This window comes from Myiozetetes cayanensis, unplaced genomic scaffold, assembly GCF_022539395.1.
Source record: "Myiozetetes cayanensis isolate MyiCay16 unplaced genomic scaffold, myiCay2020 scf4, whole genome shotgun sequence".
Taxonomy (NCBI): Eukaryota; Metazoa; Chordata; class Aves; order Passeriformes; family Tyrannidae; genus Myiozetetes; species Myiozetetes cayanensis.
The window spans coordinates 9773108-9845196 of NW_026087631.1; the positions used below are offsets into that span (position 1 = coordinate 9773108).

General features: G+C 38.9%; 1 protein-coding gene across 1 annotated transcript; it reads right to left on the minus strand.

Moving 5' to 3' along the window:
• Nucleotides 1–17077: 17077 nt before the first annotated feature.
• Nucleotides 17078–36065, minus strand: LOC126647293 (spindlin-Z-like). The gene is made up of 4 exons (XM_050329412.1): nucleotides 36018–36065; nucleotides 24149–24402; nucleotides 22946–23179; nucleotides 17078–20796 (listed from the first exon to the last, which is right to left on the minus strand). Exons 1-4 carry the CDS (start codon nucleotides 36041–36043, stop codon nucleotides 20597–20599), a joined length of 714 nt encoding a protein of 237 aa, XP_050185369.1. The 5' UTR covers nucleotides 36044–36065; the 3' UTR covers nucleotides 17078–20596.
• Nucleotides 36066–72089: the final 36024 nt, after the last annotated feature.

Genomic DNA, 72089 nt, shown 5'->3' on the forward strand with positions numbered 1-72089 from the left:
TAATTCCTGTGCCACCTCCCCCCAGGTCCAAATCTTATTTTCTCTGCAGTAACGACTGGGGGTTAAAGCTGCTTCTAAGGTGGCCGCAGTTCTTTCCCCTTTGGTGAGGCTTTCTATTTGTCCTTTGAGCTGAATGCCAATGGGTTTCATAGCTTCAGGGAGACCTCTGATAAGGGGAATCATTCTTTCAGGGTCTACAGGTAGCATCATAGGGGATTCACGCATTGGTGTAAATTCCCTATCATACATAATTTGTAAACAAGCAGTCTTTTGAACACTTTCCACAATCTGATTAACATTTCCCACTATAGCATGGGGATCGCCCCTTTCCAGGGGGTTAAGTCCAACCACCCAATAGGCTGCTCTTTGGGGAAGGGACCAGGGGGCACAATAATCTCCTGTGGTCAGGAAAACTCCATCTCCCCAGAACCCTTCAGCCTCTTTTTCTGATAACAAAATTTGGTCACCCCCAGTAAGAGAGACTCTCCAAACATACTCAGTCTCAGATTCTTTAGGGGTTCTGCTATATTCCTTTTTTAACTCAGCTAATTCAGTTGATGTATAAGGAACTTCTTTTGTAGTTATTTGAGGTGTATCATCACTAATCTTGTATACAACTCCTCTTGGAGCACACGGGCGGTAGCCCTTTCATTCCTTATCTCTTCCTGGACGACATTGACAGTAGCATCTCGTTCCTCCAGCTGCATCTGCAAAGATTTAACCAAATCTTGCAGTGAGGTAACAACTTCCATATGAGTTTTTATCTGTTGTTCTTTGTTGTTAACTGCACTTATTACAGTTGCATCTAATACTGAACAAACAATAGGTTTTCCTTTACCTTTTTTGACTCTCACCCCTGCCCGCAGGGTAGAGATTCGATCAACAATTGCTTGAATATTATACCAATTATCTTGTGCCCATTCCATTCCCGGAGGACATGGTCCAGTGCCGAATTCATCTCATAGATTTGTAAGCACTTGCGCATTATGTTCCATGTTACCACAAATTTGGAGTGAATACGTCTCCAGGGGTTACCTCTTGAAAGTTACAGCAAATTTCCAGTCTCACTCCTTCCTCTGGAGAGTTACCTCTTAAAAGTTACAATGTGCACATTAACTTCAAAAACAAAACAAAAACAAAAAAGCAAACAAACAAACAAAATAACTTGTAAAGTCAAAGTCCTAAAGTCATACAAAGTCAAAAAGAAAGGCATCTTACTCTATCACAAAATGATCGATCATAAAAATTAGCAATTATCAGGTTTTGGAATGAACAGTTTTGCTTCAAGGGAATCCTGTCCTGTGACGCCACTTTAGAAATGCTACAATCTGCTTAAATATTGCAGAATGAACTTCAGATTCACCCCTCACACCCTGGTGTCCAAAATCCCCCCAATATACAATCTTATCAGTTGCAAAGTCAAGGTTGGTCTTCCTTGAAGTACTTCTGTTATCATTTGTCATCAATTTCTGTCCCTGGGATAGTCTTGTTTATGGCTTTCTCCTTTTATAATTATCCGTGTTTTCATTGAAAAAGGTCCTTGACCAGAAACCCTGAAAGGAGCAGACACTCCCTTCCACATAACTTATATAATTCATCTTAGATTTTTTTTCGCTTCAGTAAATTCTAAAAGAAAGGCCTGTCTTTACTATGTAGTTAGCTTTTTTTTTTCATTCTCTTGGAACAAACTATCATTCTTAGTTCCCAATTCAGTAGTTATTGGATCTATCCATCAGAAATTCTGAGTCAAGTAAGTTAGCTTTTCCACCTCAGTTTCTCAGGAAACTGCATGATAAATCTCACTTTTTGTTTTATTCTTTCAATACGCCAGTAGACAATAAACTGAGTCTCACTAACAAGAGAAGAACTTTGCATGAGGGAGAGCAAATATTTTTTGAAGGTGTCAAATGTAGAATGAGTGCACAAAACCTGAGATTAGTGAGGATCCCCATGGAGACAGTTCATCCTTTCCCAATGAAATGTAGGGTAATGAATGTAGCAAAAATAGACACTTGCGTAACTTGCTGTTGCCCTCTTTCTTAACACTTTTGAGAATGATCTCTGGATCATATAATAGATTTGTTTCATACTGTTTCTGCTATTAATATTGTTTGCTGTTATAGCTTAAAATGTTACTTTGTTTTCTAAATCACTGAATTCATAAGCATTTATGTTAGATACCTGCTTTTCTAAGTTAAAAATGGCTACAAGTCAGTACTGCAAAACCCAATTAATTAGAACATTTGTAGAGAACACAAAAAACCATTCTCAGCAGGACTCCATTTGTAGATCAAAATGTTCATAAGGATAATTTATCTCACAATCCAGTTCAAAAGTTAGTATATACCACATGTAGATAGTTCTGCAGAACTAAAAATCAACTGTCCAAACTCTTTGTGCAAAATGCATAAGGATCTTATATTTCCTTATACATATTTAAAGGATTAGATAGCTCTTTCAGAGCTATCTTCCCCACAAGTGTTATTAGATCTTGTAAAAAAATAAAATGTCCCTCTCCCCTCCCAAATAGTGGCTATGTGAATTTCCATTGATTTAACTTGAATGTGCATTTAAAGTAGCATAAAGTGTGCTTTAACTTGTGGTGATTATCTTAATTTACTACTAAAAATATGTCTCTCAAATGTCAGGTCCAGGTGGAACATACTAAAGAAAAAAAATAAAAGAAGTTTGCCCAAATTGAGGTTCATAGATGACAGTATTCATTACCAGAGTCAACTTTTAACAGGGTAGTCTAGTGTAGAGACCTGAGTAACAATGTGACACCAAAAAGCATGGAGATGTTCAAAAAAAGGACTTCTATTCAATTGAGTGATTTTCACAAGTAATTTTAAGGATTAATCGGAGAAAAAGATTTGCTAAAATATATAGGTATTTTAATTGTCAGACTACAAAAACCATTTACATTTTTTGCTCAACTGAAGTTATGTAAATCATGACAATGATTTAAGAGGGATGTGCAACAGAAAGCAGTAATTAACATCCAAGCAGAATAGTTAAATGTTAAGTCTATACCAGCTTATTGACACCAGTGGGACCTCAGCAACATTATACTGTACATATACTGCTACTATACTCCAAATCTGGAAGAGGAACTGAGGAATTCAGAGAAGTAAACTAGTAAAATTGGAAGAATAAACCCTGAAAAGAATGCTTAGAAGCTTGATAAGATCAAGCAGTTAAAAGTCCTAAGTGGGACTTGGACCAAACTGCTGCTGGATGGCAAAACGTGTGATCCTCTGGTGGTCAGGGATGCCTCCAACGTCATCTGCTTCTATCAAGGATTGAGGGACTCATATTCTTTTACATCTTTCAAACCTAGATTATGATTGTTTTATTGATAAGTCATGTATTAAGATTTGACCTGATCTGCAGAGGGTCCAGGTGATTAGAAACCATAAGCTAAGCTGTGGTACAAAATTCCGTGCTATGCTACTTATAAAATTGTGCTACACTGATTCTGCTTATTAAAACACCTATGCTACCTTGATCATAACATTCTATGCTGGTCATAAAAGTCTGGTAATAAAAAACAACTTTAAATGTAACTACAACTTAGTTTCATCATCATTTTGCCAAGGATTTCCAAAAGAACTTGTCTGTCCCTATAAAACCAGGTGACAACCTTCTCCTCATAGGAGAGATGCTCCAGTTCTTTAATCATCTTTGTGGCCCTTTGCTGTCCAAGACTCTTCTTGTGCTGAGGGGCCCAGAACTGGACATGGTACTTTAGATGCAGCCTCACCAGTGTTGAATAAAGGAGAAGGATCACCTCCCTTGACTTTCTGGCAACAATATTCCAATGCAGCCCAGGATACTGTTAGCCTTCTTTGCCACAAGGACACATTGCTGGCTCATGTTTACCTTTGCTTTCCAACCAGGACACTACACACTTTTCTGCAAAGTTGCTTTCCAGTTGGTGAACCCCCATCATGTACTAGTGCATGGGGTTGTTCCTCCCCAGGTGTGAGACTTGGTACTTCCCCTTGTTGAAATTCATGAGGTTCCTGTCAGTCCATTTCTCCAGCCTGTCAAGGTACCTCTAGACAGTAGCACAACCCCCTGGTATATCAGCCACTTCTCCCAGTTTTGCATCATCTGAGAATTTACTGAGGGTACACTTCTTCCCACTGTCCAGGGGTGTTGGCAACTTGGTGCCAAAAATATATTTTGGGTTATTCATATAAGATTTTTCCCCCATAATCAGAGAAGAGGGAGGAATAAGGAAAGTCTCATGATTTCAGTATTCAAAGTCAGGTTTGGTAATTTACCTTTAATGACATATAATAATTAAGTGCTCATGTATTAGTATGAAAAAATTTAATGTCTCAAGGAAATTCACAGCACTGTAGTATTATTCTCTTCACTGCTCATCATGTCTAGCTTTGGATAAATTCTTTTTTTTTTTTTTAATTCAGTGAGTAAAATAAAATTCCAATTTTAGTTAAACACATTAGTTCAAAGCAGTCACATCTATCAGCTAAACACTGACAAACACTTCTAGTGTTCCCTGCTGCTGAACTACTGCTAACAGTGTGAGCTATAGTGTGTTCTGGAAATAAGAGGCTTCCTCACAGACTTGCATAAACCCCTGAGGAGGAATTTTTCTGCTTTCGATGAAATACAATTTAAGCATTATGCTTTACCTCAGTTAAATTCCATCTTACTGACATTCATACTTACATGGGGAAAAAAAAATTGACTTAGCAAGCAAACTTACTTCATAGGGGAAAGTATTATACCAGCACACATGGACCAACTTTAAAATCCTAAGTCCTTTTAAATTAAAATACTGAAGAAACTGCTTATTCACAATCTGAGAATAAAATTTACAGTCATGAGTTGCACATAAAGAATTTATTTTAAATGTTTTAAGGATAGAGTTACATCATAATTATAAAAATTACTTACAGAATTAAGTAACAGATTTAAAGTGTTCATACTTCTAAATGCAAAGAAAATAAAAATAATGAAACCAAGTTCTAAACATGAAGTCACTACCTAATTTTTAAAATGTGAACACGTAAGACCTTTGAACTATACACATACCAAGAACCATCCAAATTGCACTAATGATGTAAAATACAAAATGCACAACATTTTCAAGGAACCAGAAGCTGTTTTTTACCATAATTATTTTTCCCTGAAGTAACTGTAATCTATTTGAAGATAAAGCCTCCATTTTAAATAATTAAAGAAGTTGTATACCTATTGTAATAAATAGGATTTCCCCCAAAGTATTTAAGTCTTTATGTAGTCCAACTTAGTTTAGGTTTTGGCATTCAAAAGAAAAAAAAAATCAGTGTTTTACTTATCAATTGTGATTTTATTTATCCTTGAACAGAATACATGGTCCCTTCAAATGCTGTATGACACATACAACTGGAAAATTACCTTCTGTTGGCACTATGTTTGCCTCACCAGTGCATTTAATCCTACTAACAACCATTCAAACAGCACAATAAGTAAATTCACAAAAAACTGAACACAAAATAAAAACAGATCAAACTCCAAACCTAAACATTATAACATGCAACTTCAGTTTGTTACATAGAATGTTCTAACCTTCTAAGCATGCAAAAAAGGATGGTCTGCATTTAAGGTGGGTTGTTTTTTCCTTTTTAAAAGTTTTACATGACAGATTGACATCATGCACACACAATATACAACAATACTACAGCAGGTAAATGAGAGGCCAATAACTTTTATATATAGATCCATGGCTTGTGTCATCACAAGACCTATGATAAATTTGGAAAGTAATGTTGAACCCCTAGAACAAGGGACCAACATGTAGTTACTAGGGTAATGCAAGCACTGCATGCAGATCTGAAACATGAGCCTAAAATAAAGCCCCAAAGCAGATGGCAGGGAGTGGAATTAGTGTCAACTCTCAAAAAGGTGGTTTAAGCTATTAAAAAAACAACCACAAAATCAAAAACACTCCCCCACAAACCTTAAGAGAAAAAGATGAAAAGAAAAACTCATGCAACAGACAATGGGGACATCTAAAAACCATGAAATTTGACAGTATATACTGTATAGATTATATTCTAATTAGCAAAATGATGGTGTATTAGAGTGGCTTACATAAAAACTCACAAATGCAAGCCTAATGCTAAAAATGTTTCAATATACCTAAACCTCAAATATTTCAAAACAAACCTTGTTGTTACATCCTTAAATGTAAAGCCCAAAATTCATTGTATTAAGTTATTCATGTCTTTTGTGTGTAATCAATACACTCATTGTTGTGCCACAAATATCAGCTTGGGCTCATGGAGCCAGGCTCAGCTTTGAGATTTACATGCAGGACTCTTAAGAGTCAATAGAAAGCACATAACAGATCTGCAGGATGAAAGCACTGTGTTGCAAATCTGCTCATTTTGTTCAAAAAACAATGAAAATTTATGGACTCAGATAGTGCTTAAAGACTGGATTGAGAAGTTGTGAAATGAAAGACAATAGCCTGCCTTTGGTTGCCCATGATGAAATACAGAATAGAATGCAATATAGTAGCAAGGGACAAAGAATTAAGATACCATATTTATACAGTATTACCATTTAACAGCATAATGAGGCACAAGCCTTAAGGCTAAAATATGAAATCAGGCAAAAAAATGGACAGAAAAGGACTTAAACCACTGAGTCTGATATCAAGAATAGCCACAATAGAAGTCAGACCTCTGATCTCTGATTAACAGTACCTCTCCTGCATCCTTCCACTGAAATCATAAGGTTGTATACCTATTTATTTCTTCTTTCCATCAATAGTGTTGACTGTATTCAGATTCTTCACATACTGTATTTCTGTGAAGCAGTGCTTTGAAGCTTGTAGAGCTCTGCTTTAATGACAATTTTGTTGCTGTGCTGATCCTTGTTACAGTTACGATGCTTTTAAAAGTTGCTATTCTTAAAAAACAACAAATACCCTACCCTTGATTTACAACTATCTTGCAAGATTAAAACTGTGAAAGGATTCTGCTGTTGTGGGCTGTTATTTACATCCACAATCTAATGCAGATGACTGAACCACTGAGACTGTCTAAAGCTCTCATTAGATAGTACACCACTGGCATGCAAAACTCTAGTGTTCATAGAATGAAATTCATGTTAACGGTATACCTCAAAGCAAGTACACCACAAAAGGCAACAACAGGTTTAAACTGTAGATTTGTCTGGACAGTCCTTACATGGAAAAGCCAGAAAAAGAATACATTGAAAAGATGCCTTCTTGAACCAAAATGGTTAAAAACAATAGCAAAGCCCAACACAAAACAAAGCAAAGGAATACAGCAGACTGAGCAGAAGGCAATAAATGCTTCTCCTTCTCTAAAGGAGGTCCTCAGTGTAAAAGGACCCCCCCCAATAAACTTGTATTTACTGTGGGAAGATTAGCTAATACTAGGTTTCTAAGTCCACACACAAACATCCAGTTTGCTAGGTTCTGATATTAAATGAGAGACTACTGATTGCCAATGTGTAGTTTAAAGTCTGCTTAAGTAGCATATATACTGTTAAACTTAGGCACCAAGCACTTGTATTCTGCTATGAAATGTGTGTAACAAATCAGAGTACAACATTTAGGATTAAAGGCAGCTTTGTTGTGTGTATTTTACTGGTTCCTACAACTTGTAAATACAGGCGTTTAACCTGCATTTTCTAATTAACTGGATATGCAGATTAAATATATTTTTATAGTTTTAAAGCCTTTTCACTGAAAGGTGCATAAGTCAAACACCGGATACCCTACTGTCCTGTGACTAGTAAAAATGTACAAGTATTTCCATGTACTACAAGTTCTTAAAAAAATTAATTTGAAATGAAGTGTAGAAACACAGTAAATTGATGTTACTTGGGTTAGACACTCCTTACTGCTGCACAAGCTGTTTAAATATTTCAGAAAAGTCACCTCTGTCTCAAGCCAGAAAACAAGGACTACCAGTAGCCAAGAAATTAAATTTAATGTTGCAAAAGAAGGCATATGGAAAATAGCAAACTACACTTGCATGTGGCAGTTGAAGAGGTGATGCAAGGTTGAAAAAAGTTAATCTATGAAAAATCTAGATTACAATACTAGATTGACTTCACACAGCTTGAATTTGCAACTGTTCTTTGCTTTTAACTCCCTACCACCCAAATATATTGACTTCCTTCAAGAAAAAGAGTTCTCTTACACAAGATGTGTCATGTTCACATAAATTTGTATTATTCAGAACAAAACAGAGTTGCTAGCAGAGATTGTGGGTTCGCAGGGACATTTAAGCTTTCATTTAACTGAAAAGCAGTCAAGTCTGTGTCTACAAATTTTACATTTAATAGTTCCACAAATTTGGTAGAAGTTCATGATGATGCCTAGGATGTCTTCACCAAATCATAGACATAAATATGGAAATCATCATCAAACTTGATGAAATAGACAGATGGTTTGGCTTCAACTTGATGAATGACCCATGCCAGTCCGTTTTGAGCCATCTTCTTTGGCATATTCCATATTCACTTCCCAGTCATTTTTGTCTCAGAAGGGGAGTTGTTGGGTACCAGGCGGACATTAGGCCTGGGAAAGCAGGTGCAGTTGCTCAGCAAGAGGCCTCAGAGATAAGGATGGAATCCAACAAATGGCCTTGGACACTCAGTGAGAGCGAGAGAAGAAGCTGCTAAACTTCTGCAGAAAAACATCATGTGGCAGACACCTGCAACCCAAGTTAAAACTGAGAAAAAAGGACTTTTAAACCCTACCTTACCTATAGAAAAAATATAGCCTTATATGTAGCAATACCAGAGTACCATATGATAGTATAAAAGAGTTTGAATAGAGTGAATAAGTTTTGAAAACTTGTATAACTGTGTGCCAAGTAGTTCCCTGCGTGCTCCCTGCCCTGTAGCCTGTAAGATCCCTGCACTAGGTGTGATAAATATGCTTAATGTAAACATTGCATTCCAAAATTGGCTCTTCAGCCATTTCTGGTGCTGCTATCCACTTCCCCTCACCCTGTTGCGTGCAAGACAAAGAGGATGAATAATAAAACCCTCGTTTTTGCTGCTGCAGTAGAGCTCTATTTCACCACCAAGCCTGTAGACAGCTAGGGACCAAAAAAGTCCTAGTTAGAGACCTGGTTTAGGGAGGTGGACATCAGCAGGGAGCCACTCAGTACACCCTTTGAACACAGCAAAAGAATCCGTGTAAACATATACAGTCAGAGGTTTCAGTTTCATGGTTAAATACACTCCAAACTACTACTAATTCTCCTACCTGTGCACTGCCTTCTCCTTCAGTTACTATTTTGTCTCCTGTATGTACCAGCATGATATTTCCAAACTTTACCTTCCCGCTTAGCTGAGGCATCACTAAACCACACATTCTGCAATTGCTCTGAGTATGAGGGTGCAACTTGAATCATAGAAGGTGGAGAATCAGCTGTGCTATTTAAAGTTACCTCGTTTTGTAAGGGAAGATTTTTGCGAGCTCCTTCTGTTACCTGAAAGATGGTACAATAAAGTTCAATTTGAGCATACCATTTCCGAACAGTAGCTTGTTGGGTCAGCCCGTCAGGGGATGGGGTTCCTGTCAAAACAGACTTGCTGACCTTAAAGAGTCCCCTTAAAATTAGAAACTGCTGATGGACAATTTTTTCTGTTTCACGAAAAGCAGTATTCACCACAAATAAGACCTTTTCCCAAGTAGAATGTAGTTTTTCGGCATCTTTGAAACTGCGTGAATAAAACCCTATAGGCCTGGTGGGACCATCAGGTCCTCTGTGCCATAAGTGTATGGACAGTCCAGAGCTTGCAAATCCCCACTAAATTTGTACTGGATCAGTGGGGTATATGGGACCTAGTGAGTGGTATGTGTTGGCCTCAAAAATCAGGAGTTGTAAGGCTTCATTCGTGAAGGGGGGTCCAATCCCACCTTGTTTTTTTCTGCAACAAATCATGTAAGGGTCATGCAATTATTGAAAAATTGGGGATGTGTTTTCTCCAAAAGATCGGCAGGCCTAAAGCATGCTGCAAATCCTTTTTATTCTCTGGTGTTTTAAGTTGGTCTAGGCAGGTAAGTGTGTCTGGGGGAATACAAACCATTCCTCCCTTCCACCAAATTCCCAGGAATTTTACTTCTTGTGAAGGAGGTTGTACCTTTTCAGGAGGGACATGTAAGTCTTGGGACTCAAGATGCCTGATAATGTCTGTTTGGGTTGTTTGCACAGGTGCAATTTCATTTCCTGCTACTGAAATGTCATCAGTATATTGGTACACTTTTACTCCTGGTGCAGGAGGAATGGGTGACAGTTCCTGTGCCAGTGCATGATGTGCTAGAGTGGGTGAGTGTTTAAATCCTTGTGGGAGACAGGTCAAAGTGTATTGCTGACCCTCCCACGTGAAAGTAAAGCACTTTTGATCCTGTTTCTGCAAGGGAACCATAAAAAACATGTCTTTGATGTCAATAGTGGCCATAATTCGATGGGCTTGTTCTTGGATGGTACCTATTAACTCAGCTATATTTGAGATTTTGCAGTAAGGGACTCTGTATTCGCATTTAGATGTCGGTAGTCTACCGTTAGCCTCCAATTACCATTTGCTATGACGGGCCACACAGGAGAATTGTAAGAAGAATGTGTTGCAATCACTATTCTTTTTCTTTTAAATCTCCAATAACTGGAGTGATTCCTTCTCTGGCTCCCAAGGGTAAGGGATAAGGTTTGACACTGGTTACTAGGGAGGGAGGAAGAGCAGGGGCAGGACTTAGTAAACACAGACGTGGGATTTCTTTTCCAAAAGCCCATATGTTTCCTTCCTCATCAGTCCAAGACCTTCCCTTCAGGAGGTCTAGCCCCAGTAAATTAGCAGGAAGTTTACCCAGAATCATTAGGGTTTCAACTGCTTTCTCCTCCCCTGGTAACCAACATCTTACCTTTGCTTTTATCTGGGGTTGTATGTTTCCGAAAGCATCCGTAACAAATATGCCTTTATGGGAGAGAGTGATTCCACATGCAGATGCAACTTCAATTTTCAGAGCAGACACTTGAGCACCAGTATCTACTAGAAAAGTGACAGGGGTTTTGCAGGGACCAATATGATACCTTGGAGTTTTGATTTTTTAATTTTTGTAGATTTTAGAGTAGCAGTATATTATCCCTTTACCCTTTAACACACCAGCTACACATAGCAAACCCCTGTTACCCATTCCCATATCATTCCCCTAAATTCCACTAGCCTGTTTAGTCTCTTTTTCAAGGTAGAATTGTAAAGAACATCCTAACCCTACGGAAGAAGATATAGCAATAGACGCAACAACCTTCAGGCCTAGGACTCTGGAAGGCCTCCAAGAACATTACGTACTCTGAGGATAAGGAAGATGAAGAAGAGGGGGTCCCAAAATGCCCCCAGACCCAATTCCCAAGAGGCATGGAGGGGGCAGAACCTGGGTGATGGCCAGACGGGGATTGGGTGAAAATCATAAAAACTGTGAACACCTGTATTCGAGAGCTTGCGTTGGGGGTATTCCAGAAAGCCTGGGGGCTCATTAAAGCCTCTGCATCCTTATCTTATCTCCTACCTAATTTGGCTTGGAGTCTTTTTTTCCCCACAGCTATTTAGGCAAAAATAGGAAAGGTTATTAACAAGTCTCCTTTGGAATTTTTGGTAAGTCGTCTAACGGAAAACCAATCTTCGTCCCCTGGCTTTACCTACTGGGGACAAAGAGAGGAGTTTCCCATCACCTGCCCTTTCTGTGATCCCTCCAGGGGAGGGGCTGTAGCAGGGACAGCTTTCAGAGATCCCTCCTTTACTGGCCGTTCTTGAATTAATATCTCTAATTTATCCATGGGTTGGCCATCCATTAGGGATTTTGGGATTCCTTTTTGTAAGCCCACAGTCCACAGGGGATTCCTTTTTTCCCTGTGTCCTCCAGTGTTTGTGGGTACTCCTTGTCCAGGAAAGAATGTTACATTTCGGAGTCTTGTTGGAGGAATAATTGCTTTGCATTCTGTGCACCGAATTGATTTAGAATCAGTAGTAATTGAAGGTACTGGACCATATTTTCTTCCATAATTAACTAATTCCTGTGCCACGTCCCCCCAGGTCCAAATCTTATTTTCTCCACGGGTAATGACCAGGGGTTAAAACTTCTTCTAAGGTGGTTGCAGTTCTTTCCCTTTGGTGAGGCATTCTATTTGTCCTTTTAGCTGAATGCCAATGGGTTTCACAGCCTCAGGGAGACCTCTGATAAGGGGAACAATTCTTTCAGGGTCTACAGGCAGCATCATAGGGGATTCATGTCTTGGTGTTAATTCCCTATCATACATCTTTTGTAAACAAGCAGCCTTTTGAACATTTTCTACAATCTGATTAACATTTCCCACTATAGCCAGGGATCTCCCCTTTCCAGGGGGTTGAGTCCCCCTGCCCAATAGGCTGCTCTTTGGGTAAGGGACCAGGAAGCACGATAATCTCCTGTGGTCAGGAAAACTCCAGCTCCCCAGAACCCTTCAACCTCTTTTTCTGATAAGAAAATATGGTCACCCCCAGTAAGAGAGACTCTCCAAATATAGTCTCATATTCTTTAGGGGTTCTGCTATATTCCTTTTTTAACTTAGCTAATTCAGTTGCTGTATAAGGAACTTCTTTTGTAGTTATTTGAGGTGTATTGTCATCTGAGCCCTCATATGTATATTCTGTTTTAATTAGGGGACAGAGCGACACCGACAGCTTTTTCACTTGGTCACGGCAAAGGCTTTAAGTCAGAGAGGGGGTATGTTTCTTTAGATGACTCCAGCTTTGACTCCTTTTTCCCTTCTTTCATTAATCTTGCATACAACTCCTCTCAGAGCACACGGGTGGTAGCCCTTTCATTCCTTATCTCTTCCTGGAGGACACTGACAGTAGTCTCTCCTTCCTCCAGCTGCATCTGCAAAGATTTAACCAAATCTTGCAGTGAGATAACAACTTCCATATGTTCTTTTAGCTACTGTTCTTTGTTGTTAACTGCACTTATTACAGCTGCACCTCATACTGAACAAACAATAGGTTTTCCTTTACCTTTTTTGACTCTCACCCCTACCTGCAGGGTAGAGATTCGCTCAACAATTGCTTGAATATTATACCTATGATCTTGTGCCCATTCCATTCCCAGAGGAGATGGCCTGACACCAAAGTCATCTAATAGATTTGTAAGTGCTTGTGCATTATGTTCTATGTTACCACAAATTCGGAGTGAATACGTCTCCAGGGGTTACCTCTTGAAAGTTACAGCAAATTTCCAAAGTCTTGCTCCTTCCTCTGGAGAGTTACCTCGTAAAAGTTACAATGTGCACATTAACTTCAAAAACAAAACAAAAACAAAAAAAACCCCAAACTTGTAAAGTCAAAGTCCTAAAGTCACACAGTCATAAAGCCAAAAAGGAAGGTACCTTACTCTGTTTTTCTATCACCAAAATAATCAATCATAAAAATTAGCAATTATCAGGTTTTGGAATGAACAGTTTTGCTTGAAGGGAATCCTGTCCCATGACACCAATTAAGAAATGTTACAATCTGCTTAAATATTGCAGAAAGAACTTCAGATTCACCCCTCACACCCTGGTGTCCAAAATCCCCCCAATATACAATCTTATCAGTTGCAAAGTCAAGGTTGGTCTTCCTTGAAGTACTTCTGTTATCATTTGTCATCGAATTTCTGTCCCTGGGATAGTCTTGTTTATGGCTTTCTCCTTTTATAATTATCCGTGTTTTCATTGAAAAAGGTCCTTGACCAGAAACCCTGAAAGGAGCAGACACTCCCTTCCACATAACTTATATAATTCATCTTAGATTTTTTTTTCGCTTCAGTAAATTCTAAAGAAAGGCCTGTCTTTACTATGTAGTTAGCTTTTTTTTTTTCATTCTCTTGGAACAAACTATCATTCTTAGTTCCCAATTCAGTAGTTATTGGATCTATCCATCAGAAATTCTGAGTCAAGTAAGTTAGCTTTTCCACCTCAGTTTCTCAGGAAACTGCATGATAAATCTCACTTTTTGTTTTATTCTTTCAATACGCCAGTAGACAATAAACTGAGTCTCACTAACAAGAGAAGAACTTTGCATGAGGGAGAGCAAATATTTTTTGAAGGTGTCAAATGTAGAATGAGTGCACAAAACCTGAGATTAGTGAGGATCCCCATGGAGACAGTTCATCCTTTCCCAATGAAATGTAGGGTAATGAATGTAGCAAAAATAGACACTTGCGTAACTTGCTGTTGCCCTCTTTCTTAACACTTTTGAGAATGATCTCTGGATCATATAATAGATTTGTTTCATACTGTTTCTAAGCTATTAATATTGTTTGCTGTTATAGCTTAAAATGTTACTTTGTTTTCTAAATCACTGAATTCATAAGCATTTTATGTTAGATACCTGCTTTTCTAAGTTAAAAATGGCTACAAGTCAGTACTGCAAAACCCAATTAATTAGAACATTTGTAGAGAACACAAAAAACCATTCTCAGCAGGACTCCATTTGTAGATCAAAATGTTCATAAGGATAATTTATCTCACAATCCAGTTCAAAAGTTAGTATATACCACATGTAGATAGTTCTGCAGAACTAAAAATCAACTGTCCAAACTCTTTGTGCAAAATGCATAAGGATCTTATATTTCCTTATACATATTTAAAGGATTAGATAGCTCTTTCAGAGCTATCTTCCCCACAAGTGTTATTAGATCTTGTAAAAAAATAAAATGTCCCTCTCCCCTCCCAAATAGTGGCTATGTGAATTTCCATTGATTTAACTTGAATGTGCATTTAAAGTAGCATAAAGTGTGCTTTAACTTGTGGTGATTATCTTAATTTACTACTAAAAATATGTCTCTCAAATGTCAGGTCCAGGTGGAACATACTAAAGAAAAAAATAAAAAGAAGTTTGCCCAAATTGAGGTTCATAGATGACAGTATTCATTACCAGAGTCAACTTTTAACAGGGTAGTCTAGTGTAGAGACCTGAGTAACAATGTGACACCAAAAAGCATGGAGATGTTCAAAAAGGACTTCTATTCAATTGAGTGATTTTCACAAGTAATTTTAAGGATTAATCGGAGAAAAGATTTGCTAAAATATATAGGTATTTTAATTGTCAGACTACAAAAACCATTTACATTTTTGCTCAACTGAAGTTATGTAAATCATGACAATGATTTAAGAGGGATGTGCAACAGAAAGCAGTAATTAACATCCAAGCAGAATAGTTAAATGTTAAGTCTATACCAGCTTATTGACACCAGTGGGACCTCAGCAACATTATACTGTACATATACTGCTACTATACTCCAAATCTGGAAGAGGAACTGAGGAATTCAGAGAAGTAAACTAGTAAAATTGGAAGAATAAACCCTGAAAAGAATGCTTAGAAGCTTGATAAGATCAAGCAGTTAAAAGTCCTAAGTGGGACTTGGACCAAACTGCTGCTGGATGGCAAAACGTGTGATCCTCTGGTGGTCAGGGATGCCTCCAACGTCATCTGCTTCTATCAAGGATTGAGGGACTCATATTCTTTTACATCTTTCAAACCTAGATTATGATTGTTTTATTGATAAGTCATGTATTAAGATTTGACCTGATCTGCAGAGGTCCAGGTGATTAGAAACCATAAGCTAAGCTGTGGTACAAAATTCCGTGCTATGCTACTTATAAAATTGTGCTACACTGATTCTGCTTATTAAAACACCTATGCTACCTTGATCATAACATTCTATGCTGGTCATAAAAGTCTGGTAATAAAAAACAACTTTAAATGTAACTACAACTTAGTTTCATCATCATTTTGCCAAGGATTTCCAAAAGAACTTGTCTGTCCCTATAAAACCAGGTGACAACCTCTCCTCATAGGAGAGATGCTCCAGTTCTTTAATCATCTTTGTGGCCCTTTGCTGTCCAAGACTCTCTTGTGCTGAGGGGCCCAGAACTGGACATGGTACTTTAGATGCAGCCTCACCAGTGTTGAATAAAGGAGAAGGATCACCTCCCTTGACTTTCTGGCAACAATATTCCAATGCAGCCCAGGATACTGTTAGCCTTCTTTGCCACAAGGACACATTGCTGGCTCATGTTTACCTTGCTTTCCACCAGGACACTACACACTTTTCTGCAAAGTTGCTTTCCAGTTGGTGAACCCCCATCATGTACTAGTGCATGGGGTTGTTCCTCCCCAGGTGTGAGACTTGGTACTTCCCCTTGTTGAAATTCATGAGGTTCCTGTCAGTCCATTTCTCCAGCCTGTCAAGGTACCTCTAGACAGTAGCACAACCCCCTGGTATATCAGCCACTTCTCCCAGTTTTGCATCATCTGAGAATTTACTGAGGGTACACTTCTTCCCACTGTCCAGGGGTGTTGGCAACTTGGTGCCAAAAATATATTTTGGGTTATTCATATAAGATTTTTCCCCCATAATCAGAGAAGAGGGAGGAATAAGGAAAGTCTCATGATTTCAGTATTCAAAGTCAGGTTTGGTAATTTACCTTTAATGACATATAATAATTAAGTGCTCATGTATTAGTATGAAAAATTTAATGTCTCAAGGAAATTCACAGCACTGTAGTATTATTCTCTTCACTGCTCATCATGTCTAGCTTTGGATAAATTCTTTTTTTTTTTTTTAATTCAGTGAGTAAAATAAAATTCCAATTTTAGTTAAACACATTAGTTCAAAGCAGTCACATCTATCAGCTAAACACTGACAAACACTTCTAGTGTTCCCTGCTGCTGAACTACTGCTAACAGTGTGAGCTATAGTGTGTTCTGGAAATAAGAGGCTTCCTCACAGACTTGCATAAACCCCTGAGGAGGAATTTTTCTGCTTTCGATGAAATACAATTTAAGCATTATGCTTTACCTCAGTTAAATTCCATCTTACTGACATTCATACTTACATGGGGAAAAAAAAAAATTGACTTAGCAAGCAAACTTACTTCATAGGGGAAAGTATTATACCAGCACACATGGACCAACTTTAAAATCCTAAGTCCTTTTAAATTAAAATACTGAAGAAACTGCTTATTCACAATCTGAGAATAAAATTTACAGTCATGAGTTGCACATAAAGAATTTATTTTAAATGTTTTAAGGATAGAGTTACATCATAATTATAAAAATTACTTACAGAATTAAGTAACAGATTTAAAGTGTTCATACTTCTAAATGCAAAGAAAATAAAAATAATGAAACCAAGTTCTAAACATGAAGTCACTACCTAATTTTAAAATGTGAACACGAAGACCTTTGAACTATACACATACCAAGAACCATCCAAATTGCACTAATGATGTAAAATACAAAATGCACAACATTTTCAAGGAACCAGAAGCTGTTTTTTACCATAATTATTTTTCCCTGAAGTAACTGTAATCTATTTGAAGATAAAGCCTCCATTTTAAATAATTAAAGAAGTTGTATACCTATTGTAATAAATAGGATTTCCCCCAAAGTATTTAAGTCTTTATGTAGTCCAACTTAGTTTAGGTTTTGGCATTCAAAAGAAAAAAAAAATCAGTGTTTTACTTATCAATTGTGATTTTATTTATCCTTGAACAGAATACATGGTCCCTTCAAATGCTGTATGACACATACAACTGGAAAATTACCTTCTGTTGGCACTATGTTTGCCTCACCAGTGCATTTAATCCTACTAACAACCATTCAAACAGCACAATAAGTAAATTCACAAAAAACTGAACACAAAATAAAAACAGATCAAACTCCAAACCTAAACATTATAACATGCAACTTCAGTTTGTTACATAGAATGTTCTAACCTTCTAAGCATGCAAAAAAGGATGGTCTGCATTTAAGGTGGGTTGTTTTTTCCTTTTTAAAAGTTTTACATGACAGATTGACATCATGCACACACAATATACAACAATACTACAGCAGGTAAATGAGAGGCCAATAACTTTTATATATAGATCCATGGCTTGTGTCATCACAAGACCTATGATAAATTTGGAAAGTAATGTTGAACCCCTAGAACAAGGGACCAACATGTAGTTACTAGGGTAATGCAAGCACTGCATGCAGATCTGAAACATGAGCCTAAAATAAAGCCCAAAGCAGATGGCAGGGAGTGGAATTAGTGTCAATTCTCAAAAAGGTGGTTTAAGCTATTAAAAAAAAACAACCACAAAATCAAAAACACTCCCCCCACAAACCTTAAGAAAAAAAGATGAAAAGAAAAAACTCATGCAACAGACAATGGGGACATCTAAAAACCATAAAATTTGACAGTATATACTGTATAGATTATATTCTAATTAGCAAAATATGGTGTATTAGAGTGGCTTACATAAAAACTCACAAATGCAAGCCTAATGCTAAAAATGTTTCAATATACCTAAACCTCAAATATTTCAAAACAAACCTTGTTGTTACATCCTTAAATGTAAAGCCCAAAATTCATTGTATTAAGTTATTCATGTCTTTTGTGTGTAATCAATACACTCATTGTTGTGCCACAAATATCAGCTTGGGCTCATGGAGCCAGGCTCAGCTTTGAGATTTACATGCAGGACTCTTAAGAGTCAATAGAAAGCACATAACAGATCTGCAGGATGAAAGCACTGTGTTGCAAATCTGCTCATTTTGTTCAAAAAACAATGAAAATTTATGGACTCAGATAGTGCTTAAAGACTGGATTGAGAAGTTGTGAAATGAAAGACAATAGCCTGCCTTTGGTTGCCCATGATGAAATACAGAATAGAATGCAATATAGTAGCAAGGGACAAAGAATTAAGATACCATATTTATACAGTATTACCATTTAACAGCATAATGAGGCACAAGCCTTAAGGCTAAAATATGAAATCAGGCAAAAAAATGGACAGAAAAGGACTTAAACCACTGAGTCTGATATCAAGAATAGCCACAATAGAAGTCAGACCTCTGATCTCTGATTAACAGTACCTCTCCTGCATCCTTCCACTGAAATCATAAGGTTGTATACCTATTTATTTCTTCTTTCCATCAATAGTGTTGACTGTATTCAGATTCTTCACATACTGTATTTCTGTGAAGCAGTGCTTTGAAGCTTGTAGAGCTCTGCTTTAATGACAATTTTGTTGCTGTGCTGATCCTTGTTACAGTTACGATGCTTTTAAAAGTTGCTATTCTTAAAAAACAACAAATACCCTACCCTTGATTTACAACTATCTTGCAAGATTAAAACTGTGAAAGGATTCTGCTGTTGTGGGCTGTTATTTACATCCACAATCTAATGCAGATGACTGAACCACTGAGACTGTCTAAAGCTCTCATTAGATAGTACACCACTGGCATGCAAAACTCTAGTGTTCATAGAATGAAATTCATGTTAATGGTATACCTCAAAGCAAGTACACCACAAAAGGCAACAACAGGTTTAAACTGTAGATTTGTCTGGACAGTCCTTACATGGAAAAGCCAGAAAAAGAATACATTGAAAAGATGCCTTCTTGAACCAAAATGGTTAAAAACAATAGCAAAGCCCAACACAAAACAAAGCAAAGGAATACAGCAGACTGAGCAGAAGGCAATAAATGCTTCTCCTTCTCTAAAGGAGGTCCTCAGTGTAAAAGGACCCCCCCCAATAAACTTGTATTTACTGTGGGAAAGATTAGCTAATACTAGGTTTCTAAGTCCACACACAAACATCCAGTTTGCTAGGTTCTGATATTAAATGAGAGACTACTGATTGCCAATGTGTAGTTTAAAGTCTGCTTAAGTAGCATTATATACTGTTAAACTTGTGGCACCAAGCACTTGTATTCTGCTATGAAATGTGTGTAACAAATCAGAGTACAACATTTAGGATTAAAGGCAGCTTTGTTGTGTGTATTTTACTGGTTCCTACAACTTGTAAATACAGGCGTTTAACCTGCATTTTCTAATTAACTGGATATGCAGATTAAATATATTTTTATAGTTTTAAAGCCTTTTCACTGAAAGGTGCATAAGTCAAACACCGGATACCCTACTGTCCTGTGACTAGTAAAAATGTACAAGTATTTCCATGTACTACAAGTTCTTAAAAAAATTAATTTGAAATGAAGTGTAGAAACACAGTAAATTGATGTTACTTGGGTTAGACACTCCTTACTGCTGCACAAGCTGTTTAAATATTTCAGAAAAGTCACCTCTGTCTCAAGCCAGAAAACAAGGACTACCAGTAGCCAAGAAATTAAATTTAATGTTGCAAAAGAAGGCATATGGAAAATAGCAAACTACACTTGCATGTGGCAGTTGAAGAGGTGATGCAAGGTTGAAAAAGAAGTTAATCTATGAAAAAATCTAGATTACAATACTAGATTGACTTCACACAGCTTGAATTTGCAACTGTTCTTTGCTTTTAACTCCCTACCACCCAAATATATTGACTTCCTTCAAGAAAAAGAGTTCTCTTACACAAGATGTGTCATGTTCACATAAATTTGTATTATTCAGAACAAAACAGAGTTGCTAGCAGAGATTGTGGGTTCGCAGGGACATTTAAGCTTTCATTTAACTGAAAAGCAGTCAAGTCTGTGTCTACAAATTTTACATTTAATAGTTCCACAAATTTGGTAGAAGTTCATGATGATGCCTAGGATGTCTTCACCAAATCATAGACATAAATATGGAAATCATCATCAAACTTGATGAAATAGACAGATGGTTTGGCTTCAACTTGATGAATGACCATGCCAGTCCGTTTTGAGCCATCTTCTTTGGCATATTCCACTTGTTTGCCTACCAGGCTGTCCACAACTTCACCTGGTTCTCGTTCTGCAGGAGGTGAATCATCTGTAATATAAAAATACAATGTACTTTGGTAGAAATTTATGGATTTTTTCCAATATACAAAACTGCAGAGACTTCTTTAAAAGTTAAGAAACAATCATGAGTTTAAAATGCAGAGTATGTCTAAAACGAGTTTTTTAGACAAACACCTAACTATTGCCATGCTTCTAGAGAGTAGTCACAGATTTTACTTTTTTAGGTAATACCATCCTCACTTTTATGAAGAAAAAAATAGCACTTCAATTGGTTAGAAAAGTAAATCGTTGACATGAAGGTTAACACACCAATTGCAAAATGTTTGTAGATAATTGAATTTAGGCCCCTAGCAAAACAAGCCACTTAGTGTCTTTAACAGAAAGGCAGGTGTGCTAGAACCCAAACACTATCCAAAATGTCAATGTAAACATGCCATTGCAACAAACCCACATCTTCCAAGGTAAGTGCAACTTCCTTAATCAGTAATGCTGTTGAAAGGAGCTTTTGATTTCACACTAGAATGGATACTGTAACTATATAATTTGCTTTTCTAGCAAAATCTACCCAGAGGTATCCCTAAAGACACAATTCTGTAAAAGATCCAAATTCAGGGAAGGTAGCTCATAGTTCATAGTGTCTTAGAAACAGAGGTAAGTAATCATAAAAATCATAGAATCATAGAATATCCTGAGTTGGAAGGGACCCACAATAGTCTCAGGAAAAAAAAACACATAAAAAACTTAATTCTTAAATATGAAAAGCATAAGTATTTTTAAACTTATTTTTCTAAGAAAGAAGAAAGCAAAGCAGAATTTAAAAAGTAATTGCAAGGTATGTCAGGGTGGTAACTCTGAAAGAGCTTGCTTTATTCGTTTTTTTTTTTATAAATAGGAAGGTCAATTTTTCCATTAATTTTTGTGGCTCCTTCTGAAGCCACAAATATGTTGATTTTTGTTAGGCTGGAAAAAAAGTCTAAACCCATAGGATTAGTACAGAAGTTATGCAAGTAAGTGCCACTTGTTTACTCAGCCACTGCTAGATCTGAAGGAAGACAGTCTCAAAAACTCAATGAATTAATTTTAAATAATATTTATGTAGTGCATTGCAAATTAGTGTTTGGCTATCTAATTAATAATAAATGGCCAGTCTTCGCGAGCGAAGATCCGGGGAAGGTCTTTACACCTTCCAGCCTGCGCATTGGATTTTTTAGGTGAGACACAGTGTGCGCAGAACTGAGCCCACCCTTTAATCCTAAGGTTCATCTGCCGGGGCCAAGCGAGCTTGGACGGTGGCAGCGAGGTCCTTAGGACGTAGATGGATTCCCTTTTTAAGGGCTAACGAGCTCCACCTGCCCGGGAGTGGCCCTGACCGGGAATCGAACCCGGGCCTCAGCGGTGACAGCGCTATCTAATTAATGATTTACTTTAAAGCCAAAATTGCCTCTCTGTCAGAGAAGTGCTTTTGAGGTGCAGGACAATGAGAGTACAATATTCTTGACAAAGTTTTTTCTTCTTTTTTTTTGGTATTAGCTATAATCCCTTGAACAACACTGTGTGAAAATATTTATAGGAAAAAAGCAATAACTTTCACTTCAAAAAAAGAAGAAAAAATATTCCTCCTAACCTATTGAATTTTTTTCCTGTTTACGTGTTTAAACATGTGAGAGAAAATGAGTTTTCAAAAATTAATGCTTCTTTCCTCCAAGAAACTATTCAAAAACTTTCCAAACTGAAGATGCCTACCCAAACTAAATTAACCAGACTATTTTAGTTAGCCCCAAAACATTATTTTTATAAGAACTGCTTAAAAAATACAACTCCTTGAGATGGCTCCTAATTTGTGACACTTCTATAAGAAAATAACAACAGAAAGCATCTAGTTTGTCAGTGTAAAAAAAATCTAAGAGTAATCTCTTCCACAACAGTATGTATATATTTATCAGAATTAGGAATTATAATGGAAAAGGATTTTCCAGTATTTACTGCATATTTCACCACTGATTCAAGTAAAATATTTCAGAAATTGCTTAATACAGATGTTTTTTCAGTTGTGCTGTAAACCTTTCTAGTCTTGATACTTAAAAAGATCCTTGTTTGTCAACTCTCTTTTCCATAAGCCATACAATAATACAGAGAGATGCCACTTTCCAGAAGAAAAAAGTATCTGTTCTACTTACTGGAATCGGGCATAATGCGAAGGTCACCTTCTTTATAGTCATCTAGGAGTTGGTACATGTACAAGACAGGATCTTTCTCATAGGTAATATAAAACCATGTGTTCATAATAGGAGCTCGAGCCAAGATCATCCCCCTCCATTCATCTTTTGAGCCATCCTCTGTCTCAAACATATGTTCCACAGCTTTGCCAATCATTGTGTCTGCCAGGTGGGCATCGCTAATTCGAGATGAAGCTGAAATGGTAGCAGTTCATAAGTATGTCCATTCAAAAAGAACAGAAATAAGTCTTTGCAAAAATTAATCTTTATCCAGATTCATGAATACATTTGTTTGAAAGTTGGTCAATTCACATACAAAACAAATAATGTCCATTTCAGAGCGTTAAAGAAAAAAGAACAGAAGAACTTGAAGAATTATTTTAACGTTAACTCTTTATTGACATTTTCCATTATTGCACCTCCCTTCCAATCCAACTATCATAATGGAAGATAAAGGGAGACCAATATAGGCCACAGCAAGGAATAACATCTGTATTTTAAATATATTTGTATATTTGTATTGTGGATGGAGGGGAGAGAGGCTAAATCACAGAGCAGCTGTATGAAATTATTAATGAAGGTGTTCAGTTTGGTTCCCCCTAACTCCATTCTAGATGATACTGATTTCTTTGCAGACAGGAAAAACAAAAATTTATTCCATTCAGAAATAAGTAATTACTAGGGTAAACTTTGAACTTTACAGTTTGGAAACACCTGCAGTTTAACAATTCAGTGCTAATTATAACAATAAAGTCTTGTTACTAGTCATTTAACTTAGAAAATGCTTTTTTCCCCTCCGCTTGTATTAAAACCTAGGGAAAGCACATGAAAAAAACCCCAACCAAACACATAATTACTGTCAAACACACACAAGAAAACATAGTCAGGACATTTCTCAGCTGGCTCAGAGTTTAAATTTTAATGGAAATTTCGCTGTTACATGTACATAAGCTTGTTAGGGATAAGACTCAAAAAGAAAAAACACAGAATTTTCTGCATACCATTTAAAGACAAGAGACAGCACTAATCTCTCTGCTATCATCAAAAATTTGTGAAATAAAAAAAAAATTAGAGCATTTAGATTATCTGCCATGTAATGAAAAGTAATTTAATAAAATTTAAATGTTCTGACAACATATGCACATATAGGAAAAAACCGCTTACCAACTCTGTCTGGAAGGACTTCAAGTGCTGAAACTCTTTCATCTTTGTGCAGTTCTAGTCCATACACACAGTCAAATCCATCATACTTTATAAGATAGAGGGAGGGATTTACAGGAACTTGATCAAGAACTGTGCCCTTCCATTGTGTTACAGGTCCACTCCCTTCTCTCCAACCATGCTGTATTCTGCAGCCTACAATGTTTCTTCGTGGCTGAGAAATAGGTTTGCTTGGTCCAACATTGTTTCTATGCTTTCTGTACACAGATACAAACATAACATTAAACAAGCACATACTCAAAATTCTACTCCGGACAAGAGGTGCATGCTTTAAGAAGGCAATACATTATTATTATATTAATATAAGATACATTAATTTCTAGCACATACAGCTTAGTGTACCTTATTCAAATTAGGGTATAAATCATATTACATTGCACTGGAAAAGGAAAAAAAAACATACTGAAAAGTAGTGGAACATTTTCAACATTTTGTATAAGGTTGCTTTCATAATAGTAGTTTCTAAAACCAGTTTGCTTAAGTCAAAATATCTTTTTTAGCCATTGTTACACTGAACATCAAAAATAAAGCTTGCTTGTTAAAACTCTAAATCAGGTCTGAAAGAACAATGTCACCTAATATACTTTTGCTACATTGTTGCTCTTGGCAGAATAGTAAACATAATTCCCTTACCCCAGAAGGAAGAATTCAGTGGAAACATTAGTGGTGGTTAATTAAAATTCTTCAAAGCATTTGTTTTCCCTAACCTTTGTTGTCACCCAAAGGAAATTTTGCTTCCCTTTGCACTTGCAGGTATCTTTGACTTCAAGTGTTTTTAAAGACACGGTAGCAACAATATTCTTTCAATGTTCTTTTTTAGTACAACACAAGAAAAATTGTATGCAAAGGTCACAGCAATAGAAGTGATATTCTTTAAAGCAGATAACAAATTAAATATGCTTTTTACCCTTCCTCATTTTTGTAATCCAACTTGCACAGAAAGATTCCTTCTGGTAAATGGCAGTTGCTCTCATAAACAGTCATGTAAGCTATTTAACAGTTTCAACCCCCTAAAACAGTGTTACACAAGTTTTATTCTATTGAGTTAAAAAACCCCAAACCAGTAAGTTGACACTTGTAAATACAATGTATGAAGAAACACAAACATTATGACATTACATATGTGATCAATGTATATTATCTTTATTTTAGCGCATGTTACAATATGAATATTCATTCCTAAAGTGATATTTAGTGGGTTGCCTGATTAAAATTCTCACAAATGTTAGCTAATTCAAAAATAGATTTCTGGATTAATTACCAGTTATAGTACACTTCATTTAAATGGCAATATACACATCACTAGCATGCTTAAAAGAAACATATATAAAAAGAAAAATCAGTTGCATAAAACAACATCCATCATTAGATTAGTGACAGTGACCAAAGAAAAATGTCTCTAGGAACAATGAAAACTCAAAGAGCAGTCCATATATGATAGAGATCCAAAAGACACAATGAAGTCTTATAATGAGTCTTAAAGAATAATAAAAACAGTATATAAAATTACTAATGTTGAAGATATAATCATGTCTATTAAAAACAAAATGTATAATTCCTTTATCAGCTTGTCCCACCTAAAGACTCATTCTCCATGAAAATCTTAGCAGAGTTCCACAGTATCTTTTGTCAAATTTAATTTCTGTGATGATTTAACTTGATCAAGGAGGTCAGTCTGCATTCACAATCTCTGTTGTCAAAGTTAGGAGTATTATAGAAATGCTAATCTCTTCTAGTTAAGAGGAACTCCTCTGCAGAGTTGGTTCTAATTTTCCACAGGAGCTTGAACACATGTTTAAACAATACTTCTTGCTCAAGTCTTATTTAAAAAAAAAATTAAAATAGTAAAGTTTTATTCTGAATAAATGAGATCTGGTTCTTAGACACTATGTAAAGGACAATGTTTTGCATGCAATTAATGTATTTAGCTTCAATGAATCGCAATTCCATTTTAAGGTGTCCTCACAGAATAAAACTAACTGCTACTGAAGTTAAAAAGTTGAAGCGGAAAAAGGTAAAATAATACTCTTCATGTTTAACCACACAGTTAATCTCACTTTCTGCCTAAAAATCATAATCATAACATTTAAATTTGCACAATTAACTGAAAAGCTTCAATCACTTAAAAAATATGATGACAAAAATCTACATAATACAGTTTAATTTGGTAATTACCTTTTAAAACACTTTGGAGAGAGCAAAAAGTGCCATAAATGCAATTACAAAGCAAGCAGCAGCCAGGTATACTTGCAGTTCAAGTTTTCCTTTCTCTGAAGTCTGGTACTACTGGACAGCTACTCATTCTCATTTGGACTGCTATTTGTTATAGCAGGAAATATGATTTTCAAACAAATAAATTGCCAAAGAAAACCTATTTTTGCTTGCAACTGAACATCATAAGGAAGAAAACAGGTTTCTAACTGACTACAAATAACAGAATCATAGAATGATCAGCCTTTAAAGATCATCTAGATTCATTAAATCAGGTTGCTCAAAGCCCCATCCAAACTGACCATGAATACTTTCCAATGATGGGAAATCCACAGCTTTTCTGGGCAACCTGTTCCAGTGCCTCATAGGAAATTTCTTCCTTATGTCCGATCTAAACCTACTCTCTTTCAGTTTAAAACCATTGACCCTTGTCCTGTCAATACAGACCCTGGTAAAAAGTCTCTCTTCGTCTTTTCATAAAAGTGCTTTTTATATATTGAAAATATATATAAGGTCTCCACAGAGACTTCTCCAGGCTGAATAACCCAAACTCTCTTCATAGGAGAGGTGTTCCACTCCTCTGATTGTTTTCATGGTTGTCCTCTGGACCCACTCCAACAGGTCCATGTCTTTCTTGTACTGGGGGCCCCAGAGCTGCACACAGTACTCCAGGTGGGGTCTCATCAGAGAAGAGTAGAAAGGGAGAATCACCTCCCTTGACCTGCTGGCAATGCTTTTTTTGATTCAGCCCAGGATGCAATTGGTTTTCTGGGCTGAAAAGCACATGCTACCATCTCATGACCAATTTTTCATCCACCAGTACCAGGTCCTTCTCTGCAGGGCTGCATTCAATCCATTCATCCTACAGTCTGTATTGATACTGGGGATTACCCTGACCCAGATGCAGGACCTTGTACTTGGCCTTGTTGAACTTCATGAGGCTCACATGGACCGAGCCTGTCAAGGTCCCTCTGGATGGCATCCCTTCCCTCCAGTGAATCAACTGCACCACTCAGATTGGTATCATCTGCAAACTTGCTGTGAGTGCACTCAATCCCACTGTCAGTTATAAAATCATAGAATCATAAAATGGTTTGTGTTGGAAGGGACCTTGAAGATCATCTAGTTCCAACACCCCTGCCATGGGAAGGAACACCTTCAATTAGATCACATTGTTCAGAGCCCCATCCAACCTGGCCTTGAACATCTCCAGGGATGGGGCATCCACAACTTCCCTGGGCAACTTGTTCCAGTACCTCACCACCCTCACAGTAAAGAATTTTTTCCTAATACCTAATCTAAACTTACACTCTTTCAATTTAACCCATTCCGCCTTGTCCTGTCACTACATACTCTTGTAAATAGTCTTGCCCCATCTTTCCTGTACATTTCCTTCAGGTGCTGGAAGGCCACAATTAAGTGACCCCAAAGCCTTCTCTTTTCCAGGCCAAACAATCCCAATTCTCTGTCTTTCCTCATAGGAGAGGTGCTCCATCCCTCTAATCATCTTGGAGGCCTCCTCTGGACTTGCTCCAAAAGGTCAATGTCCTCCCTGTGCTGGGGACCCCCGAACTGGACGCAGTACTTGAGGTGGGGTCTCACAAGAGCAGAGTGGAGGGGCAGAATCACCTCCCTTGACCTGCTGGTCACACTGCTTTTGATGCAGCCCAGGACATGGTTGGCTTTCTGGGATGCAAGCAAACATTGCCAGCTCATGTCCAACATGTCATCCACCAGCACTCCCAAGTCCTTCTTGGCAAGGCTGCTCTGGATCTGGTCATCCCCCAGCCTGGATTGATGCCGGGGATTGCCCCGACCCAGGTACAGCACCTTGCACTTGGTCTTGGTAAACTACCTGAGATTCCAGCACTATGTCGTCAATGAAGATACTGAAGACTACTGGTCTCAGTACGGACTCTTGAGGGACACCACTCATTACTGGTTTCTACTTGGACATTGAGCCGTTGATTTTGAATGCAGCCATTAGTCAATTCCTTATCCATCTAACAGTCCATCTATCAAACCCATCTGTCTCCAATTTCGAGGCAAGAATGTAGTGGGGGACCGTATCAAAGGCCTTACAGAAATCCACATAGATAACATGAGTTGCTCTTCCCTTGTCCACTAATGCAGTCACTCCATCGTAGAAGGGCACTAGATTAGTCAGGTACGACTTGCCCTTGCTGAAACCATGTTGATCGTCTCTAATCATCTCCCTGTTTTCCATGTTTCCACATGTCTTCCAGGCAGATCAATTCCATGATTTTACCAGGCATGGAGGTAAGATTGACTGGTCAGGGAACTCCTTACTACCCTTTTTAAAAATGAGTGTGATAATATAAAAAAATGGGTGTGTAATAACCATGATCAGTATACTTCCATATAAGATAAAAGTGATGCGTTAGGATTCTTAAGATTTGTAGCATATAGATTTTTAATATAGATGTATAGTTTCTAACACTTGAGAACAACAGTTAACTAAAACTCCTTTCTCACGTTTCATATCAAATTCCCAAAATTCTTTCAGTTTTGTTTAATGTTCTCTTCAAGGAAAAGACCTTAGCAAGTACATCTTGTTTGGGACATGTACCTAGGAAGATATCATTGTAGACAAAGCAACCTAGAAAGCCCGGAGACCTTGGAAAAGTTCCAAAGAAGGGATGTGACCTGAGAATGGTGATGATGATGAAGAAAGGGGCCCTGAGACCTCCAATTCAATTCCGTGAAGGCATGCTGAGGGACGGACCTGAGGGAGGTTATCAGGGATGGACAATTTTTGTATTGGATATATCCATTAGGTATGATAATTAATTACAGCTATAAAATTGTAAAAGCCCAATACTGTATTGTACACTATAGTGTACTTCTGTATATAGTGTACCTTAATAATAATAATAATAATGGCCAGTCTTCGTGAGCAAAGATCCGGGGAAGGACTTTACACCTTCCAGCCTGTGCACTGGATTTTTTAGGTGAGACACAGTGTGCGCGGAACTGAGCCCACCCTTTGATCCTAAGGTTCATCTGCCGGGGCCAAGCAAGCTTGGACAGTGGTAGCGAGGTCCTCAGGACGTAGATGGGTTGCCTTTAGAGGGCTAACGAGCTCCATCTGCCCGGGGAGTATCCCTGACCAGGAATCGAACTCGGGCCTTGGCAGTGACAGCGCCGCGCCCTTAACCACTAGACCACCAGGGGCTCCCAGTGTACCTTAAAGTGCTTTAATTAAAGACTGTTGTCTACTTTATCTATATTAATATTGTCCAGAAAGTTCTTTTCTTCCATTTTAGGCAACAATAGCTAACTTTCTCAAACCTCTTTTTATACCAATTGTATGTTGTTTCTGTGATAAGCAGAGGAACACATAAGTATGTAAATTTTGAGATGGTATAATGAGAAAATCCAAAATGTTTCCCTTCTGTTGTATTAGAATAACCCTTAAAATTTCACAAAATTTTGTTCTTAAAGACTGGGATAACATTTCAAACTGCTAGACATTCAATATTTAAATTGTCATACATATATAGAACATACAGAGACAGAAAAAACAGGTAACACCAAGTCCTGATGCTTCAGTTATGACCTCATTGTAAAAGGTCCTTCAATTCCACTAAGTTTCAGATCCTTTTATTTCAAAGAAATGATAGAATCATTTAGGTTGGAAAAGACCTTTAAGATCATTGAGTTCACCTGCAAACCTAACACTGCCAAGTCCACCACTAAACCATGTCCATAAGTAATACATCTACATGTCTTTTCAATACCTCCAGGGATGGTGATTCCGACACTTTCCTGGGCAGCCTGTTCAAATGTTTGACAAACCTTTCACTAAAATTTTTCCTAATATCCAATCAAAACCTTCCCTGGCTCAACTATTGCTTATTATTTTGCAGAAAAGACCAACAACCATATCACTACAACCTCCTTTCAGGTAGCTGTAGAGAGCTATAAGGTCCCTCTGAGCCTCCTTTTCTCCAGAATAAACAACCTCAGCTCCCTCAGCCACTCCTCATAAGACTTGTGCTCCAGACTCTTCACCAGCTTCATTGCCCTTCTCTGGACTCACTCCAGCACCTCAGTGTCTTGTAGTGAGGGGCCCAGAACTGGACACAGTACTTGAGGTGCAGTCTCACCAGGGCTGAGTACAGGGGGACAATCACTTCCCTGGTCCTGCTGGCCACACTATTGCTGATACAAGTCAGAATGTTGTTGGCCTTCTTGGCCACCTGGTCACACAGCTGGCTCATGTTCAGCTGGCTGTCGACCAATACTCCCACATCCTTTTCTGCTGGGCAGCTTTCCATCCACTCTTCCCCAAACCTGCAGTCTGGCATAGGGTTGTTGTGACCCAAGTGCAGGACCCAACACTTGGCCTTGTTGAACCTCAAGCAATTTGCCTTGGCCCATCAATCCAACCTGTCCAGATCCCTCTGCAGAGCCTTCCTACCTTCCAGCAGATCAACACTCCTATCCAACTTGGTGTCATCTGTGAACTTGGTGAGGGTGCACTTGATTCCCTCATCTGGATCACTGATAAAGGTATTAAACAGGACCATCCCTGGGGAACCCCACTTTTGACCAGCAGCCAACTGGATTTAACGCCATTCACCACCACTCTTTGGGCCCATTCATTCAGCCGGTTTTTTACCCAGTGAAGAGTACACCTGTCCAAGCCATGGGAAGCCAGTTTCTCCAGGAGAATACTGTGGGAAATGGTGTCAAAGACTTTACTGAAATTCAGGTAGACAACATCCACAGCCTTTCCCTTGTCTACTAAGCAGGTCACCTTGTCATAGAAGGAGATAAGGACAGTAAAGTAGGACCTGTCTTTCCTAAACCCATGCTGACTGGACCTGATGAACGGGTTGTCCTGTACATGCTGCATGATGGCACTCAATAACATTCACTGGCACCAAGGTCAGGCCAAGAGGTCTGTATAGTTCCCTGGATCCTCCTTCCGGCACTTCTTATAGATGGGCATTATATTTGCTAACCTCCAATCAACTGGGACCTCCCTGATTAGCCAGGACTGTTGATAAATGATTGAAAGTGGCTTAACTAGCACTTCCACCAGTTCCCTCACTACCCTTGGATGGATCTCATCCTACCTCATAGACTAGTGCATGTCTAAGAGGTGTAGCAGGTTGTTGATCATTTCCCCTTTGATTATGGAGGCCTCATTCTGCTCTCCATCTCTGTCTTCCAGGTCAGTGGGCTTGGTACCCTGAGAACAGCTGCTCTTGCTAGTAAAGACTGAGGCAAAGAAGACATTCAGTACCTCAGCCTTTTCCTCATCCTTTGTCATTATGTTGCCCTCCACATCCAATAAAGGATGGAGATTCTCTTTAGCCTTCCTTTTGTTGCTGATGCATTTATAGAAACAGTTTTTATTGTCTATTACAGCAGTAGTCAGATTAAGTTCTAGTTGGGCTTTGGCCCTTCTAATTTTCTCCCTGCACAACCTCCCAACATCCTTGTAGTCCTCCTGAGTTGCCTGCCCCTTCTTCCAAAGGTCATAAACTCTCCTTTTTTCCCTGAGTTCCAGCCAAAGCTCTCTGTTCAGCCAGGCTGGTCTTCCTCCCTGTCAGCTTGTCTTTCAGCACATCAGGATGGCCTGGGTCTTTAAGATTTTCTTCAGCCTTCCTGGACTCCTTTGTCCTTCAGGACTGCCTCCCAAAGGACTCTTTCAACCAGGCCCCTAAATAGATGAAGTGTGCCCTCCTCAAGTCCAAGGTGGCAGTTCTGCTGACTCCCCTCCTTACTTCTGCTACAATAGGCAGGAACTTGTCACCATTGTCCCCTATCCCGTAAGTCACTGAGTTCTGCCAAGCAGACAGGATAGGGAATCTTCCATATCATATGTCCTGTCTAACTGACAGCTCTGCCCCAGGGAAGGTAGGGCACAATTCCAGCAGTCTCTCTCTCTCATGCTCCCTGTTATTCCTTAACAACCTACTCACCACATCCTGGAGCTCTGTCACTAAACAGAGGTTTTCCTCTACCTGGATGCAGCTCCCCCAGGTGTGCTCACTGCTGCTGTCTGGTACTGGTATAAGAGTAGGGCATGCCCTGCAGCCCGACACCTGGGTAGCAGCATATTTCCACTGGAGCTCTGCCTGGGAAGCTGCATCAATCATGTTGGGTGCAGAGTTTAGAGTGTTCATAGACTCCTGCCAGGTGGATACCATTGCTCCCTGGTCAAGTTGGCAGAGCTATAGTACCCTTCCTGCATGCCCTTACCTGCAACTGCTCTGTTGGCTTGCCCTGGTCACTAGCACTCCCTAGGGGCTTCTTTTATATGGGAATGGGGGGGTTGGATGTTTCTCCTGGCCCTGCCCAGGTCTTGTCAGCAGTTGTAGCACAAGCTGCAGGTTTCTGGTGGCTCTCATGGCTCCCCAGGTTCAGGACACCCCCCCCCGTGCTATGAATCATGCTGGTACCAGAGCTGCTTGTCTCAGTGACTGAGGATTTATCTTGAAGGCACTAAGCTCATAAGTAGTCTTGTTACATGAAAAAGTTTTATTAGGAGAACCAGATCATGGAAAGTTCAAAGAAATTTAGGTAATAGCACAAATGAAGTAGAGTAGCAATGATCAGTACAATTTCTATATTTCATGGTACCATGTAGAAAAATTATTAAAAATAGGGCCCAAATTAGAATTTTGATATTACTACAGACTGTCACTAAAAGATCATGTGATCAGAGAATTGTTATAAACTATTTTTCCTTAATATTCAGACTATGAGGCACATTACTAAAGACAGAAGTTTTAAAGTACTTTCTGTACTCCTTCAAAAACCATCATTTAGTTGTGAAATCAATTTTCTTAGGATTACGAGTGTATTGGGCATACGTGGCAAGGTTTTGGTAATGGACACAACATACACCCAGAGACATGACAACACCTGCAGGGCTAGCCTCTATGAGAAGTCAGGGGCTACCCTGTGCCAGACACAGCTGGTTCCAACTGGCCTGGCAATGGTCCCATTTCAGGCTAAAGTTGAGACAATCAGTAAAGTCTGTGGTGCCTTTGTGAAAACATATTTAGTAAAGAACAAAAAATCCACCACTGGACAGACAGAGAAGGAGAGGGGAAAAAAGGACCCATGCTGGAGTAGTTAGATATTTCCTGAAGGAACCGTGGCCCATGGAGAACCCCCAGAGAACCCATGCCAGAGCAGAGTTTTCCTGACAGGACTGTCTCTCCTGGAAGAGCCCATGCTGAAATAGACTTTCCTGACAGGAACTGTGACCTGTAGAGAACCTACATCAGAGCAGGGGGAAATAAGGTACAAGAGGGAAGGAGCAGCAGAGAGCAACCATTATGTATGGACTGTAAATTCCCTTCCCTCATTTCCCCTTCACCCTAGGGGTGGTGAGTGGTAGAGGAGTCTGGATTGAAGGGATGAATTTGAGCATGGGAAAGGGGGAAAGAAAGGTGTTGTTTTAATGTTTGTCTTCCTGTTTTCTTACCACCTTAATTTATTTTAACTTGCAATAAATTAATTTTCCACAAGTCAAACCTGTTTTGCCTGTGATAGTAACTGGCAAGCAATCTTCCTGTCTTTATCTTGATCCATGAACTTTCTAATTCTATTTTCTCCCCGTGCCTCAGTGAGGAAGGGGAGTGAGCAGTTGGGTGGGAGTTTGGCTCATAGTCAAGTGTAATCCACCACAACAAGTTAAAGTGTGATCAGAAATTCACAAGGGATAAGTACAGTGATAGTTAAGTGGCAGAGAAAACCTCCACCTCAAAGTCCTTGAACTGCCAACTATAAGAAACCTCCTAGAATATTTTATACTTACATGATGCACCAAGTGTGGAAAGGATGAGAGCCAAGAGACTACTGACTGATATGACATAAAGAGGGTTAACTTTATATTCACAGAGATCATCACTACCCATTGACACTGACACATTCAGAAGAACTGCCCTTTTGCAACTGAACTGTAAACATGGGGCCCCCTTCCAAAAGGGTCAATGGTTAACTACCATTTTAGTTAAGAAGGGTTTAGAAGACTAATCCACACAGCTTATTTTACCCCTTCCTGAGTTACTGGACCATGTCCTGTTCAATCCTGTTGGCTCTTCCCTCCCCTATGAACTTCTGAACCTAGTTTAGAATCTCTCCTATGACCTTCAAGTGCCAGTAGACTTGTTCCTCTTTTTCTTTAAATGAGGAATGTAAAAATCATCATAACTAAATCAATGACAAAGTATGCATTACTAATTCATGGTCTACTGTAACAGCTCATAGTAGTATCAGCATACATTTTTAAACAGCGATTCATATCTCACTTGTTTACTATAAAAATGTCTACAGCACTACTTACTGTTGATTTCAAAAATGTAAGCAATGAATATCAAATAAAAACAACTCTATACTAGTGTCTGCCATTTTCAGAAAACTCAGTGAGCAGCACACAGTGTCATCTTGGTTTGGTACAAAATAAAACCTTTACTAAACAATTCTTAAACAATTAAACTAGGCTAAATCAATATAAAACTTGGGCGCTTATGTTAAATACCTCAAAATCACATGACTTAGGATCATGACTTAATATGCCCCATAAAAGCCTTTATGCTAAAAAATATACAACCTATTTAGGTATTTAAATAAGTGTATATCAAAACAATAATAAAGACAAATCTAGCCACCCTCAAGTACAAAAGGCAACCCACCTCTGATAGTCTTCCCATCATACACTCCTTTCTCTGAGCGGTTGAAAAAGAACAAGAGAAATTAAGTTTTAACTCTACCTGTCTCTAAACAAATAAATGTTTATCTCTGCCTTGTAAGGAGATAGACAAGACTGAATAGTGAAGAGCTGGTGAAAAGAATTAAAGTAGTTTTACATCAGGTGTTGTGTCTGGTAAACAGTTAATACTAATTCAAATGTTAATCACTGAAGATATTTCTGCCAGACAGATTGCTTTGGATTGATGCCTGTTGTATATCAGCACTATAAGACTTCATTCTCAAAATATAACTAATAGCATTTTAATAATTTTCACCTTTCCCCAGCCTATTTTAGAGTTCACCCGCCAGAGATGCAACCAGATGCAACATCTAGCTGTTCACTAAGATCACTTATGTCTAAGCTACTACCTCTATCTTCTCACATTTACTCATAGCAACATTTAGCTACTATTAGTTCAAATTGTAGTAGAAAGAATAATACATGTGATGAATGTATAGGATAAGCAAGTAACCTTCACACAAATAGCAGCTGTACTACAGTATGTTGTTTATTTTTTTAAAAAGGTAAAAAATCCTTTAAAAAACTAAAGCTGTAATGAATCCTAGAGTACATATGCCCAATTTCTGGCTTGCAATCTCTTGTTTCTGAATTATAAATTACAAAATTGTATTGACAGAATAATTTCTCTGAGTAACATTCAAAATGATGTTTATAACTGTACCAATGGTGCATTCTTTCCCACTGTCCCCCCAAAAGAATTGAAATCTGACTCTACACACATACACTGTTTAAATACTGCTCGACATTATTTTCAAAATGACTGGAACAATACAGATACATTTCTAGAACGGTACTCCCAGTTATCCAGAACTATACTTTAGGACGATATTAGCAACTTACTTGTGGGAAGTTCTTTTCTTCATCATGCTTGCAGAGACTCCTGCATGACCTACAATATAAATGATGTAATTATTGAACAATAAAATGCATTTATACACAATGTTAAAAAGGTATCTTATAGAAAAGTTCTCTTTTTCAAGTAAAAAAGATTAAACACATCATGTTGTGATTTATCAATGAGTTTCTACAGTGGAAGAAGGCTGAAGAGACAGGCAAGGACTAAGTACTCATGAAGGTAAGTGAAGAAATAAGGAGTTACTGATGACAACTGTTACAAAAAGATGAATTTAACACAAAGGAGATGGGAGGTAGTCTTTGTTATAGATCAATGGCTACAACAGTTGAGGGAATCAAATGTCTGTGTCCCCTGTGTTGATAATAATAATCATCATCATCATCATCATCAAATACATATATTCCTGAGTTAGTGAGACCAGAATGTGTGGGTGTATACATGGCTCAGCCAAACTGATTATAAAAACTCAGTATAGAGCCAAAACCAAGTATAAAGACTCAGTATAGCATATATAGTATAAAAACTGTACAACTAACAGAAAGAACATTGAAGAGAACAACAGGCTTGAGTTGGTTTCAACCCACATATTTCTTCCCAACAACTGGGGATGCCCAGCATCGTGATGGAGACCAGTAATGACAATCACATTTGTATTGTGATTCAACTCTATATTGCAACTGCTATACTCTATTAAATGCAACTTGTACTTGCACTGTGATTTAAGTAAATTACTATATATCATTCTGCTAAATCAAAGTCCCATGTAATGTCAAATAACTTCATGTATTGGGTTTGTGTGGCCAGGTTTTGGTAGTGGGAGGGGGCTACAGGGGTGGTTTCTGTGAGAAGCTGCTAGACGCTTCCCCCATGTCCGACAGAACCAATGCCAGTCAGCTCCAGGATGGACCCACCACTGGCCAAGGCCAAACCAATCAGAGATGTTGGTAATGCCTCTTGTGATAACATATTTAAGATGGAAAAAAAAAGGTTATTGTGGCCAGAGAAGAGGAATCTGTGAGAGGAACAACTCTGCAGACACCAAGGTCAGTGGAGAAGGAGGGGGAGGAGGTGCTCCAGGCACCAGAGCTGAGATTCCCCTGCAGCCCGTGGTGAAGACCATGGTGAAGCAGGGGGTCCCCCTGCAGCCTGTGGAGGTCAACAGGGGTGCAGAGATCCACCTGCAGCCCATGGAGGAGATCCAGGCCTGAGCAGGTGGATGCCTGAAAGAAGGCTGTGAATGTGTGGGAAGCCCGTGCTGGAACAGGCTCCTATCAGGGACCTATGGACCCATGGAGAGAGAAGCCCACATTAGAGCAGGTTTCCTGGTAGGACTTGTGACTCTGTAAGGAACCCACACTAGAGCAGCTTGTGCCTGAAAGACTGCACACCGTGGAAAGGGACCCATGTTGAAGCAGTTCATGAAGAAAAGCAGCCTGTGGGAAGGACTCACACTGGAGAACTTTGTGGAGAACTGTTTCCCATGGGAGGAACCCCACGCTGGAGCAGGGGAAGGACTCCTCTCCCTGAGCAGCGGCAGGAACAATCTGTGATGAACTGACTGTAACCCCCATTCCCTGTCTCCCTGCACCACTGGGGGGGATGAGGTAGAGCCTGGGAAGGAGGGAGGGGTGGGGGGAAGATGTTTTTAAGATTTATTTTACTTCTCATTATCCTACTCTGATTTTGTTGGTAATAAATTCAATTAATATCCCCAAGTAAAGTCTGTTTTGCCCTTGATGGTAATCCATGAGTGATCTCTCCCTGTCCTTATTTCAACTCATGAACCTTTCGCTATATTTTCTCTCCCCTGTCCAGTTGTGGAAGGGAGTTAAAGAGTGGTTTTGGTGGGCACCTGGCATCCAGTCAGGGTCAATCCACTACACTTGAAGGAACTTAAGTTAGTATTAAAACATTAAACCCTCTACACATGGAATATCTGAAATAACCCAGTCAGAGAGTGTTGGACATATGCATGTTATCAATAATAAAACCCCTCATATATCTGTAGAAACATTCAGAATTTCATCTATGGATGTTTAAATTCACACCTACAGAGAAATACTTAATTGAGGCTTCTCTACAGATCCAAGCAAATTCTTTAACATGTTCCAAACATAACTTTGACATATGTCTTTTGAAAATTAATTTTCATAATAACAGTAGTGTCACACAAGAGTTAAGTACTGAAAGTGCAATTAACCTTAAAAGTTTTCATAAATATTTTAATATTTGGATTTTCATATGGAGAAGTAAAAGGGCATATAACATGTGACAGAAGTGGCAGAATTAAAATAAGACTACATATGTTTCATTTCCAACACTCAAACCTGCACTGAATCCATGGAAAGATGCCTCTGCAGTTTTAACAACAACTGGAATTTTAAGTTTTCAAAATTTAAGCCCTCCATGCAAATAGCTACAGTAAACATACTATTTGCAATTTTTGAGTATTAAAAGACCTATTAAACATAGGTCTATTAAATAGAACTTCCCTTTGAACATGCTTATAAGAATTATCAGATATCTCAAAAAGTATGAATAGAAACCCCAAAGACTTTGAGACTTGACTGCAACAACTGAACAAGCATTCTCATCATATCATTAGCCACCCCTTAGTTATATGAGGAAACAAGTTTAAAAACATACTTATTTAAAAAAACCCAACATGTTCTCATAAAATAAAAAACCACGAACACACAGAGTTCATGTTTTCTGTTACTGGTTGATTTAACTAAATCAATTCAAGTAGTTAAAATGCTATAAAAAGCACACCCACATATTTAGCAGGATGGTTCAGCACAAAACTTGTTTTCTGTCCTCTGCTCAGAGACTCTGAGTCTTATTATACAGTACATTTAGCCTTCCAAAGCAAAAGGAACCCTAAAGATACATAGAAGGAAGATCTATTACAGAAGCTGCAAATAACATAAAGAAGAAGCTATGCACACTACTCATTATGAGTATTTGCCCTGTTTAGTAACTGTTCACCTTAAGCACCTCTTATTTTTATAGGACTCAAGTTCTACAGACAGATGTCTTTTTTTCTCTCAAATTCACTTATGTCCAAAATTTCTTGGCTGTTTATACACGATGTCCATGAATGAAATGGCATGTACCAAACTAACAAATATTTACAACACTGAACTAAGAATTTGAGAGAATACTATCCTTTTTTGCTGTCAGATAAAAACGAGTTTGACAGTTTCTGACTAATTTCAAGAACTTGCTTGTTCATGGATCTAGCTCTAAACAAAAGCCAACTAAGCAAACTGAATACTGTTCAGTTTCTTGTGTTGGTAGTTTAAGGTAGTGCCCAGTTTAATACAAAGTTATGGCATTTAGATGAAGAATATGAATATAGCCTACTTACAAGAAGAGATGGTAACAAGGTACGCAAAGAACCCAGCACAAGAAAGACATGGACCTAGTGTGTTGGGTCTGGTTGAGCTGGAGTTCTTTTTCCCACAGTAGCCCTCACAATGCTGTGCTTTGCATTGGCAACTAGAAGGGTGTTGATAACACACCAGTGTTTTGGCTACTGCTGAGCACAGCATCAGCACTGTAACATTCCTTCCGCAATTGAGGGCAAGATTCTGGGAAGGGACACAAGTAGGTCAGCTGATCCAAACTGACCAAAGGGATATTCCATACCATATGATGTCAGCTCAGATATAAAAGCTAGGGAAAGGAGCAGGAAGGGGGGCATTAATTGTTTCCAATGACTGCCTGCTAACAAACCACTAAGCATTGTTGAAGCCCTGCTTCTCAGATGGGGCCAGACATCGCTTGCTGATGGGAAGTAGAGAATAAACCTTGTTACTTTCTGCTTTGTTTTTGCATGTGCAAGCTTTTGCTTTAGTAAACTGCCTCATCCCAACCCACAAGTTGTTTTCCATCTGTTGTGAAACCACCATCTGAAACCACCTTATACCCCCCCCGCTACTAAAACCCATGACACCATCTTATCCTTTTCCAGCTGGAAAGGGGAGTGATAGAGTAGCTGGGTGGGCACTTGGTGTCCAGCCAAGGTCAACCTACTACAACCTGTTAGAGTGAGTCCAGAGGAAGGCCACAAAAACAATGTGCAAATGCCTCTTAAACACTGACAGGTTTGGGGCATCAGTCACCTCTCTAGGAAGCCCGTTCCAGAGTTTGAGCACCCTCTCAGTAAAGAAAGGCTTCCTAATGTCCAGTCTAAACCTTCCCATGCACAGTTTTGAACCATTCCCACACATCCTGTCACTGGATACCAGAGAGAAGACATCAGCACCTCCCTCTCCACTTCCCCTACTCAGGAAGCTGTAGCAAGCAATGAGGTCACACCTCAGACTCTTTTTTTCCAAACTAGATAAGCCCCAAGTCCTTTGCCATTCCTCAAAGGACATTTCTTCCAGTCCTGTCAATAGCTTTGCTACCCTCCTCTGGATGCATTCAAGGACCTTCACATCCTTCTTACACTGTGGGGCCCAGAACTGCACACAGTACTGAAGGTGGGACTGCACCAATACTGAATCCAGATGGATAATCACTTCTTTTGACCATCTAGTTCTACTGTATTTGATGCCCATGGTTTGCCCTCTTGGCTGCCAGGGCTCACTGCTGAGTCCTATTGAACCTGTTGTCAACCAGCACCTCCAGATCCCTTTCTGCAGGGCTGCTCTCCAACCACTCCCAATTTATACTTGCGCCTGGTGTTACTCTGTTCTAGGTGCAAAATCCGGCATTTTGACTTGTTAAATTTCATCCCATTAATCACAGCCCAATGCTCCAATCTATGTACCAACATTAGTAATTAGATAAATAATTAGATGTGCACCACACAAGCACCATATATTGGTGGTAAAAGCCACCACTGCCAACACAAAGGAATAGTTACTAACCAAAAAGAACCTCCATTACTTTCAAGTCTTATTTGTGAAACATTGTCTAATCCATGTGAAGATAAAATGTTTGCATGTGAAACAATCTTTGAATGGCTGCAAGCACTATTCCTTTAAGTGGTAAAGCTCATTAGAACAAATTCACTATAGAAATGAGTTTCTGTTTTTGTTTTTCCTACAGGAATAGGAATACTAAGGTTCTGATGCTTTAGGATATCTTTCATTCTGTATATTTTACTTTTTTTCCCCAGGGATTAAAGGGAGAAATAAACTCTTATAGCATAACATCTTACACCAAGGTAACAAATCAGTTGCACAGAGGACTTTTAAAATTCCAAACAGCTTGTAAAGTTTCTTTACAAAGATATTTATTTGTAAATATATGATATTGTAAGTATTACTATGTCTTAAGACATTTGAGATCAAATAAAAATATTTTAATACATTAATTTTTAACATCTATAATAGAATCATAGAATGGTTTGGGTTGGAAGGGACCCTAAAGATCATCTAGTTCCAACACCCCTGCCATGGACGTGGACACCTTCCTGTCTAACCTAGGCTTGAACACCTTCAGGGATGGGGCATCCACAACTTCTCTGGGTAACCTGTTCTAGTGCCTCACTACCCTCACAGTAAAGAATTTCTTCCTAATATCCAATCTAAACCAATCCCCTTTCAGTTTAAAGCCATTCCCGTTTTTCCTTTCACTCCCATGCCCTTGTAAAAAGTCCTCCATCTTTCTTATTTTATTTTATTAATTTTATTTAAGTAAAAGGTGCTATGTATTTATAGAAAATACATAGTACTACAGGTAGGGTCTCATCAGAGTGGAGTAGAGGGGAAGAATCACCTCCTGCAACTTACTGGCCACACTGCTTTTGATGCAGACCAGGATACAATTGAAACATTGCTGTGTCATATCATCCACCAGCATCCCCAAGTCCTTCTCCTAAGGGCTGCTCTCAATCCATTCTCCATCTAGCACGTATTTGTGCTTGGGATTGCCCTGACCAAGGTGCAGGACCTTGCACTTGGTCTTGTTGAACTTCATGAGGTTAACACCGTTCTACCTCTCAAGCCTGTCAAGATCCCTCTGGATGGCATCCCTTCCCTCCAGCATGTCAACTACACCACACAGCTTGATGTTGTTGGCAAACTTGCTGAGGGTGCACTCGATCCCACTGTCCATGTCACTGAAAAAGATGCTAAACAGTGCCAGTCCCAATATTGATCCCTGAAGAACACCACTTGTCATTTGTCTCCACTTGGGCATTGAGCTGTTGACCGCAACTCTAAGTGCGACCATCCAACCAATTCCTTATCCACCAACTGGTCCACTCATCAAATCCACATTTCTCCAGTTTAGAGACAAGGATGTCATGCAGGACAGTGTCAAATGCTTTGCACAAGTCCAGGTAGATTGTCAGTCACTCTTCCCTCATCCACCACCTCTGTAACCCTGCATAGAAGGCCACCAAATTTGTCAGGCACGATTAGCTGATGATGCTGATAGTCTCCTTTAGCAGAGAATGCCAAACATAACAAACAAAGCAGAAACTTTGCTTACACAAATTATCCTGAAATGTCTAGTACCACCTAAATGGCTTCTGATAGACGCATAATAGGCATTATTAATTCACTGTCAAGTGTCCAATTCAAAGGAAGACATTTAAAAATTTGCCAAAAATTTAAAGGGCAATTGTGGGGGTTTGACCTTGACTAGACACCAGGTGCCCACCAATACTGCTCTATCACTCCTCTCCTCAGCTGGACAGGGTAGAGAAAATATAATGAACGGCTCGTGAGTTGTGATAAGGACTGGGAGAGATCACTCACCAATTACCATCAAGGGCAAAACAGACTCGACCTGGGGATATTAATTGAATTTATTACCAACAAAATCAGAGCAGTGTTGCCTAAAAGGTTGTGGAGGAAAAAAGGACTCCAGGCCAAATTAGGTAGGAGATAAGGTAAGGATACAAAGACTTTAATGAGCCCCCAGGCTTCCAGGAATACCACCACCGTGCGCCCCCGAACACAGATGTTTACAATTTTTAAAATGATTTTCACCCAATCCCCGTCCGACCACCACCCAGGTTCTGCCTCCCGACATGCCTCTCGGGAATTGAGTCTGGGGGTGTTTTGGGACCCCCTCATCTTCATCTTCCTCAGAGACGTAATGTTCTTGGAGGTCTTCAAGAGCTCTAGACCTGAAGGTTGTTGTGTCTATGGTTATATCTTCTGGAGCAGATTTTAGGGTGTTCTCTACATTTCTACCTTGAAAATGAGACTAAACAGGCCAGTGGAATTTAGGGGAATTGATATGGGAATGGGTAACAGGGTTTGCTATGTGTGGTTGATGTGTTAAAGGGTAAGGGATAATGTGCTGCTACTTTAAAATCTACATTTACTACACAACTACTTCTAAAATCTACAAAATTAAAACAAATCAAAACTCCAAGGTATCAGCAGGATAATGAGAAGTAAAATAAATCTTAAAAACACTTTCCCCCCACCCCTCCCTCCTTCCCATGTTTAACTTTATTCTCAATTCTCTACCTCCTCCCCTCAGTGGCATAGGGAGATGGAGAATGAGGGTTACAGTCAGGTCATCACATGCTGTTTTTGCTACTGCTTCCTCCTGAGGGAGAGGAGTCCTTCCCTGCTCCGGCGTGGGGTCCCTCCCACACGAGCCAGTCCTCTACAAACTTCTCCAGTGAGAGTCCTTCCCACAGGCTGCAGTTCTTCATGAACTGTTCCAGTATGGTTCCCTTCCATGGTGTGCAGTCCTTCAGGAACAGGCTGCTCTGGCACAGGCTTCCCATAGGTTCACAGCCTTCTTTGGGTATCCACCTGCTCTGGTGTGGCTCTTCTATATGCTGCGGGTGGATCTCTGCTCCCCATATACCTCCATGGGCTGCAGAGGGACAGCCGGCTTCAACATTAAGAAGTCTAGTCCAGAGCATACCCTGGGAAACAAGCCTTGAAAACAAGGGGGTCCAGGAGGGATGGATGTGCTTCAAGCAGGAAGTTTTGAGTGAACAGGAACAGGCCGTACCGGTGTGCCGAAAGGCAAGCCGGCGGGGAAGACAACCAGCCTGGTTAAACTGGGAGATTGTGAAGGAAATGAGGGATAAAAAAAGAGAGTTTACCGACTATAGAAGAAAGGACTGGCTACTTACGAAGACTTTAGGAAGACAGCTAGATCATGCAGAAGGAAAATCAGGGATACAAAAGTGCAATTTGAAGTTAATTTGGCCACTTCTGTTAGGGATAACAAAAAGTCCTTCTATAAATAGATTAATAACCAAAGGAGGGGCAAAGAAAATTTCCATTCTTTGATGGACTTGGAGGGAAACATAGTTAATAGAGATGAAAAGAAGGCTGAGGTACTTAACACCTACTTTGCCTCAGTTTTTACCAGTAAGACAGGTGGCCCTCAAGGCAACTGGCCTCTGGAGCTGGTAGACAGAGATAGGAAGCCTAACAGCCCCCTTGTATTGCAGGAGGAAATAGTTAGTGACTTACTGAGTCATCTGGATCCTCAGAAGTCTATGTTGGGAGTGGTTTTTGTAATTATAAAGGGTATAATTATGGTGATTGAACAACTTGTGTTGTAAAGGATTTTAGGTGTGATATTGTCATTGAGCTGCAGCTGCAATTGTCATCATGTTGCAAGTGGTTGCCATGGGCATGGTGCTCAAGAGCTGGTGTCAGCTGTCATTGGACAGTTCGTGGAGCCACAGCAGCTCGACCGATCCCTGACTTACCCTGTTACTATCCTACCCCTGCATACATATGTATATGCTCCCTATGTTTATGTATTTCCTTATACCCAATCCTAGTTGAAGGATTAGCATGCTCCTCCTATTCTCCTCCCATATTCCTGAACCTTCCTCCCCAATGCATATAAAACCCCTCCATTTTTTAATAAAGTTGATTCAGCTCTGTTAGGCCAACACTGAGCTAACTGGTCTTGCATTTCCACTTAATTCCAACAAATACTAACTACTGCTTAATTTTTTTTGTTTGTTTGTTTGTTTTTTTTGGTTATAACAAGCATTCTCAAATGTTTGCAGGCAATTTAGAAACATTTACTAGTGCATACTACACACACAAGGAAGGCAAATAAAATAATCCTTTATGTCCCATGCTCTCAGTACCAGAGAAGTACTGCCCCTGTGAAGAAAGCCTAAAAGAAACCCAATATGCAGAATTGCAATATCAGCTTATCAAACATCAAAATACCTAGATGTGATGATTTAATAAATCTTGAAATAGTCTTTCCACCAAATTGCTAAATGTTGTCATTCTTATAGCTTAGTACAAAGAGATAGAAAGACTACAATAATTATCTTGCAGAATTTTTGGCCAGAGAAGAGGAAAGTTTTCAGGTAGTTTTGATGTTGAGCACAATTACAGTTTTATAGACATCTAGATTCTTCTACAATGCCATTAAGTGTGGGATAAAATATAATATGCATATGTACTTTATATGTAAAATACATTATGTATATTTTGTGTGTGATATCCTTTAACACCAAGTTCTTGCTGCAAAAATGACATAAAATTCCCCTGAAGGATTCTATCCTCGAAACAGGCTTTTTAAAAATTTATTTTCAAAGCAGTTTGTCTTCCATTTTGGAATATTTTTTGTCATTTTTCTTCTGACTCTGACAAATGTTCCCTTCATTGATGAAACTAATTCAAGGTAAAAAAGAACCAGTGTAGAGGAGCTTTTGCAAATGCATGTATCTCTGTAAAGTTGGGTTAATCACTTATTGATTCATCCAGGTTCCTCTACACTACCTTCCAAAGCAGTTTTAATACTGAAAAGGAAAGAAAAATACCAAAGCTATGGTCTTAATGGCGAAGTCATTTGCAGTGATCAACTACCATTCATATGGTTTTGATGACAAATTACTTATAAAAGGTGATTTTGTCAAGAAGATAAAGTACTTATAGTTACATTTTGACACACAGAAAAAATTACAATACAATTGTGTTTTCCGTAACGTTTACCTATATTTCTGAAGCAGACTTTTAGATTCCTCCTCTGCACAATTTCCTCCACATATTAGGTATATATTGCACATTCAGAAACATGTTATCTGTATCTTCTTTGCTGTCAAACAAAATATTTCTGTTAACCCAAACACTGAAACTATCTGTAATGTGCCTAATTCTTGTTTACTAACTCATTTACCTGTGAAGTGAATCTTCTTGAAACATTAAGGAAATAAAGGATTAATCCTCCTTGATTCTGTACCTTCTGCCACCAGAGAGAGATGTATGAATGCAACACAAAACAGTATCAGACTCTTCTCAGTCAGTTTATAAACAAAGGTTGCAGGTATGTAGGAAACTACTATTATTTGCAAAATATTTGTAGTCTGAAAACACAACACGCAACTTTTTCTCCATTTAATAAACTCTATGGAAAATACCTAAATCCTGTTAGTTAACAACTTATGTCTGGTAAGTATATGTATGATCCTGTAGGCCATGATAAAGGTAAATGAGGTAGACAGAGAAAAGAGAGAGAGGTACAAAGAACACAAATGATTTGACAGCTCTGTGCAGCACAATAGGGCACAGTGTATTTTTTGAAAATTTTATTACTGTAGGTAAAGCCACTTCAAACACTTCAAATATTTTGCACATAAGTAAAGGTCAGTCTGCACCCAAACAAGCGAAAGTATTAAGAAATGACATTCACTCATCAATAACTCCAAAGACTTCATGTTTCCTGGATGTTTGTAATATTCCTAAGAAGTTATTAAGGAAAGGTAGCAGGATAATACTGTAACATGGTGCAACTTTGTTTCTCACTCTATTTCTACCCATGATGACTTAGAAGGAGACCACAATTTTTTCCAAGTTATGCAGTGTAGGGTTAAGGAAACTTGGCATCAAGTCTGCTTTATGACAGGCTTCCTGAATGAAACTTATGCCATTAAATCTCTTCACAGGTCAGTCCTTCATTTGTAGGATGATTAGGATGTCCACTGTCTACTTTATTTAAATACCATGGAGATATTTGAATCTGTGCAGAGGTATTACTTTGTCTGGTGTTACCACAGCACAGTGATTGATTGGCATCACTCTTTCAGCTTAGCTCTAAACAAGACATTTTTTGTGGGTGTGCAAGTGCCATCACTTCCCAAATCAGACTTTCATCAGAGTGAGAAAGAGTGAGAGAAAGAAAAGGTGGAGGAGAGAGAGAGAGAGAAGAAAAGAGAAAATATTTGCTGAGTGCGTTATGAAATTGAGCTATGAGCTGGTGAGCTTTGATTAACTAAAAAATAAACAAATAAACCATAAAAAATTTTACAAGTGTACTGGTTGGACCTCAAAACATAGGAAAGTTTTTGTTGCCTGCCTCCAAAAGCAACAGATAATTCAAAAACGTGCAACTGTTGAAATGATACTTTAGGGGACACTCTATGGGTGAAACAGCTCAGTCTTGAAGAGACTGGTCTATAAATCTTGAGATGTGACGTACCTTAGGGTGTCATTACTGTTCTGTCATGAAAGAAATAAAACAAAAACCATGATCAGATGTAACTGCTTCAGGTGCTGTTTTGTCTTCTAGACCCTGGTAAAGAAAAGTTCTCCCTTGCTCTGTGGTTTTTTTTTACTTATAAACAATGAGGATTTTAACAGAATTGTAATACAATTATGGGAACTGTATGATCCCTTTTTCATAGCTGGCAGGAGAAGTGAAGAGTGACAAATTATTTTCAGTTAGCTAGACTTACTGAGTTCATAGATATATGTGCTTAGTGCACTGTTGTACACGAAGCACAAGACCACATCCTACAAAAAGCAATGGAAGAGATTTCCGTGTATCTGAAGCAAATAAACCTGATGCATTTAGAAAAGGGAGCACCAGTCCATAGATTTAGCTTTTCCACTCCTTTCAGGGCACATAATTATTTATTAATTACTGACATGTGGTGCAATTTTTAGCATTTCCAATATAGTAACAATATTTTTAAACATCATTTTGCCAAAGGCTCAGACACTTAACTTTATACTGCTACAGAGCTGCCCTTTGTACAGAGCTGATCATAAGAAGGTCTCATTGTATCTGTCAAACTGTTGCTATTTAAGCACAGACAGAGTTTCAGGCACATCACAAGCTCTAATTACATATTGGTTAATAGTCAAGATAGAAAAGATCATGATATTTCAGATTATTTGAATTATATGTTGGTGAGTTGAACATCTGGACAAAAACTCAGGAAAACATATCTGTGTCTGTCAGCTCTTTTAAGCAGAAATGGAATCCACCCTGGAAGAAAAGATCATGAGCATCATTCAGTTTTCCAGCTTCCTAAAGACTTTCTTGAACAAATTATCATCTTACTCTGAGCATCTTTTCTGCATCTGTGAAATGCACAAATCTTCCATGCTACCACTTCTTGTCTGGTCAAGATTGTAAGCTTTTTAGGACACAGCCTAGCTTTTCTGTGCATTTATCACCCAAGAAGGCTTCAGTCATTGCATCCTGCCTCCTCTGTCCCCTTGGTGTTGGAACAAGTGTTGTACTTTTGATAAATAACATATGATGATTACCTGCAGGTTGTCATGACAACATGGAAAAATACCTGGTGCACACTACAAGGACATAGCAAAGCAGGTCCTGAGCAGAGACTGATGTAGAAAGCAATAAACACAGGTGAGATGTAAGAATGTCATTATGGTAAAGGAGAACATTGCAGTTTATTACAAGAGTTAGTGAACCCCTTACCAGTATGCCACAGGCTAAACTCCACTTTGAATCCAATCAAATTATATAGAATCAAAGCAGAATGAAAACAAACAGCTCATCCTCACTGGGTTAAGGATCAGCAACAACAGTGTTCTACTCAGAGCACTGCATCTCCAGGCTTTACCTTAATCTACACTCACTAGGCTACCCAGTTGTCAGAGGCTTGTTGTCTGAATACTGTAAGAAAATAAGTGTTTCATAATCGGAGGGGTTTTTTGACTCCTGTGGAGTGATTAAATAAAGTATCAGTATATTTCCTACTTATGCATAAGTATCATTTGTTTAGAGCATGCGGACTTTAATTCATGCATTGATACAATACCAGACTATGCCAGTTCACACTTTTTTCCTCCTTTTTTTCCCCCATTGCAAAATAGACACCATTTATGTGAAAGGCAAGAATGCCTACTCTTTCCATTACAGGAGGATTGGCTTGTGTTACCAGAGGAATACTAGGGAAGCCAGAATAAATTAAGAATAGATCAGTCCATTGCTAGGAGAAAAACAGTAAATCCTTTCTGCTACAAGATACTTGTTCCACACATGAGCATTTTCAGAAGCTTCCTAAGGCATACACTGCTGTACTGATAGAGACAAATTTCACAGATACTTTTTGGGATTTAGGCAAGTTCTGTCTTCTCTCTGGTTTGATGAGAGTAATGCCTGTACACTGATGTGGATGTGAGCTGAAGCCTGAGGTGGTAAATGGGTAAAACTGCTTCAGCACAAAGCTAGAGGATGCAGAGCTACTTCCTCAAGAAGATTCTCTTTTCCAGCAACCTGACAACTTCCAGACCAATATGATCACTGCAAGGACAAGGAAAATTTAGCATGGGATATATAGAAAAATGACATCTTTCAGAATTGTGGCAAGTACAGAAATCACACACTAAGGGTAGGAGATGGTATAGGGAACAGCAAGCAGATGCAAACACATTTCAGCTGTAGAAGGAGGACATTTGTTCATCACCTGATTTTTATCCATATTTCTGCCTTTGAAAGTGGCAATTCATTCAGAGATCTGGGAGCTTGTTCCACCATGAAGGCCTATTTTGGGCATTATTTCTACAGTAGATGACCATATTTCAAGCTTTATTATGCAGAAAAGATCATCTTTACACAGAGAAGGAAGGATATACTATCACAACCTCTTCTGTTTCAGTGCTAAACATCAGCAGGCACAATATTAGGAGGAAAAGCAGATTTTCCTCAGCACAGCCAACGTACACCACATGGCAGTCATAGATTTTTATCAACGCTGCAGGTTCGGAAGGAAACTTAGTAGCAAACTAACTATGTTAATGCTAATAGTTACAAATGACCAACCTTTGTAAAGACAATGGGACCACCAACCAACGAACTCCTTTAAGACCTCAAAAGGGTTTGAGCCTGAAGGTGATAGTTTTTCTTTTGTTAGGGAAAGACCAATACTCCTCCCATGAAAGAAGTCACAGACTCCAAGATAGTACTTGTCCCTAGTAACAGTTAGAACTTTTGATAAAGGAAAATTGATTTCCCTCAAATGAACAAAAACAAATGAAAGGAGGACAGCAGACACGCATGTAAAATCCTGTGCAAAAAAACCTTTAGTGAAACAGTGAACACTGAACATATTTCGGGTCTGCTAAGTACAAAGAGTCCAACTTTTTTAGTTAATAAAAACATGAAGCTATAATTAGAAGCCATTTTCTTTCTGTTCACCAAACCTCAGAAATTAAATGATGAGCCATAAAGAGCTGAATCATCCAAACAAAAATAAGATGTCCAAGCTGTTCACCAGAGGTTGCTTAACACCAACTCCAAACAATGCTTGAGAGAACCCCCTTCATTGTGTCAGATGATGCAAGGAGAATGTAATTTGGGAAGGGGGCAAAATGGAAGCAACTCTTTGATATTTTAGAAAATAAACCACTGTGTGACTGTGGAGTCTGATGACAAAGCCATTATTCCTATCCGCTGTCATGATTGAGGGTAAGCATGTAACAGAAAGAGGAAGAGGATTACAAGCTACAAGTTATGGAAAGTGGCATTCAGCCTACAGTTATGAACACCTCATTTGCCATGCAAGATACAGAACAAATCATGGTAGGACAGACTCAGCTACTAATTACCTTTCAAAGCCCATCTCAGTGTAGGCAGAAAACCCAATAATATTTGAAATTCTAGTGCTGGTGATGTCTTGTCTGTGTTATCAACTGCTTTTAAAGTCTGATTGTGCAAATGTGTATACAACTAATGTATAATTAATTAGGGAATATTTGGGCTTAGTTTCTGTTGGGAAAAAGTGAGGCAATAGGTACCACCTAGGGGCACGTACATCAGAATGGAAATCAAGAAACCACCCATCTTTTCATCAGCCTTGTTAAACCACTTGACTGGTACTTTCTTTTCAGGTATTCTGGACACTCCTCTTCTTCAGTTTCATTCCTATTCTAATTAATAATATAATTATTATTGTTATATTTGTACATTACACTACTAATCACATAGGACATCACTAATAAACTCATATATTAGAAAAACATCATTCCTTTAGTTGAGCGTATTAGGTTGAAATGTCAGATACTCTGTAGCAATGTGTGGACTACAAAAACACCACAAAGAGCTTTTGACTATCATAGAATATTATGAGTTGGAAGGGACAGATAAGGATCATCAAGTCCAACTCCTGGCCCTACACAGGACACCTCAAGATCTCACACCATGTGCCTCAGAGCATTGTCCAAATGTTTCTTGAACTCTGTCAGGCTTGGTGCTGTGATCAGCTTCCTGGGGAGCCTGTTCCAGTATTCAGTCAGTCTCTGGGTGAAAAACTTTCTCCTGAGATCCAACATAAATCCTTTTCTAAACGGCTAACATAAGCAGATCCCCCCCTGCAGAGTCTAAAATAGATTTACGTGTTAGAGATTGTATTGTCTTAGCATTTACTGGTCAATTAAATTGTAGCTGTAAAACTGCTTATACTTGTTTATAGTAAATTAGAGCAGCCCAAAAGATGGAAAAAGAATATTCCAGACTTCCTTCTAAAATTGATCAGAAAAAACACAAAGGACAATTCAAGAACAAAGGGTCATACACTGTGTTGACAAAGACTAATTGGATGAATAATCCAGACTGAAGAAAGCATCACTAAAAATTACAGGTGTGATGTGTATTTGAAGTTTTGGAAATGTGGAAGGTCCGCTGGCACTTTCAGTAAATATTGTTTAATCTCAAAATAAGAGATGTGTTACAACCAACATGATACAGTGAACGATAGAAGAAAAGAATCAGACTTCTGCATTTCTGTAGAATCAGACTTCTGCATTTCTGAACTTCCAAATGTGCAATCAGGCAACCTTAGCATTTCCTTAACATACTTTTTTTTTTGTCAGAGAAGCTCAGTATATGAAGTAAAACAGGGTAGCAACAGGTGTTCCTGTTGCAAAACTTTAACATACATTATGCTTTCCAGTAGAGTTTTCTCTCTTAATAGTCTTATCTATCTATGATTGGCATAATTTTCAAAGCACACTCTTTTTTAAGGTTTGATTGCTTCACTGGGAGCTTGGCAAGTTTTTTTAATGAACAAAATAAGACTCATATTATATAAGGGTATTCTTATCACCTAAAAATGGGTCATTTGAAAAGACAGTCTAAGAATCACTTTCTTTAGGCTGGAGAAGATAAAGGTAGTCCCAGTGATATCCAAAATGTCCATACACTTTTTCCTTAAATATATGAATTAAACAACAGGACCTGTTTACATAGTACAAAACAGAAACTATATTTTTGTGTATTTTGGGGGGGTAAAAATTTCCAGGGGGTACTGAACCTACCTGCTTTTCCCTGTTTGGGGGTAAGTGGATGTGTTTCCTTGTTTCTGGTGTGAGACAATTCCAAGTTGCATAGAGCCATCACATATAAATTAGCTAGAGTAATACTGAGAGTGGATACAGGTGTTTGGTAAACCTCTTTCTATTTGAAAGTTGAAAACAGCATCCCCTCTGACTATTAAAATATAAAACCACATCTACCTCAAATTTTCAAGGGCTGTTTTAAGCATTATGACTTTGGAGCACATGGAGGTCTGTACAACTGCTTCAAAGGGTGGATTTGAGCAACACTGAAATAGTTGTGGGACTCAGGGAAAAAAAATGTTCATAAGTAATTCCAAATATCAGTTTTCATTAGGTAAAATATAAGCATTCACCAAAAGCACAACTGTAATTTCATATCTAAGCTGGAATTCACCATACTCGATAATTGAGGAATGAGAAAAAATCAGAATCTAGTTAAGAATGATTTCATAATATCTAGGATTCTTTCTTTATATCAAGCTGTTAAGATGCCTCTAGATCATACTTTTGTTGTTCATAACCTTTATAACTAGACATTCACTTTAGAAAGCTATGACTGAGTTCAATTGCATGAATGGAGAATTTATGGACTTCATTAAAACTCCAAACATAAAAAGAGCTACTTCACGGTATATTCACTTCAGTTTCCTTCTTGCAGCTCAGCCAAGCTGTTTTGTTAATTAACCCTGTCAGCATGTGCTAAACTCCCAAAGAGTAAACTGTCAATTTATGGACAGAGAAATGTTGGCTTAGTCAGAGGATAGACAACAGCACACCATAGAAAGTGCATTCTAGGCAGAGATCAGTTTCTAGGAAAGCATTGGAACAGAACATAATCAAGTTACAAGTCCCATTAGACATTGCAGGAGCTTAGACAGCTTCAGCTTCTTAATGGGATGGCTGAAAATTAAAAGTGTACCCAAAGATAATAATTTTTTTTTTCTGATTTGCAAAAAATGTCAAGTCTTGACAGTATTAAACTCTTCTCCCTTTTGGAAGAAACACATTTGACATTGGAAAAAAAAAGAAAAAAAAAATATGGGAAATTTCTGACCAGAATACCAGCAAGATGGGTTAGGATTACTGGTTTGGTTTTCTTTTAGATTTTTTTTTTTTTTTAGGGGGTAAGGAAATAGAATATGATTAAATTATTTCTCATACTATATGAATATCTTACGTGTTTTCTGTCAATGGCACTGTTCTCTTCCATCACCCACCACACAAGTATCTACATGTCAGTTCCTTATTTCCCTGAAGCCACAACCACCTGCCCCTGCAGGACTGAACTACCATTAGTGTTAAAGGAATTAATATAGTTTCTCAAATTAGAGTTTAAAGATGCTCTAATGCAGCATTTAGGCATTATCAGAACTTCCATCATATCCTTTTGCACTAGTATCTTTTGGCAATATCCATTTCCAAGACCAATCTAAATGGCATAAAATAAAATAAAATGAAATAATTAAAAAACAGACAATGAGGGAGGAGGGTAAGTTACAGACAATAGGAAAAAAGTGATTAACAGTATTAGTGATTCATAATACTATGTTTTAGTAGTTTTACTGTGTAGAAAAAACAATTATAATTACATTAGCAGGAAACTAAACATATTTTTGGAATCTTCCAAGAGTGCATCATTCAAACACCAAGAACACGTAAAGCACTTTGCAGTACAAAGTAAGAAATTTCCAGAGGCTGCAAAAAGTATCTGGTACCCTTCATCAAAACAACCTTATATATCTAAACAATAACCAAGACTACCACAGGATCACAGGCAGTCAAAAAACCCACAGGAACGCCCTGAAACCACAGCTGTGTAGGACTGTGCCATTAGTACTGTTAAGAAGCAATTATAATTTAAAAAAAAAAAAAATTTGCATCCCTATTGTTACCCTTATTTCAGCATCATTCTGTGACTCCCCAAGTGCACTAAGGACTATTACCACGCTTGCTAGTTTCATGCTTGTAACAAAGTGTTTAAAGGCATAAGACCTTAGAATGCACTATGCTTCCTCCCACCAGGACTGCTAGGGCATGATTTGACCAGAAATAAGTAATTCTTAATGTTAAAAAATGCAGATAAATAAAAAACACCTAGTATAACACTGTAGAACAGGTAAGGTTCATCCTGCAGATGATTTTCTCCCTCTTTAAGCCTCAGGTGTCATCCATTGCTGGAGACAGAACGGCTAGCTCACGGGAAAATGGAGATCCTATTTGTCAGGAATGATGTTCCCTTTCACTTTCACCCCTGGGTATTGGTGACATTATCAAATTACGTGAGCTGTGTCTTGTGTCACGGAAACATCTCAATTGAATTACAGCTTTACAATGTACAGCTGGATGAACACAATTCTAAATGTAACAGATATATACTTATTCCTTAACTGTTAAGCCTTTCAGCAACTGATGTTTAAATAACACTCAAGTAACTGAGTAAATCAAAATTCAACTTTTATTTGAAGAGTTTTAAACTCTTCAATTCTTCTTGATTGTTCTGTTTTTTCTTTGATGATTATAGTTATTTTACACATTGATTTTATTCCTTGTTAAGCTTGTACCCTCTTCTGCTATGTGATATGGTGAGAATGTTACCATAGCAAATTTTGCTTCTCCATCTAATGCATTATTTATTGCTTTGTTTTCCAATAAAAGATAAAAAAATAATAGCTTTGGTTCTACACCTTGCCGTAAGCTCCACTGCCACCAAAGCAAACCAGAAAAGAGTGCAACCACAATGAGGTACCTATATGTTTAGAGACTTGTTGCATGTGTGAAGACATCAGAGCTGTCTTTCAATCACCTCATCTATGGAGAGAAACCAAGGAGCACTAGCTTGGACTTTGAGATGAGTGAGTTTTTACTCCTCCACAGTTAGGCTACCTCCTATCTGAACTGGGTAGTATAGGAGTTCTCACACAATGCTCACTTCACACATAAGCATCACAGAGTATGGGAACAACAGTCTAGCCTGATTCCAAGCTCACATCTTTGTTGGGGTGTTGGAAGCCAATGACAATGAAATGATTTTAAAGAGGTGTCAATTCTTTATCCACATTGATCTCTGGAACATTAATAGCCTGCATCTTGAGGTCACAAAGGTGTTATCAGTCCTCACTTCCTCTGAAAAGACAGCACACACCTGAACACAAGACACTGAAAGCTTTGTGTACTACATTTTTTCAGATGGTAAAGGCTCATCCTGAGTGTCAACACACTCACTTGTTATCAAGTATATGTTCCCTTAGGGCAAAAGTACTAGGCTGAAACAAGGTTCTTCCAGAGAGCTCACAGACCTCTTTAGATCAGAGGTCAGTGAGGTGCATCCAGCCAGGCTCTCAGTAAGAAGCCTCTGCTATTACTGCCTAGGTCACAACCCCTACCTTATTTTGTACAGATACTCATTTAACACATCGCTAAATCATGATGATGGCAATTCCCCATGTACCCCTTCTTTGAGGGGTATTTGATGTAAGCCCAGTCACATGGGTCTGAGAGGTAGTTCTAAAGAATGAAAAAGTTTTCATGACTAAAAGAAGCTACAAATTATTCTAGTGCAAAGTAGGAAAATTTAAGAAAAAAAGAAATTCTGAACAACTTAATCCAACAGGACAGAAACAAAATACTAGTTTATAGGCTATTTCACCAACCATGTTAAGCAGATGATTGCTTGCTCCAGGCACTGCTCCCAGGTAGACCAGTGGCATGCAATGTTGCAGAATTAGAGGCTCTCTGGGTTGAAACAAGAATAGATCAGTTGGTGGGAATCTGAAAAGTCCCAAGAATAGGTGTTTTGAGAACTAGATAAGTGTTTTGAGAACATGACAAAGACTGGACATCTGCAGGGATGAGAAAAACAACACTTGCAGAAGGGAGTTTAAGCTGAACCTGCCAGGAGGCATGGGAATAGAAGCGTTGTAGTTAGATTTAGAAGGAGAAGAATTTAGAAAATAAGATATGTTAACTAGCCAATAATAATCGTGTGAACAATGTGTGTTTTAAATGTGTAACCAATAGCTATTAAAATAGTTAAATATGTTTTAAGTATGTATCCAATGATGTGTGAAATAGTAAAATATATTATAATTATTAGACTGCATAAAAATCTGTGTGATGGCTAATAAAGTTTGAAGCTTCCGACATCATATTGGTGGAGACGAAGTTTCCTTTGGGGTTCTCGCATGTGTTACAATGCAACCTGTTGCATCAAGTACTACACCTTTCCTGATTTATCACAGAAGATTCTTCTCAAACCCTGACTGACTTCTTTTTTCTTCCAGCAGTCTCTGTGCAGAAGCAACAGGTTTCTACCACCTTGCTACCTTCTTGCACCTACTCTGCCTCTCAATACCTTTTTCAACAATTTTTCAGTCACTCAAAACATCTCTCCTGAGTTTGCCCCAAGGAACAGTTTTTCTTCCTCTGAAGGAGCTTAACTAAACAGTTTTTTTCATAAAGGCACACAGCATGTTGCAAAGGCTAAGCAAATAGAAAATAAAATAAGATATGCCTCATCAAACACAGGTGGGTTCTGGCCAGTAGATCCCAGCAGAATATCTCATTAATGCATCGAGTTATCTCAAACCCAGGTGTCAAGAGGAAGGTAACAAACTCTTTTCAGCAGTACCCAGTGACAGGACAAGGAGAAATGGCCATAATCTAAACCAGAAGAAGTTCCACCTCAATATGAGGATGAACATCTTTACACTGAGTCTGTCAGAGCACGGGAACAACTACCCAGAGAAGTGTCGTGGAGTCTCCCTCTCTGGAGACATTCAAAACCCACCTGGACACATTCCTGTGTCACCTGTTCTGGGTGACCCTACCTTGGCAGGAGGATTGGACTAGATGATCTGCAGAGGTCCCTTCCCACCCTAACAATTATATGAGTCTATGATTCAGTGAATATTGGGGCAGAGGTAAGTGCTCTGCAACCTCAACAACATTGCAGGTGACACCAAGTCAAGGGGTGTGGCTATTACACATGAGGGACAGGATGTTATCCAGAGGACCTGGACAAGCTCAAGAAGTGGGCCCAAGAGAACCTCATGAGTTCAAAACAGCCAAGTGCAAGGTGCTACACCTGGCTCAAGGCAACCCCTGGTATCAGTACAGGCTGGGGGATGAGCTGGTCGGGAGCAGCCCAGCTGAGGACCTGGAGGTGCTGGGGCATGAGAGGCTGGACATGAGTTGGTAAGGTGCATTTGCAGCTGAGAAAGCCAGTTGTATATTGGGTTGCATCAAAAGAGACATGGTCAGCAAGCTTTCCTTTTCACAGTGTAGAAAACAGGTTCTGCTTTACTGTTCAGGTACTATTTCCTGTTCAAAAATACAGAAATTGCACAAAATCTCTCAAAATTATCATTAAAATACAAAATATTTCAGATGTGTTAGGAAGTTGAATAGAGGTTCATTAATAGTTTGGATAACTAGAAATCTTTAACACAAAATAAATTCACTGATTTTAAAATGAGTTCACAATTACTTGATTTTGGTAATTAAGCAAAGAAAACTTTATCCCTTGTCTGATTCATTCTGAAATTTCTGTGGAACAAAGCTCTGAAGGAAACCCTTACTGTCCTTTAAAACAAATAGTTTGATAATCCCAGCAATCTGGAATCACTGAAAGGCTCAGTATTTTTGTGCTGAATGTCATTTCGGTGTCATCTTGTGAAACACTGAACTCAGAGAAAGAGAGGATAATAAATGGAAAGGATCTTTGATAAAAAGTGACCAAGTCACATTTCTTTAATCAGCAAGAACTGGAGCTTCATTTAGGTGTCTTTTCAGGTTGTATATCATGTTTCATGGGCCATAACCCTAAACTGGCTATCTCCAGCAGAGTTCACATGTTCCTGCCATTATCTTGTTTCTATCTAGGCTTTCAATCTTACCGTTTTTGTTTTAGTACCCTCTACCTCATCTAGTGTCCAGGGAACAACTGCACAGCTCAGGCATGAGAGACACACCATTTTAGTCTTGTTTTTCAAGGTAATAAAATAAGCACTAACCCTACTGAAAAACTGCTTCTCTGAAGGTAATCAGAGTTGAGAATAATCTTTCCAGTGACCAGGACAGATTTTGAGTCAGAGCTTTGAGTGCCCAGTGCAGGATTTAATGGAAGTACAAAGCAATCTGACTACAGACACAAAACTACTTAGAGCAATTGCACAATCTGCAGCAATGTAATGGCCACATTTTTCAAATACAGCTGTATGTAGGGTGAAAGGAGGGAACAAAATTACAGTTAGTTTTTTTGTTTCTAAATTAATTTGATTGACTTTTTCAAATGTTATCATCTGATCATTTCATCTTTTTTTGTCCTCTCTTCAACTCATTAAATTGTCCCTTTTGATATTATGGCATTGATTTACAGTTGATAATTTTCTTGGTTTAATGAGTTTAAGGTGTTTCTTGGTTTAGTGTTTGTCATTAACAGGGTCTGTCTGTACAATACTCCTTTACCTGAAAAGAATTTTATTACCCCATAAAAATGTCCTCAGTTAAACAAAAAATAAATTCAAAGCCCTGTTCTTTTATGATTCTGGTTTTATAATTTTGGGGTGAATATTTATATTCCAGAAAGAAGAGAGGCTGCTGTCATAAAGACTTTAGGTCTCCCTGTGGGTAAAATATCATCATTTATAAAATGCATTTGGCCACAGTGACCCACTAGTGACCTAGTACAAGTAATGGTTAAAGATTACTGAGTGAGTTTGCCTTTTGAGATGAAGGTAAGGTCTCTTTCACACATTCTTGTCAAAGTTATCTGAAAGAACAGAAGAACAAATCTAGCATTCATCCCTAAGGGAAATAAGGAGGAATACAGATGTACATGTATTTGTGTCAGTGTTTGGGTCACTGTGTGTATGAGAAGGATATTGTGTACAAATTAGAAAAATCTAAGTTCTTTTTTTCCCATGAAACATCACTGCTAAATCCAATCCAAATTTATATTGTAAGATGGCACAGCTTGGTCTAAAATGAATGCAATAAAAGAAATAAACTGAGCCAGATAATCATGTCATTCTAAACTCCATCCTGCCTGTACAGTCAGGTCTTTGGACTAATTTGAGTGAGGTAAGGATAAGATCAAATTGGCTACTGCAGGACTGACTACCAGCTTCTTCAAGGATCTGAAAAAAAAAACAAGACTCACAATCATTTCATAAAATTAAAACTTAAATTCATCTCTATCTAATTTCCATGACCTTCGGCTTTTTCTAAACACAAAATGATGCCATACCTGTAGCAGACTTACCAGGAGCCTCAGGCTTCTGCCAGTCATTGTCTGAGGCCGTCAGATCAAGTACAGCAATTAGTATATCACTACATGTAGGGGTATGGCCTATGTGCTCTGACTAATGCAGCTGCTGTAGTACTTGGGCTAACTACTTAATGGATCAGCTGTTTCCTCTCTTTACTCCAAATACTCTTGTCCACACAGGCTGTGGGCATCTGGGGAAATTTCTAGGTCAGAACTGAGAGATGTCTACATCAAGCCAAATCTTGTCCAACTGCTAACTTCCTCACTGAAAAGTGACCTCAATATTTTTCCCCGTGTACATATTTTGATTTTTTTCCCCAAGCTTAGTGTTAATGAAGACATTAAAAGCTGCCTTTCTTATGAAGTTAGGAATTTCACTCTATACACAAAATTACACCTAAAAGCAAAGCAGAATTACCAAGTGTCCCAGTTTAAATGAGAAAAGGGTCTTTTGCTGAGGATGGATTAGGAGGAAAAGACCCAAACTTCTCTTTCCAAGCAATTATAAATCCAAAATTAAGAGGCTCCGATTGAAGGAAAACGAATTATGGAAAAGGGAAAATAACAGTCCTTTATTAAAAGGTATGTGTGTATTAACAGGAACACGGAAAAAAAAAAAAAAACCAAAAAAAACCCAAGTAAAATAACTAAGTAATATTCCTATACCCACCAATAATCCCCTTCAAGAACAAAACCGATAAACCAGCAAAAGGAAAATAGTTCAATTTCTTGCACCCTTTGGTGCGGTTCCAACCACAGTCAGCAGGGGGCGCCGTCGGGTCACTGGAAATGCAAAATTTGTAATGTCCTGCACCATTCACCAGGTGGTGCTGTTGGGTCACTGGAAGAGCAGAACTTGTAATGTCCAGTGCCCGTCACCAGGCGGCGCTGTGAGATCCTTGGCTGCCGCCAGGTGGATGGGGGTGGGGGGGAAAGAAGGGGAAGGAAAAAAAAACAGCAATAAAACAGAAAGTTCTCCCAATTGAAGAAAACTCACAAACTTCAGCTGATTAGGGTCCGTTGTAAGCAGGGCTTGCAGCCAGCCACAGCTGAGCCAAGAGCAGCAGCCAGAACTCCCCTCCAACAGGAAAGAGACAAAGGAACCCGGCAGTGTCTGCAGCCTGCAGCCGGCTCTCCTCCAGGGCAGAGAGAGAGACTCCCCTCTCCCCCCAGCCTCCACCCCCTTCCAGTCACACACCAGCCAACTCCCCTCCTTCGTTGTCAAGGAAACTAATCTCAGCCATTAGTGGGCTCGGGCCGATTCTTTTGTTCAACTAATGGCCCATATACAGAGCGCACACACACACACACACACACACACACACACACACACACACACACACACACACACACGGCAGGGGGAAAGAAAAATTCCTTGCTAAAAATCCAAACTATGACACCAAGTTAATAGTAACACTGTGTAGTGTATTTCTGTCTTATGTTTGCAGAGCCAGGCCAAATATGACTTGCCTTATGCTGGAATAAAAAAAGGATGAACTTGACAGCAACATAATGACAGTCCCATTTTTAATCAAACCTCTATAATATTTTCCTGCTGCTCCTATGCAATTTTTCTGGCAGAAAAAAATGTTCTGACTAGATTATTTTCCGTTATATTTCAAGTAACAATTTCTGAGGGAAAGTTAAAATCAGCTAGTTAGGAAGAAAGTGGTTATTTACCAAGTAATTAGCTGATTTTAACAGTCTCTACTAAACCTCCCCAAAAATTACTATGACCAGCTCCCTAGATCAGGGCTGCCCAGACTAAACAAATGTGTTTCCATGGATAACAGTCTTCTTCTCTATGGATATCTAGGGAAAATATCTGTGATATTGTGTCTAGAATATTTACACAAAAATCAGCATAAACATGAACCATCAGTTGTTCTCTTTGGGCTCACCAGGGGGTGTGGGGGGGCGGGGGGAAGGTTAGAGTAGATTAATTATTTAAAGTAAATTTTTTATAACCAATAAGTAAATTAAATAAAATCACCACTACCTACTGGTAATTCAAACAGACAAATACAATAGAATTCATATATAAATATTTTTTGAAGTTTAATAGCTTCAGAGTATATTCAGCTCATTGCAGGAAATATAGGATGCAGTACTGAAATCAGAAACTCTAGTTTCTATAGGCCCAGCCTGTGTGACACAAGAAAGACTTTGTTTCATAGAGCTCAGTCAAGATACTATTTGGCTTACATCTAACTTCTTACCTTCTGACAGATTTAGAGAATTTCCTTACAGACTGTAACTGATAACAACACAAACTTCCTTGTTTGGACAGCTAGATTAAAGTACTTGTCTATTCTGGCCCTTTAATTTAAAATCCACTCAACTTCTATATTATTTTAAAGCAAAAATATTTTTTTACAAGAAAAGACATCAAACTTAATCAAATCTATTTTTTATAGTTCAGAAAATACAAGATATTCTCGAGTTCCAGTACTGTGTTTTTATTAGAGAAAAGCAAAAGCTTGGCTGTTTTCAAATTGTTAAGTATTACTGTCAATGCATATACATGTCAACTGAATAACCTGATGCATAGAGCAAAAGCATTTCACCAAGGTATATGTTCAGTGGAGCTTGTGCCTGGTTTTGGAATAACTTCCATCAAAACTTGGCTCAAAATTTCAGTGAAACAATTGGCTCATAGAAAAGCCTGTTTCTTGCAAAATTGCATCTTTCAACGTGGAATGGGAGACGGCTTGACACACCATGAAGTCCCTGTACATTAAAATTTCCCTAAAGACCAGATTAGGAAAATTAAGCACAGATATAAATATTACTAAGCCAACCAAGCATAATTCATGCCAGTTCTTAATAGGGATAGAAATGTTTTATGATTAACTTGGCCGTTCCAAAAAATAATGTGCAAGGAAATGAAACTAAATACAAGTTACCTACAGAGGGAGCAGGGGACGTCAGCATTCTGTGACACACAACACAACTGCCACTGCACAGAAAATCTTCTCAAATACTGCACTGCCCAATGGGACATGACATAAAGAACATTAAGGAGAATGTCAGGGAGATATGTCATGATACATTTTTCATTATAACAACATGTCAGGGCAAACAAATCCCTCCTTACAATGAGGAAATAAACTTACTCAAAGCTCTAGAAGTGAGTGTAAAGTATTCAGGTTTTAGAACAGGAAGACCCACCTAACCCCCATAGAAAGGATTTCCTTCTATACTGAGCTCTGAGAGAACAGAAATTTTGGCATATTTTCTATTTTTAGCAGTGCAGTGATCATGTACAATCATTAATGTCTTTGATTTACTTAAACAGGTACATGCATAATTTAGTGATATGGTCCAGTTCATATGTAATTTAATCCTTTATTCCCTGAAGCCAGTTATAAAGCCTTTTATCCCTTGATTCCCAGCAATCCTACAAGTCTTAAACTTTAGAAGAATGAACAGATGAGTAGGAGGTAGATGTAAAATACAGTGGAGATTATTTTGTAAATTTAGTGAAATCTCTGCAAGGAAAAATGCATTTTACCAAAGGCTGCCTAAGCTCACTACATAATTCAAGGAGTACTTTGGGGCATCTGGAATCAGATGTGATATCTACTTTATACTGACATGCTGATGGCTGGTTTTTTCCTTCTCAGACATCTGCTGTATGAAAAATTACCATCTTCCCACCAGTCATCCACTTGTGTTTCTATGCATTTTATTCCCAGATTCAGTAATAAACATATTTAAATTTGATAAAACTCCATTTTTCTCTTTAAACAAGCTTTTATTCTCATGCCTTTCTGTTGACAGTTTTTAAAAGTTTCCTTTCAAATCTGAACAAAATTGTACCAGCAGAACACATTGTGTAAATTGGATATACCAGTTAAATCTTCTTAGGAGAATGACATTTCATATTTTATGACAGGACTGTAGACAAAGCCTCTGAAGAAGTTTTGCAATAGCTACAAGATCTGGAGTGAACCTATTTTATTTGTCCTTTATTAATACTTTGTACTCATATGTACACTTTATGCATGTAAGCACTCACATCACTTTCAGATATTACATGTGCTATACTCCTTTTTCAATAGCTCTTATGTCCCATAATTAAATTATTCTTTTTGCATCCATTTCATCAAAGAAGAATAACTAAAACCCAGCACTGGAACTCAGAAAATGTATTTTCAGTTGGATGTTTCAGCAGTTGCATTGCATCTTTGGATAAGTTACTGTCTTTGTGTACCACTCATCCACACGTATAAAATGACAGAATTCTACCTGTTTTCCTGATATTTTTCTTTTTGTGATTTTATTCTTTCTGGTCCAAATATAAATCGTGCCAGTTTTACTGAACTTACATGGCAAGTTTTTAGTGGCACCCTGCGCTGGCTGGGAACAAGACGTAGGTACGTTTGGAGTGAAACTGAGACCAGGAAGGAGGTGAAACAGGTAGGTGGTGGGGAGATGTTTTAAGACTGTTCTTATTCCTCAGTATCCTAGTCCAATTAATTGACAGTAAATTCAATTAATTTCCCCAGGTTGAGCCAGTTTTTTCTCATGATGATAATTGGTAGGTGATGTTGCTGTTCTTATTTCATCCCATGAGTTTTTTCATTGTATTTTCTCCCGTTGTCCTGCTGAGCAGTATGAGTGAGAAAGCAGCTATATGGGCACCTGGTGCCCAGCAAAGGTGACCCTAGCATGTCATTATAAAATGTTTAGAAGTTCCCAGACCAATTATTAAGCTGGAAATATTCTACAGTAATAGGAGGGTTTTAACACTATAAGATCACAAATTGCGTCTTTTTATTACCTTACAAGTCAATATATAAATAAGACTTCAGCCTTACCTCCAAATGTTCATGTTCAGATATCCTCATCAATCTCAGACTAATATCTTCAAAAAGAAATTGCTCTCTGGAAAAATGGTACTTAGCTACATAAATAGGAACTTTTTGTGCTTAGCAATTGACACCCTGAACTCACAAAGTATGTCCAAACACTTCATTAAATTTAAGTGCCTGTTTTAGTACTATGTTGAACTGAAGACAGGATACCATTTCGTAAGAAGTCTTTTTTTCCCATTTAGATTGCTGACACATGCATCAATTAGCTATCCTAGGATCAGCACCTTGGAAAAGCTGAGAAAGTCAAAAGGGGAAAGAAACCATGACTGGCAAATTAGTGCTCATCAGATAAAAGGAAGAAGGGTGGAAGAGTCAGAACTTAAGACAACTAGTTGGAAGAGTAGAATTTTCTTGAATAAAGTCTTAGTGTGAGAATAAGGCAGTCTTTAACCTGTACCTGAGATCCTTGGCATGTAAGATGGACTTAACAGTTATTTTCTAACCTATATGAATGTTATGAAGGTAAGTGATTAGGAAGTACCTTGTTCGAATTACTTTGGTAGAGCACAATCCTGTTGCCACTCACATGTAGATTCATCAGTTTTGATTCAAAGACTTACACATCCAATTTAATGATGTTCAAAGTATATCAGAAAGTATCAGAAAACTAAGCAATCATGGTCCAGATGATATATTGATTTTAAAACAGTTATTAAAAATATATTGAAAAATTTACTTAAAACTCAGTTCATTATTATTTTTCTTGCTACCCATTATGGCTTTGCAATAGTATAGTATGTATCACAGTAGACACAAGAACTGAGGAACCTTTCATTGCAGCACAATGGTCCCATGTTTAGATGGGTCGACATATCTAACTCTTCACAATAAAATGTTATCGAAATGTTCCTCATCTTACAACTTGCCCTAGCTTGACAGAGTGTGCATGCACTCTTTTGCAGGAAAGGGAACTGGAGATTTACATATTTTCCTGAATCACAGGCAGGTGACATCTCTATCCTCCCTTCTTTTCTACTTACTATGGAGAAACACTGTCTTAACAGTATACACAGCTTGTTTTGTGGTACTGAAGTAAATCAGTTGATTTGGGTTTTTTTGAATTCTTTTTCATATTTCCTCACCCTAACCCAACCAAATTCTTTCAAATATAAATGGCACTTAAACTTGCAGCACACAAAGCTGCACAGTAATTATATTCATATGACATTATTGTGGTTGACTGCTTTAAATAGAATCTAGAAGGAACAAAAACTGAGAAATATTCCTACAGCAATGACAGAAAAATATTAATAAAGTTCAAGGCCAACACAAAACTGTCTAAATCTATTGTTTATACTTGGTTCAATTTTCCCTGAACTGCTTATTCAGCAGTTAAAAAAAGGCAACCTTCACCCGAAAGAAATATGAACCAGAATTCATCATCGTGGCAGGAAAAATAATTTTGATATCACCCCTCTCTATGAAAAGTGTTAAATGTGAAGTTCCTCTTCGACTCACTGTGTTTAGTTCACAATGGTGGTGAAGAGTGAAAAGAAACTACATTTTCTCTGCAAAGATTCAGAATTCAGACACCTGCAGAATAGCATTACAATTATGAGGTGTATTTTTAATCCTCCAAAGGGAAAGTTAATTGCTTACTAGCAAAAAAAATTGTTTCCGCCAAAATTTTCCATTGTTTGAAAGACAGAAAATGTCGCAACCCGGGTTAAGGAATGGAGACAACAACACAAGGGTTCTTAGCCAGTAGAAGGTCAGTAGTGCCGTCCCTTTATTGAGGGGAGACTCTCATTTATATAGGGTTTGGGGTAGAAGGTGCTAGAAACTAGGGAGGAGTATAGGATAAATAGGGAGTTTAGGAAGGGTATGACATAACTGGGGACCAATCACAGGAACAAAGTGCCATTGCAGGACTACCCACACTGCAGCAAATCTCGACCAATCAGAGATGGGGAAGAACTGTGAGGGAGAGAACATGTCTCAACATGTTTTAACACATTAAAATAAATAAAACTGGGGTACAAGGTTTAACACAATCATGCATTAACAATCTTTTTAACTTTCCATTAGTAAAGTCCAATACCACTCATGTGGTACAATTACAGTCCATTCCTGTTATCCAAGCTTTCTCAGCTTGTGGTATATTCAGAGTCTGTGAAAAGTCCATCAATATTGTGCATAAATTGCTCTCCATTTCTCAAACTTCTCTTATTCTTTCTTCTTAGTTGCCACATCTCCCCCTTTTTTGTTTTCTAAATTGAGAGTTACGAAGGCATTTTGGGTAACAAGCTTCTTCAGACAAGAAAAGATGCAGGTTATTGCAATGATGATAAGGATAACAGCAAAGAGAGTAGAGATACAGATTAAGGCAATTTGTTTCAGCCAATTTGGAAGGGATGGTAGGTTCAACCAATCAAAAATGTCCAAAAAACTAAATTTTGGAGCAACGTGTATATCATTAACGAGGTTTTTTAACTCATACAGATTGGAATAAATTGATTGGGAATGATTAGAAAAATTCATGCAACACAATCCATGCAACAAAACAACAAACCTTGGCAACCGTGATTGTGGGCTAACAATAGGAAGTCGATTGCAGCTCGGTTTTGGAGGGTAACTTCTTTGAATTTTAGTGAATCAGCAAGAAGTCCCTCAATGGCAGTGCTGGTGGCATTAGCTTCTTTCGCCATCCAGCATCCCACACGTGTCAACATGTTAAGGGTATGTGCTGTGCCAACTCCTGGGAAGACTGCTTGACTGCCCCACACGTTCATCACCCTGGGCCGCAGAGGGATAGTAGGATCGCAATCTCCTTCCACCGGATGTGGAACACCATTTATAGATTAAACTTTTTTGGTTTTGCGGGGAGTTCTTTATATCTAATAAATGATCTTTTATGACGAATTAATGTGGGGTATTCATGGCTTGGGAGGAGGAATTTGGCTGGATTGAACATGGTGAGTTTTCCAATTGCACATGGTCCTCTCATTGAACAAGATGGTATTCCAGACCATGCTCTATTACCACAAAGCAAAAATTCTCCCTTTGGTAATGTTAACGGTGAGTTAACATCTTCTGTAAATATTATGGTGGGGGAGGTTTCATGACACCATAGGGACGCATTAGTGTAAATGGGTTTGTTAGAAGTAACTTTATATGTTTGGACTCGACAGCTTGTTTTCTTTTGGAAAATGATACATGAATTTGGCTTTATGGAACCTAAAAGGTCTAGTTCAGAGGGTTCAGAACTCATAACTGAATAGGATTTAAGAAATTGGTTGGTGCTTGTTTCTGGAGACCATTCAGTGTTTGAATATTTTTTGAAGAGTCACTGATTGGGGTGTTACTGCTGTACTTATTATTTTCCACCCCAGGTACTTCCAGGGTGCTTCAGGTGCGCTGGCGATGGACTGGAGGTCCAGCAGGAGAAGTAGGGCAGCCTTTGCCCTGCTTTGAGGGTTTCTGATGGGGATAGCTGGGCCATGAACTGTGGGGCTGCACGCTTGAAGGTCCCAGGGCTCTGCCCGCAGCTGGACTTCACCCTCGCGTCCTCGCATCCCTCCCATCCCATGCCGTCCTGCCTTGCCCCAGGCAGTGCCTTTCTCCTTCGCCCCACACGACACAGGCTGGCCCCATCAACTAAAAGATTTGGGTCTTCTGGATGCTTTTCTCCCCCCAAATCAAGGACTCCAGCATCAGGAAAAGAACCAGCCCTGCTTCTTGAGCAAACCAAGAGCTTCCTTTCAAGAAAGGCATCTGGCTCTTCTGTTGTCATTTAGCAGCGGCCAAACCCGCGAGGCACGTCTTCCAAGAACTCCTCCTTCCAAACAGGAGGGCAGGAACACAGGAAACGGCAGGAGATACCCAAAACAAAATTTCTACTTCCAAGAAGGAAAGACCAGCTTGGTGACTGTTGCCCAGTTCTGCTTACGTAACACGGTTTTGTGTCTGGGGAAGGAACGGACCAGCTTGGGGTTGGTGACAAGTCTGCAGGTGTTGGTAAGAAGCAGTTGTCACTGGCTAAATGCAAGCCCACACACCCTGAGCCCCAGAGGAATGAGACACAGAGGCGATGTGAACTCAGCAACAGCCAAGGCTGATCTAACTTCATTAACAAAATGGAGGGGTTTTATAGGGTAGGGAGGAACATGATTGGTTGGTACCTCATGGTACACCAGCCAATGGGATACTGTTGTTATGCCTGTCAGGCAATGTCCATAAGAAACTCAAAGAAACATAAGATGGAGGCTTTAACCTAATATTAGGTTTACACCTCAAGTGATATAACAAAAAGTCTCTTAGGTCGTTGGCTGAGATGTGGCAGGCACTACTCCTTCGCTGATAAAACGATCCCTCCATTCAGTAAATGTTGTTTCTTCTTCAAGCTCATCTCCAAACCTTACGGACGTCCCTCTGCTGCCTTCAGCCTCCAGGACAGCTCTCTTGCACGCACACTTGCCAAGGGACACGGCTCAGCTGCCTAAGGAACAAGTCCTAGCCCAACCGCTAAATATTCTTCCCTTTCCAAACAAGAGCTTCCTGACACTTTTCTTTCAAAACCAATCTTTATTTTAATCTTTCAGAAGTCCACCTTGAAGACTCAGCTCTCCTATGTCACCGCCCTCGCTAAAGCACCCGTTGTCATTTTTGTCATTAAACGGGAAGGGAAAGCGTGAGACGGCCTTGTCCTTGTGCTTTTAAATTGGAGTGGAGAGCACCAGGAATACCTAGCCCTACTTTAACCTACAGAACCTTACTCGACTAATTCTTCCCTACCCCTACTTTAACCTACAGAACCTAAGGGGACTAATTCTCCTCTTTCAGGGAACGGGAACAAGGACAGGTGGCCTGGGAGGATGGGGACAAGGGTAGGCAAGCCAAGGCCCAGCTCGAATTGAGTCTGGCCAGAGCTCTTAAGGAGGACAGGAAGGGCTTCTACAGCTATCTTGCTAAAGGGAGACTAGGGATAAGGTGGGCCCTCTCCGGAAGGAACTGGCAGCCGTGGCTCTCATGCACCAAGAGAAGGCTGAGGCTCTCGATGGCTTCTGTGCTTCAGTCTTCAACAGCAAGTGCTCCAGCCACGCCGCCCAAGTGGAGAAAGGCAAATGCAGGGACTGGCAGAAGAAGAGCCTAAGTCCCCTGCAGCAGAGGATCGGGTTGGAGAGCACGGAAGGCACCTGAAGGTGCACGAGGGACCCGCTGAGAGTCACCCACAGGTCCCTGGGAGGGAGCCGGCAGACAAAGCGGCTAGGCCACTAGGCATCGTTTTGGAAAAGCCGTGGCAGTCAGGCAAAGTCCTCGACGAGTGGGAAAAGGGCAATACCAGCCAAGGGAGCAACGGCACTGGCCCCAAGAGCGAGCCCAAGGACTCCAGCGCGAGGAAAACAACCAACCCTGCTTCTTGAGCGAACCAGGAGCTTCCTTTCTAGAATGGCATCTGGCTCTTTTGTTGTCATTTAGCAGCAACCCTTCTTGAGGCCGTCTGATGCTAAGAACTGGGCCATGGACTGTGGGGCTCCACGGTTGAATGTCTAGGTCTCTGCCCATCCTTGTTGTGGGAGGTACAATTAACTAACCTTCTCCCCACTGCTTTAGCTTTTGTCTTTTTTTTCTTCCCCCAAGCCTCTAGGAGCATGTGGTTTGAAATCAAGTAAGCCGAGATAAGGACAGAATCTTAAATCTACTCCTCGTAGATCCGGAGCTGATCCACCTAACATCAATCCACAGGTGGCAGAGCCACTACCACAAAAAAGGGTTACATGATTCTGCTTTTATTTTCTCTGACCTCCTGTGGACACTCCTGGACCTCAGGCTGCACTTACAGGCTACCAGCCATTCTGAGACTGGATTAGGGGCTGTGGGAACCGTGGTTTGGGACAGTGCTCCCAGGCTGCTTTTTGCTTACAGTTGCTCCAGGGAGCAACTCCAAGAGCCTCCCAAGGAGGCTCCAAGGGGTTTCACTGGGGCAGGGCATCCTTTCACTGTCCTGAAATTCCACCTGTCCATTCCCCACATGTACACACTTGAGTTGGTCTGAGCCCATCATTATAGTAATCCCGTGTCTCACAACTGCAATCCTGCTCAGGCTCACCTGTGCCATGCACTGCAGCATATCCAGCACAGCATTGCCACAGCCTCTTGGGCAGTGCGGGGCAGCTGCCTGGCTCCTGCCCCTGCTACTCTCTCCTGTTGGCAGAAGGCAAGAGACTCTTCTGTCTTTGCCACCTCTTGTGCCTCAGCAGCGAGAGGCACTTGGTGCTCCTCTGCCTTGAGAGCTCTTTGACTTCCTTAGGATTAACACAACTGAGCAAAACACAAAAACATCAGTGGGTTATCGACGCCATTGTCATTCCAAATCCAAAACACAGCACTGTAACAGCTCCTGAGAGAAAATTAACTCTCTTCTAGGTCAAAGCAGGACCAAAGGGGAAATCACAGCTGACAAATTTGGTGGTTCTCTGCCATGGGGCTAGAGCATTGGTGGCAACTAAACCAAATAGTTTTGAAATGGTCTTAGAGAGGTCCATCTCATTGCTAACAAAGCCAAGAGACAAAGACAAGAAACACCTCTGTGTTTCTGTATTTTCTGTATTTCTACAAGCAGGAGAACTTTAAAAAATGTGCTGCTTAAGTGCTGTATTTCTGTCATAGTTTGACCAAGATTTAATCCAACAATGCAATGATTGAGCTATAAAGGTCAATCAACAGGATTAAAGTGGCTTTGATTTAATTTGGAATATTGAAGAGTTTTAAGCTCATTAGCCTTCAGTTTTTGTTTTTCTCCACTGTTATGAAAATACTTCATGTTTTCAACAATCATGTTCAGTGTCTCCTGTTCAATTCCATTTCAATTTAATCAGTTCATCCTTTTTCCAGATATTACCTATGTCACAAGTTCTCTCATACTTTTTCATTCACTCATATCAGTTCTGTATATATTTTTATTCCACTGCAGACCTTTGACTAGCTCATTTTGAAAGAAAATATTTGTAATTTCTGATTGTAATCGTAAATTATGAAAACTGTGCCAGACTCACAGTTTATTCTACCCATGGAACAAAACCAGCTGTGGGTTAAACAACTCAGCCTCTCATGAATCCTATCCTAATAACTGTGGCATTTGTATGATACTACCAACTCAGTCCAGTGATGACATTTAACATCTCTAGACCATGGACAAATTACTTTACTGCCAATTTTCTAAGGGACTGTTAATTGGCAATATGTACCATTGTCACAGATATGGTTATAATAACACTTTTTTCTTTGGTGTTCATTGTGCAAGGTCTAAGCAAAAATTTTTATTCAACTCTTCTATTCAACAAAGTGCTACAGAGGAATTTTTTTTGTACATCTGCCTCCATGTCTTCTCATGCTTTTCTTTCACTGATATCATTATCTTAGATCCACATTAAACTACCTGTTTGACTTCAGGATTCTACCGGAATTGAG

What these genes read in the sequence shown, in the direction of transcription:
- LOC126647293 (XM_050329412.1), bottom strand. Translation starts at nt 36,043, where the DNA reads ATGATGAAGAAAAGAACTTCCCACAA. An exon ending in AAGAAAAGAACTTCCCACAA is followed by an intron (nt 24,403 to 36,017) that starts GTAAGTTGCTAA and finishes ATCTGTGTACAG; the next exon opens with AAAGCATAGAAACAATGTTG. An exon ending in TCGCATTATGCCCGATTCCA is followed by an intron (nt 20,797 to 22,945) that starts GTAAGTAGAACA and finishes TTTATATTACAG; the next exon opens with ATGATTCACCTCCTGCAGAA.